This window comes from Pseudorasbora parva, chromosome 2, assembly GCF_024679245.1.
Source record: "Pseudorasbora parva isolate DD20220531a chromosome 2, ASM2467924v1, whole genome shotgun sequence".
In the NCBI taxonomy this organism is placed as follows: Eukaryota; Metazoa; Chordata; class Actinopteri; order Cypriniformes; family Gobionidae; genus Pseudorasbora; species Pseudorasbora parva.
Window position 1 is genome coordinate 51,814,762 of NC_090173.1, and position 72,089 is coordinate 51,886,850.

The window sequence follows — 72,089 nt, forward strand, 5'->3', positions numbered from 1 at the left end:
TTCTTTGACGTGTTTATTGCTGCTGGCTAGTTATCTGATGAGTCGGTAGGCGGGGCTACTGAATTAGATGAGTCGGTGGGCGGGGCTTCTGAATTAGACGAGTCAGTGGGTGGGGCTTCTGAATTAGTCAATGGGCAGGGCTACTGAATTAGATGAGTCTGTGGGCGGGGCTACTGAATTACACGTGCTTATTATTCTGTAGAGGCGGTGTTACGCCACTAGATAACGTCAGGATGAAGCACACGATCGTTTTCTGGGACTGGTGTCTATAAACGTTTTTCTTTGACTAACAAGGAAGTTTTCAGATCTGAAATTTAGAGGATAATCTTATATTACCGTAACCTTTTATATATCAAAAGCTCAATGGAAAGTTGATGTCTCAATTCATCAGCCCTTTTATACTTATTCAGAGTTACTTTTAACACTCTTGAGTGTGGAGTCAAATAAACTCTGAGAGTTAAATTACCACTGGGTTTTTTGTTGTGTAATAGAAAAATAGAAACATGTAAAATGCTGAAGAACAATACCTGATGCTATCAAATTCTTAAAGGAAATGAAAATGTATGAGAGGGAAAAGGCAAAAGTGAAACTATCCTGCTCTGCCACTGGTTGACGTGAGTGTGTTGCTCAGTGTGCTGAGTATAAATATGACCAAATGACTGACATCAGTTCAAGAGTGAATCCTCATCTACAGCAGAAGTATCTCAGACACTTGGGATAGTTTTATCTACTATTGACCATGTACCTACACCGGCTAATATTTGTTCTTGTCTCAATGGGTAAGTAAGTATAGTTTTATTATAGCACTTTAAAGTTATATTGTTTAATGATCACACTTTATTGTAGGGTTCAATTTGTTAACATTAGTTAATGAGGCTTCACAAATAACAGTTTTACAACACTTTTTAATGCTAATTTATAGATTTTGTTCATTCATGTCTGTTAATAATATAACCAAAGACTTTTTTTCACTTTGAAATGTTTCAAATGTATAATTTGTATATGTATAAATTAACATCCAAGTTCATAAATGCTAAAGAAGCACTGATAGCAAGCAACTGAAACATTAACAACATCAAAACGTTAACTTTCATCAAAAATCAATGATAGTGGTAAATGTGATGTTGGTGTTGGTGTAACATCATGTTTGCACTTTCAGAAAATGAGACTGCAAATAAAATCAGCTGCAAATAAAAGACATTAAATCTCTAGAGATCTCAGCAGAGGATAGCATTACCAGCTTTTCTCATTACAAAACAACGTTACTTTATTACAAAAGCTTAAAGCGTTATTTCAACTAAAAATAAAAATGATGCCATTAATTTACCCTCGTGCCGTTCCAGACCTGTGAGGGCATTTCCTCACTCAAGACCCATGAAAAGCACTAAATACGTTGTTGAAAAGTCCATCTCACTGCAGTGGTTCTATAATAATTTTGTGAAGTGACGAGAATCGTTTTTGTGCACAAAAAAAACAAACAAACGATTAAATAAAAACTTATATTAGCCTGGATGCCAGCCAAATTAGCCCCGCCCACAACATTTTTAGGTCAGGCGGTTCGGTCTGGCCTCGCTCCATAGAGGAGTGATTAGGCTTGTTCGACTTCCCCTAGCGATGCGCAGACTGATCGGCGGCTGACTTGAAGCACTGCATGCCGGTTAGAAATTTTGTCCGACTTGAGACAGCGCCGACGGCACGTGACTGTGACGTATATCAACAAAGTACCGCAAGAGCGATTCGAGAGCAGCCGGCTGATGCAGCCGGTGCAGATTCTCAAGGGTGGCTGCAGGAGGCTGCTCGAGCTCTGATGACGACACAGCTGATTCACGATTGGCCGGATTCACAGCATGACAGCGACCACGTGTGTTTCGTGTTTATTCTAAAACCTTATGTTACACTAATGCTCACAAATCATTTATTTATCACAGTAAAACCTCTTTTCATGTAGTCGCGACATTATATTGTCATGTTTATCAAACTAAAACGAATGTGTTGTTCAACATATAAACATACACTATTAATGAAGTGTTGACAACACTTCATTAATAGTGTATGTTTATATGTTGAACTTTAATCTTGTCCAAATAGACGCTTTATTAAACAGTACATAAAGTATTGGATGAAAATATCATTTGAAACATCTGTGTATTTGAGAAATACTGCATTTATTTAACTTCAGCTGTGATAAAGTTTGCAAACGCAGCGCAAGCGTCACCACGAGAAGCAGAAAGTGTCCGACTTCACGTCTCCGTTTGCAGCTCCTCCCCGACTGCACTCGGCTACTCTCGCCGATCGCATCCATCCAGCCGCAACCGATGTCGAACACACCTATTATCTCCGAACAGAAACTGTTCAGACCAATGAAATCATCAGGGCAGGCTTTAGACGATGATGGACAGATGATAAACAGTAACGTAATCATGCACGTCATCAAAGGGGCTTGGATTATATTCGTTTGAATCCTAAACAGAGAGCTTGTTTGTATATATATTCACCATCACAATTTCTCTCAGAAATTATGATCATGTTGGGTAAGTTCTCTGTGTATCATTCAATTCTTTTATTATTAACACCGGCAAATATCCCAGCAGTTTATTCCAGCATGCGTGCAGACACGGCTGCCAAGTTTTTACAACAAAACCCACCAACTACACAGCAAAATCCCCAGTGTTAAATCAACACTGCTCAGAGCGTATTTGGTCCCACTCCACAGAGAGTTAAAATAACGCTGAAGCGGTGTTAAAGTTAATGAGATAATTAAAAGATTAATTCAGTAATGATTGAACCATTAGTGATGAACACCTGATGATAATGAGCAGAATCACTGAAGGACAGAGAAACACAAGAACTACAACTGACTTTAGCCACAGCTTTAGCTGAAATCAACTGAAGATAAAAAGACATTAAATCTCTGGAGATCTCATCAGAGGATTAAACAACTCTAGTTATTCCTGTCATACTGTTCGTCTACATAAGCTCTTATTGAGAATTAACAGGTTTAGACGTTGATGTTCTATGGAAAATGTTTGGTCACCATTATGCTGATCAGTGTTTCCTTTAGTTGGGCAGTTTGACTTGGGTTGTTGAAGTGCTGTGTTCCTAACAGTGTTTTCTAAACTTACTTAGTTACAATGGAATCCAGAAGCAAATCAGTTGATATAGTTTTCATAATGAAATAGAATGATTTTCACTGAACAAATGTTGTATTTAGTAGTAATTTATTTATTTTTATTTTTACTTTTTTGCCATAGGTCAGATTTTGAATTTAGATTTTTTATTTTATTTTAGCCAGACATCAAGATTCAACATATGATTCTCAACAATGGTGAAATGGTTTATGCTGTAATGCATGCTGGGAGTCATGAGATTTATAATTGGGTGGCGCCCAGAATGCATTGTGACATAAAACATGTCACCATTGTTGAGATTCATATGCTGATTCTTGATGTCTGTCCAAATATATTTTGGCAAACACTGTTACAAAAATTGAAAACTGCCCAACTTCATGATACACTACTTACCATAATGGTGACCAAATGATTTCCATAAAACATCAGTATTTAAATCTTTGTTCATTCTCAATAAAAGCATATGCAGAAGTACAGTATGACAAAAGTAATTGTCAAGTTGTTTAATCCTCCTCTGCTGAAATCTTCGGAGATATAATGTCTTATTTTATTTTCAGTTGTTTTCATCTAAAGCTGTGGCTGAATTCAGTTGTAGATCTTGTGTTTATTTGTCCTTCAATGATTCTGCTCATTATCATCAGGTGTTCTAGCCTGACAAGCCAGACCCACATCAAGATGTTTGGTCTGGAAACTCACCATAGACAAGGCGCAATCTGAGGGGCGGGATAAACGGTTGTCTTTCAAACTCCCTCTGCACGCGATAGGATAGCGCTACACCAACCAGAGCAAAGAAGGTTAAACAGAGCTCGCTGATAGATTAAACATTCGCCGTATCCGGTCGGCTAAACTCCGAACACATCTTCCCTTTTTAAGAATGACTTCAGTGCCGTTCTTTGTTCTTTTCTCAGAGAAAAGCTTAACTCCAAGTCTTCCAGGATCGCGGTCAAAGCTGATTCGAAAGACCACCGCTGTTCGCCAGTTTCTGTGTTTAGAAGCACGCAAACGCAACTCGGCCGTCGTCATTATGGCCCCGTCCGCTGACTCTATACATGATGTGATTGGGCCGTCCAGATTCTGAGGAACACAGCTCAGACGTGTATTGAGAGTTCCTAAACTAAACTTGCGGGCAAATTAAATTTGCTGCCGCTAGGGTGCGTCTAGATTTCTAGGCTACAGGTGTTCATCACTAATGGTCAATCATTACTTAATTAATCTCTTAATTATATCATTAACTTTAACATCGCTTCAGTGTTCAGTTCCTCTGGGTGAAAATGGTGTTTGGGGGGGTTAAATGTGTGTTATTGTGGCAAGGTTGCCTATTACAACTTGCACTCATGGGTCTATATATCACATAATAGTCGCTCAACCCGCGGACATAGAAAACACCCCGCGGGGAAAAACATGGACTTGGCAACACAGTGCAGTTGAGTTCTGATGATAACAATCAGAATCAGTGAAGGACAGAGAAACACAAGGGGTGCTTCCCAGTTGTAGTTATTGTGTTTCAATGATTCTGCTTGTTATCATCAGGTATCTTCAACAATTATCAGCCACCACTCAATCAATCACTTAATCATTTTACAGCCAGTAGTGTACACACTTCATTTTTATTTAATCTCGGCTAGAGGTGGAAAGTCCAGGTTCAGAAAATAAAAAAGTCCTTTTTCTGTATTTTGTTCAATACACCTGGATTTGCTAATAGCACAGTTTTTCAGCCAGGAGGTAGAATTAATTAGTGAAATCAGCTGACTGAGATCATGCGTGGAATAAAATTATGGCAGGACTTCTACTTTCGGATCCCTGGACTATACACCTCTGCTTAAAACTAACAGCCCCTGCATGTAGAAGGATGAATGTTTAAACATGAAATTCTCTTTCACTGTGTGCTTGGAGAATATATTCTGCTGTGTTACCGAATGTCTTCTATCCACAGGATGGGTGTCTGAAGCTCAAAACTGCAGTGCTGCACAAAGATTTGAAGCTAAAAAGATACTTTTTGCACATCTTGGCTTGGACAATAGTGATTCTGAAAATACCAGAATGTGGCCCTTGATATTCAACAAGTATAACTTCTTCGCTGACCACCCTATCAACATAGATTTGAACCTGTACGTGACCTCCATCATAAATGTGGTATGAGTTCAGCATGCTCTATCTTCCTTATGGTCATTAATAGATGCCAAGCTATACTTTTAAGTGTGGAGTCAAATAAACTCTGAGGAGAGTTAATTTAACACTGGAGATTTTGCTGTGTAGCCTACAGACCCAGACTGAGAGACCATTTAAAGGCTTTTGCAGGTGTTTTGAGTTAATTAGCTGATTAGAGTGTCGCATCAGGTGTCTTCTTGAACCTTTTCATAATATTCAACTTTTCTGAGATACTGAATTTGGGATTTCCCTTATTAGTTGACAGTTATAATCATCAAAATAAACAAAAAATAAAATAAATAAACATTTGAAATATATTACTCTGTTTGTAATAAATGATTAGAATATGCAAGTTTCACTTTTTGAATGGAATTAGTAAAATAAATCAACTTTTTGATTGTCTAATTATAAACCCGACAACCAGAAACACACTTCTTTAGTAACATTGTTGATTTTTTGTTCTAAAAAAAAAATGACAGCGCTGCCGAAGGCTCCCATAACCCGAATGAAACTCACTGATGGCTAGGGTTGGGCATCGTTTTTATTTGAAGGATTCTGATTCCGATTCTTACTTTCGATTCCGGTTCTTTCCGATTCTCGATTCCGATTCTTTGAGGGGTGGAGTCAAAACATGTCACATCGATATTCAGTGATATTTTTGATTAGCCTGACGTGGTCATACTCAATTCTAGTCAGAATATGAGTCTGAAACTGCTCCATTGGGCTGTGATTATGGGGCGTGTTTCAACCGAACCCAGAAAGACATCAATTGGATAGACCTACAACCAATCAGAGCAACGAATCGACGCATTACGCTAGTTGTCAAATGTCAACAGAGTTCAACTGCACTGTGTTGCCAATAGGGCTGCACGTTTTGAAGATTTTCATTAACCGTTAACCGAGGCCCTTAGCGGTTAATACTCGGTTAACCATAGTGTGCGTCAGGGTTATTATTTTTAGTTTATTAATTTGACGACCGCCATCTCCGTATAGTGAATGCGCCTATAGAGAGAAATGCACATCATAATCAGAGAGTAGCCTATTTATCTTCGTTTTAAATTGTTAAAACACATTTCAAGCTTTCTTAAGATATACTTCATGTCTGTGAGGCCTACGCTGAGTTTCGTTAAATTAGGATGAGATGCGCTCCAGTTCACGAGCAATGCAAGTGGCCGAGAGGGCGCGTGCATGATTAGGGCATGTAGTAAAATATGCAGCCGAGAATGATTCACACAGCGTTTGACTCTGAGCCTCTCCCGGCAGAGAGTTCAAGCATCTGTGGACTCGTCCCTTCAGCTCTGGCCATCTTGCTTTCAGTCCGCGATTAGCTTTTTTGTTTTCTTCATTACAGTTAAAGTACTCTCTGCTATTCTCTAGTCATTCACAAGTTTCTCACTTCAAACTTTATTTCTTCTGCTCCGTTATGCACAGCGCGTGCAGCTCCCGCTCCGCTTCTGCCCTAATGCGACTTAAAGTCCAGTGCGACTTATGTTATTTTCCTCTTCATGACGCATTTTTTGACTGATGCGACTCATACTCCGGAGCGACTTATAGCCTGAAAAATGCGGTAAGCACTGCATTGCAATACTTGCATTTTGCCCCGTCACTCTCAATTTTAAAGTGCTCCCACACTTTCTTTGCCCACTTCATTGCCCGCTTAGAAAGCTGGTCATGACTTCTTCTTGTGGATATTACAAATGTCTGTGAGCGCTCTGGCAGTCTCTAGGGGTGCAAAAATATATTACAACTAAATTCAAAGCACGTCATTGACACCACTTAACCGAGCAAACTGTTTCACTCAGTTACACAATTTTTAACGGTTAATCGGTTAACCATTGACACCCCTAGTTGCCAAGTCCGCATTTTTTTCCCTGCGTTGTTTTCTATGTCCGCGGGTTGAAGCGACTATTATGTGATATATAGACCCATGAGTGTGAATTTTAGCAGGCAACCTTGACAAAATAACACACATTTTACCCCCCAAACGCCATTTTTCCCCCGGAGAACCCCCCGAGAAGCTATTGTTTAGGGCTAGTAGTTGGCGGGTTTTGTTGTAAAAACGTCTCAGGTTACGTATGTAACCATGGTTCCCTGAGAGGGAACGAGACGCTGCGTCGAAACGCTAGGGGAACGCCTCTGCGTGATGCGTCATGAAGCACTCGTGAAATCAGTCCAATAGCGGGGAGATACGTCATAGGCGGGAGACGTCATCGACTAGAAAGCTATAAAGCTTACCCGGACCAAACAGTCACTAGCTTCTTAAAAAGCCAAACAAATCGATCACAGGCATGCCAGGAGTATGGCATAGCGACGCAGCGTCTCGTTCCCTCTCAGGGAACCATGGTTACAAACGTAACCTGAGACGTTCCCTTTATCGAGGGAACTCGAGCTGCGTCGAAACGCTAAGGGAACTTAATACCCACGCCGCCAGAGTCCCAAATGTCTGTTTATGTGAATTTGCTCAACCCAAAACCACCCGGGACCCTGGGGTAGAGGCCACGTCTAAATTGTAGAACCTCACAAAAGTGTGCGGAGAGGACGACCCTGCCGCATCACACACCTCTTGAAGTGAAACTCCTGATATGAGAGTCATAGAGGCCGCCATACTCCTGGTCGAGTGGGCACGACCCTTAGCGGTGAAGGCTATCCGGCCGACTCGTACGCCAGTGAGATAGCCTCGACTATCCACTTACTCAGTGTCTGCTTTGACACCGATTTTCCCTTACTCGGGGACCCAAAACACACGAACAGCTGTTCTGACTTGCGCCACAGGGCAGCTCTGTGTACATAAGCGTCTAGGGCCCTGACCGGACAGAGCAGATTTAGCTTCTCTTGGTCTTGATCAAGAAATGGAGGCAGACAGAAAGCCAGCAGCATCACTGGCCCCGCTACGTTAGTCGGGACCTTAGGCACGTACACAGCAAAAACTCCAGTGTTAAATTAACTCTCCTCAGAGTTTATTTGGCTCCACACTCAAGAGTGTTAAAAGTAACTCTGAAGAAGTGTTAAAGGTAATGAGATAATTAAGAGATTAATTAAGTGATGATTGGCCATTAGTGAAGACACCTGATGATAACAAGCAGAATCACTGAAGGAAAGAGTCACCATTTTTAAGTCACCATTATGGAGATCAGTATTTGCTTTAGTTGGGATTTAATTTTAATCCTCAAGGTACAATGCAACACGATCTGTAAGGAACTTTAAAATACTTGACTTTACATTTACAACAATGACTTTACATTTACATTTACATTTAATCATTTAGCAGACGCTTTTTTCCAAAGCGACTTACAAAAAAGGGGAGAGTAATAGAAGCAACGAAACAGACAAGGCCAACAACCTGTAAGAGCTGTACGAAATCTCAATTAATTAGCACAATACACAATTTTTTTTTTTTTTTTTTTTTTTTTTTTTTAGACATCTACAACAAAAACGTACGCAAAATGCCGAACACTGGATTTTGATAGCTATGATAACAACCCATTAGGACTAAGGCTGTTGCCCCAGCTGTTGTCGTTAATGCAGATTCAGTGGCCCAATGGGTTGGTTTTGTATGGCATTCTAGCTAAACGCGCAGCAATAGCCATCTACAACAAAAACTCACGTACGCAAAATACAGAACACTGGATTCTGATAGTTATGATAACTATGTAACATACCCGCCTGAAGGCACAAATCCGGATGAGAGACGTAGATATGATCCAGGAGTGTGCGCTTTTTGGTCGTTGCTGTGGTGATCAGTAAGTGCTATTCTGTATTGGTCAAGTGCAAATGGAAAAGATGTGTCTTAAGATGTTTTTTAAAAATGGCTACCGACTCGGCAGCACGAATTGAGAACGGCAGGTCATTCCACCAGGTGGGAACGGTCCAGGAAAATGTCAGTGAGAGCGATTTCATGCCTCTTTGGGATGGAACCATGAGGCGCCGCTCGCTCGCAGAACGCAAGCTCCTGGAGGGTGTGTAAGTCTGAACAAGTGAGTTTAGGTATATTGGTGCAGAGCCAGTGGTTGTTTTGTAGGCGATAACTAGTGCCTTGAATTTGATGCGAGCAGCCATTGGCAACCAGTGCAGTTTGATGAAGAGAGGCGTAACATGCGCTATCTTCGGCTCATTAAAGACCACTCTCGCCGCTGCATTCTGGATCAGCTGCAAGGGTTTGATAGTGCATGCTGGAAGCCCAGCCAGAAGAGCATTACAATAGTCCAGTCTGGAGAGAACAAGAGCTTGAACCAGGAGTTGTGCAGCCTGTTCTGATAGGAAGGGTCTGATCTTTCTAATGTTGTATAAAGCAAATCTGCAGGACCGGGCTGTTGCAGTAATGTGGTCAGTGAAGTTTAACTGGTCATCAATCACAACTCCAAGGTTTCTTGCTGTCCTTGATGGAGTTATGGTCGATGAACCAAGCTGAATGGAGAAATTTTGATGAAGTGCTGGGTTGGTTGAGAAAACAAGTAATTCTGTCTTTGCAAGATTGAGTTTAAGATGATGCTCTTTCATCCAGTCAGAAATGTCTGTCAGACAGGCAGCGATACGAACACTGACTGTAGGATCATCTGGTTAAAATGAGAAGTAGAGTTGAGTGTCATCAGCATAGCAGTGATAGGAGAAGCCGTGTTTCTGAATGACAGAACCTAATGATGACATGTAGATGGAGAAGAGAAGTGGTCCAAGGACTGAGCCCTGTGGAACCCCAGTAGCTAGATGATGTGACTTAGACACTTCACCTCTCCATGACACCCTGTAGGACCTACCAGAGAGGTAAGACCTGAACCACTGGAGAGCAGATCCTCTCCAACACTCTTGAGTGTGGAGCCAAATAAACTCTGAGGAGAGTTAATTTAACACTGGGGTTTTTGCTGTGTACCCTTCCCTCGGGAAAAGGAATGTCTTCACCATTCCAGGTGCGAACTCAAGGCAAGAGGGTGCTACTGATAGAACCTGTAAGTCTCCTACTCTTATTAGCGACAAGATGGCCAGAAGAAACACAGTCTTTAATCTAAGACATTTTTCTGACACTTCTTCTATCGGCTCGAACGGGGCTAACATAAGGCCTTCCAACACTATGGCCAAGTCCCAAGTAGGCACCCTCGAGCGTGCCGCAGGCCTCAGCCTCATAGTACCGCGAAGGAAACGCGTGACCCACAGGTGTTTCCCTACTGAAGCTTTCTCTAAAGGTGTGTGGTAGGCGATATAGCCGCCACGTACACTTTCAGAGTCGAAGGGGATAAACTCGAGTACTGAACTGACCGGGCAGTGAACTGGATTTAAAGCATGGCTGTACACCAGGCGACGAAAACTCTCCATTTGAGGGCATAAAGTCTCCTTGTGGAAGGTGTTCTTGAGTGCAACATGGTTTCTATCACCTCAGTGGATAGACCCCTTTCTACGGGCTGGGCCCCCTCAGAGGCCAAGCCCACAGTTTCCATAGCTCCGGACGGGGGTGCAGTACTGACCCCCTCGCTTGAAAGAGAAGGTCCCTCCTGACGGGAATTTCCCAGGGGGGACCCCCAAGGAGAGATATAATTTCGGATAGCCACACTCAGCCTGGCCAGAACGGGGCTATTAATAGAAGCTGGGCCCCGTCCCGGCGGACTCTCTCCAGCACTCCTGGGAGCAACGCCAGAGGGGGAAAGGCGTAAAGACGTAGCCTCAGCCACGTCTGTACCATTGCGTCCAGCCCCAGTGGGGTTGGATGTGTGAGGGAGAAGAATGAGTGAGACAGTGCGTTGTCTCTTGAGACGCAAACAGATCCACCTGCGCTCGCCCGAAGCGAATCCAGAGACTCTCCACCACCACTCCCTGCCTCGACATGCCACTACATTCAGGCTCCCCGGGATATACATCACTCTGATCGACAGCATCTTGACCTGTGCCCAAACCAATATTCGATGCGCCAGCTTCCACAACCGGCTCGATCTTAGACCCCACTGGCGATTTATGTAAGATACCACCGTTGTGTTGTCCGACCGAACTAGCACATGGCGGTCCCAAAGGTCTGGGAGAAAGTGCCTGAGTGACAGGAACACGGCCATCAGCTCCTGCTGGTTTATGTGCCAGGAGAGCTGATGGCCGCCCCACAGACCCCGAGCTGAGCAGCCACTCATGACTGCCCCCCAGCCAGTTAGGGAGGCATCCGTTGTTAGCGTTACGCCACGACAAGGATCCCCCAGAACTGGACCTTGGGACAGGAACCAAGCATCCTTCCACTTAACCAAGGCACATAGGCAGCACCGCGTGACCTTGATCAAGCGAAAGGGATTTCCCCTGAGGCATGAGGCATGAGATCCAGCGGGTAAGGGCAAAGATAGGGGATCACCCGTCTCTAACCCCGCCACTAGATCCATCTGCGATCCCCAGGACGCGAGCCTTCGCTGCGCCTCGGCAACAGCGGGACCCGAGCCCAGAGGACCGCGACCGCGAGCCAAAGCACTCTCCTCGAAGAGTGCCCGGCGTGATCTTAATGTGCGCATTGGGAGTCTCTCACAATGCTCACAGCCAGCCTCCTCGAGAGCTGACTGGGCATGATGGAGCCCCAAACACATAACACACAAGTCGTGTGTATCCCCACCCGTGATGTAACATGGGCAGGGAGTGACACAACGCTTGAATTGACCGCTCACCATAATATCTTTCTTTTTAGACAACACACACAATAAATGGACATACAATATTCACATAGAGCGCTTTGTGAAGGCACAGAAGCTAATGACTGTTTGGTCCGGGTATGCTTTATAGCTTCCTGGTCGATGACGTCATCCGCCTATGACGTATCTCCCCGCTATTGGACTGATTTCACGAGTGCTTCATGACGCATCACGCAGAGGCGTTCCCCTAGCGTTTCGACGCAGCTCGAGTTCCCTCGATAAAGGGAACTTGGCAACCCTGTCTGCACGCACGCTGGAATCAGGCTGGAATACACGATCTTTGCTGGTGTTGTAAAAAAATAAAATAATTTAATGATACACAGAGTACTTACGCAACATGATCATAATTTCTGAGAGAAATAGTGAAGGTGAATGCATATACAAACAAGCTCTCCGTTTAGGATTTGAACAAATATAATCCAAGCCCCTTTGATCACATGCATGATTACGTTGCTGTTGATCATCTGTCCGTCATCGTCTAAAGCCCGCCCTGATGATTTCATTGGTCCGAACAGTTTCTGTTCGGGGATAATTACTCCTCTATGGTAGCCTAGAAATCTAGGCACACCCTAGCGGCAGCAAATTTAATCTGCCCGCGAGTGTCGTCTAGCAACTCTCAATACCCGTCTGAGCTGTATTCCCCTAACTCTTGCCGGCCCAATCACATCGTGTATAGAGTCGGTGGGCGGGGCCCTAATGACGACGGCCGAGTTGCGTTTGTGTGCTTCTAGTAAACACAGAAATTGGCAAATGGCAGTCTTTCAAATCAGCTTTGACCGCGACTCTGGAAGACTTGGAGTTAAGCTTTTCTCTGAGAAAAGAACAAAGAACGGCACTGAAGTAATTCTTAAAAAGGGAAGATGTGGTCTGAGTTTTGCTGACCGGATACGGCGAATGTTTAATCTATCAACAAGCTCTGTTTCACCTTCGTTGCTCTGGTTGGTGGTAGCGTTTTCCTATCGCGTGCAGAGGGAGTTTGAAAGACAACCGTTTATCCCGCCCTTCGGATTAAGCCCTGTCTATGGTGAGTTTCCAGACCAAACATCTTGATGTGGGTCTGGTTTGTCAGGCTACCTCTATGGAGCAAGGCCAGACCAAACTGCCCGACTTAAAAAAATTGTTTCGCTACATATACTGTCAATAAGATATTTTTTATATAATAATTTTTTTTGTCCTTTTTTGTCTTTTGAAAGTCTAGGCAATCAAAAATTTCTTCTGAAGAGATCACTTTATATGATAAAGCTTTTGAGCTTTTTCTCATATATAAACATTGATCAATTACTATTAAAATTCTCACAAATATTTGCTTAACTCAATGTATTTTTTACAAAGGGGTAATTCTGTTGTAATTGATTACACACAGCAAGAAAGCTTGCTTTCAAATGGTAAATTAAATTTAAAAAGACAAATAAACAGTAATAAAATAAGAACAAATAAACATATTACAAACAATAGCACAAATAAATGCAATAGAATAAAAGATAAAGATGAAATAGACTGCTTTATTTTTTTCAGGTAGGTCTAACATTCAGGTAAGAAACTGAATTAAAAAAAACACAACACAAGCTAATTAAAATAACTTTGGATAACGTTTTTTGTGAAAAAAAAATAGCTTCATATGAAACCATTAAAGTTACACAAGTTGATCAGTCAAGAGCAGTGTGATCGTTTGTCTTTTTGTAGTTTGACTTTGAATAACTGCTGTCCCTTTAAGAACTGCTGCAATCATGGATCCTGAACAGTGAACACTGTTACTCATTTTCCATTTCTTCCTGAACTGTTTACGACTGTGTTTACATTAACACTGTGATTTTTTTTGAGTGTATTTGACCAATAATAAACTGGAAAAAGAAGCAAATGTTTGCACTTGTATGCCAGAGGCAGCTTTATTACGGTATGTGTGTGTGTGCGCTTCAGAGGTGAGTGCGAAATCTGCGGGGATTTGTAGAATTATGTGCAATCATGCGCGGAATTCAGACGATCACACACTAACACTAAGCAGAACGCGCGTTCACCGTGTTTAGGTTAACCGAGCTGAATGAGAATATGCGGGTTCGTGTCAACTCGCTGTCGGTCAGAGAGGAGAGGAGAGGAGAGGAGAGGAGAGGAGAGGAGAGGAGAGGAGAGGAGAGGAGAGGAGAGGAGAGGAGAGCGCAGCTGGGATCGATACTTTAGAAACTGAGCAGGCTATCGTATATCTTTTCAGATTTTTCAGTATCAATATCTTTGACAACACTAGTTGCACTGTGCCGACCCAGGCTTTTTAAAAGTGAAATAAATCCACACTTAAGAGCGTCGCTTACCGTGCTCCATGGCTTAAAGAACAAGCGGGCGCACAAGCACCGGAAATCAGGTGGCCATGTATGGCGTTATTTCCCTGTCAAATGTCGAGAGCGCATTATTGTAGCGCGAAATTACATTAATATAGTGCGCGAGCGCGAATCTCTCTGCTCGCGCGCGGAATATAATGCGCGATCACAAATCTATCTCTGCTCGCGCGCGGAATATAATGCGCGAGGGCAAATCTCTCTCTGCTCGCACGCGGAATGTAATGTGCGAGCGCGAATCTCCCGGCTCGTGCGCGAGAACTCTGCGTGCGCTCTCAGATACGCTGCTCTTGTTAGAATTTTTTTGTCTGGGCTCACTCAAAGAAAATGCCTGCACTTAAAAAGTGTCCAGTGCAATCGCGAATCTCTCCTCTTCCCTTAAACTAAGCCTGTATGTGCACAGACTGTGTTCCGTGCGCTCGCAAGAAGAGAAATACTCTTCTTTACGGTTTCGTTCTCTTTGCTCTTGGCATAAACGGCAACAACCAATCAGAAATAGGCTTCAACAACTGACCAATGAAAACGCGACATCGTACATTAACTCTTATATTGAACCCCACATGGAATCAGAATCACATGAGTTCAGTGACTTTAATAAAGATGAGTGAGATGGATCCGCCGAATCGACTAATTTTACTATTTTATGTAAAATAGGCCTTGGTCAAATATATCTTAGAAATGTCTGGGAAGAGGGCGATTGGATTATTTTACATATTAACCTAGACTACTCTAGCCTATATGCATAGCCACTTTGTTCACACTACAGGTGCCATGCCCATCTGAAGGTGGGATTTTTGAGCCAAATGGATTTAAATGCAGATTCCAAAAGGCAAAAATAATTAAAATCTGAACTAAAGGCCCCCTAATAGATATAATATAAGAATTATAATGTAATAATATATAAGGGGGCAAAATGCCCCAGTAAAAGGATGTTATAACTAACTGCATCAAACACAAATGCAACAGAATAAAACTAATTAAAAATATTGACTACTAAATTAATGAAATCCATTTTGCTGGGAAAATGTTACTGCAATTTGTGAGTTAAGTTACCTTTCACCGCAAAAGTTGGCATACATTTCTAAATAATCCACTGGCAGTGGTAGAACTAGACTTTTATTCATGGGGTGGCCAAGGCTGCTTTAGGGGGTCCAGAGACCATTAATATCATGTGTTATACTTATTTGTTTTCATTGTTTTGACCAATGTAACCTTAAATATGTAACAATAAATAAGCACCCACAACAGTAGATATCAGTGAAATTTCACAATTCTCAGCCTAATAATATAAATGTAAAACATTATTGAATACAAGTGAACAGTTGAAGTTGCAGGACACAGTGATTCAGGTACAGAAATTAAATAATCAAACATAATAACATTGCATAATCGTTTTAAGTGCAGACATATTCTCTGAGTGAGCCCAGACAAAAAATTCTAACAAGAGCAGCGTATCTGAGAGTGCACGCAGAGATCTCGCGCACGAGCCGGGAGATTCGCGCTCGCACATTACATTCCGCGTGCGAGCAGAGAGAGATTTGCGCTCGCGCATTATATTCCGTGCGCGAGCAGAGAGAGATTTGCGCTCGCGCATTATATTCCGCGCACGAGCAGAGAGAGATTTGCGCTCGCGCATTATATTCCGCGCGCGAGCAGAGAGATTCACGCTCGCGCACTATATTAATGTACTTTCTCGCTACAATAATGCGCACTCGACATTTGAAAGGGAAATAACGCCATAGCCATGGAAACCAAAACTTGCGCGTTTGGAACCAATGTTCGGAATCGAAAACAACATTTCTAAACGATTCCAATAGCATTGTTATTTTTTAAACGGTTCTAAGTTAGAACCGGTTCTTAGTGCCCAAACCTACTGATGGCGTGCGCTTGCGTTATTCTTATAGCCTGGATGCCAGCCAAAATTAGCCCCGCCCACAACATTTTTAGTTTCGGTCTGGCCTTGCTCCATAGAGGAGTAATTATCTCCGAACAGAAACTGTTCCAGCCTGACTTCAGATCGCGTGCCAGGGGTTGCCAAGTTTTTACAACAAAACCCGCCAACTACTAGCCCTAAACAATAGCTTCCCGGGGGGTTCTCGGGGGAAAAAATGGCGTTTGGGGGGTAAAATGTGTGTTATTTTGGCAAGGTTGCCTGCTAAAATTCGCACTCATGGGTCTATATATCACATTATAGTCGCTTAAACCCACGGACATAGAAAACAACCTGCGGAAAAAACGCAGACTTGGCAACAGTGCAGTTGAACTCTGTTGACATTTGACAATGCGTCGCTTCGTTGCTCTAATTGGTTGTAGGTCTATCCAATTGAGGTCTTTCCTGGTTCGGTTGAAACACGCCCCATAATCACAGCCCAATGGAGCAGTTTCAGACTCATATTCTGACTAGAATTGAGTATGACCACGTCAGGCTATTGTTCTTAGAGAAGTGCCCATACAAGGTCACCCATTTTGTCGTAATATATGCCCAGACCTGAAAAAAAAAAAAAAAAAAAAAAACTTGTAGAAACTTCAGAATCTTGAATTAGCTAGTTAATGCTAGTCAACTTTCCACTACTAAACATTTGATTAAATTATAGTTTTAAGATAAATGTAAAATTAGTTGAATCACATTTTTTAAAGTTCAGAGCAGTTAAAATGTATGATAACAAAATAAAAATCTGCAAGTTCTGCTTATTAAACTTTATTTCTTGACTTAAAAAAATGGAGGCAACTGATTGCCTCAATTATTTTTAGTTTTGCCAACTTATTCGGGTTTACAGTAGCGTACTCTATCAACACTTCTTTTCATCCACAGAATGAAAAAGCCCAGAGTCTGACGACACAGGTCAAAATGATAACTGTAAGTTTATTTTTCATTTCTCAATTCAATTGGCAGAATGTTGTAACATGTTCAGAGGTTTTATCTGATTTTAAAGTATACAGTATGTGTCTTAAAATCACTCTCTATGTCAATGTTCCAGGCATGGCAAAATTGGAATTGGTGGTGGAATGAAACGCTTTTTTGTGGAATAAACACATTTTCTGCCCCCAAAAATAAGTTTTGGACTCCAGACATTGGTATAATGGAAAGGTATAAAATTACTTCTGTCAGAACCTTTTATTCTGGATGTCTTTGCTTTTAGTGATACATCAGTAAGGTTGTAAAATGATGGATAGCATGAGGGTAATGGTCTCAATCTAACTGGGGCCCAGTCAGTTTTGTTCTTAGTTTCCATGGAGGACGTTAGCCCAGATGAAATGAACACTGCTCAGTGTGCACACTACAGGCTGTTAAATGTAACACTGAATCAGTGTTGGAGTTTATGAGATAATTAAGTGATTAATTGTGATGACTGAGCATTACTAAAGATAGCTGAAGATCACAAGCAAAATCACAGAAGGACAGAGAAACAACAAGAACAGAAACAACATCTGACTTCAGCCACATCCTAAGAAAAAATGAACTTAAGATAAAAAATAGTCTATTTTTAAGTTTTAATGTAAAATGTTTTTGATTTTAATATAGGTCTACACTGTAAAAAATGATCGTGATTTTAACGGTCAAAGGTTGTAAAAATGCTACAGTTAAAAACTGTTATTTGGTTAACACAAAGTTTCCTTACTATATACGGTGAATAACTGCAATAGATCTAACCTTATGCCAGTGAAATTTACAGAAAAACAATGTAATATCCCAAAAGAAAATTATAGAAAACCCAAAAGCATATATTTTTTGTTTGAATCACAGTGACATTTTGTAAACTATTAAACAGAATATTTTGTTATATTTACAACATGTGATTATAATAAAATTGTATTTGATAAAACTACAAATATTGGTATTAAAAACCTGTATGTTTTTTGAGAAAATACTGTAAAAACTAGTTTGTTAATTTGACATGCAAATATTGTTGACAATTACAATTTTTTGTTAATCTTAAAAATGTAAGTCACTTTACACGTTTATGCATTTAAAAAATGTCTAAACATGTATTTGTATTGCATATAAATGTTCCATGCATTTGGATTATGTAATTTTAACAAACAAATTAATCAACTTACTAAGAATCACTATCTAAGAATCAGTAATAAAAATCTTATTTGTAAATCATTTATAAATGAAACAGGTAAGATTTATTTAATTATAAACTGAATGTGACTGATTAATCCCAGTTACACGTAAATTAAACAGTTAAGATTTATGTAATAGTACACAGAAAAATCGCAGACGTTAAATGAACACTTCCTAGTGTTCATGTGTGTGCTCACTAATGAGTTAAAGTACCATTGAAGCAGTGTTGAAGTTAATGAGATAATTAAGAGATGATTGAGCATTAATGATGAACACCTGATGATAATAAGCACAATCACTGAAGGAAAGAGAAACACGAGAACTACGACTGACTTCAGCCACAGCTGTAGATGAAATCAACTGAAGATAAAAGAAGACATTAAATCTCTGAAGATCTCATCAGAGGATTAAACAACTCCACAAACAGCATTACCAGCTTCACACATTACCAACCAGACTGATTTTATTTCTGTGGATGTTGATGTTTTAATTAAAATAATAGTTTTATTTGAAGTCACCATGATGGTGAGAAGTGTTTGCTTTAGTTGGGCTCTTGACCCTTGACTCTCCAACATTAGTTTTCTGGCTGCTTTAACTGTGTTTATAAAGCACTTTAGTTACAGCATGGAAAGCCAAGAAAACACATGGTCAGATGATTTGTCTCTTTGTGCTTGATTATGTAATCATCATCTAGTGATCACTGGTCTTGTTCAGAGTCTAAGACTCTGTTTATGTGTTATTAATTTTGTTTAATCATAATAGTGGCGAGTTGATTCTATAGCATGAGCACTGTTGTGGCAATCTAATATGCAGAATTTAAAAAAAATAGTGCACAAAAGGTTTTAATCTATGGCAATCATTAGACACAAACAGATATCAAGATTCAGTGTATGAATCTCAACAATGGTGACAATCAATGAAAAGCTTAATGCTGCAGTGCATGCTGGGTACCACCAATCAAAACTCTCCCATGGGTCCCAGCATGCATTGCGGCATGAATAAATTATGCATCTGAATTGTGTTTTTTTTTTTTTTTTTTGTCACCATTGTAGAGATGCAAACACTGATTCTTGATGTCTGTGTTTGTCTAAATAATGCCGTAGATTAAACCTTTTTTTTGGTCCTGCAAGTTGTTTGATTGCCACAACAATGCATGAGTTTATAATGTAAACCACATGGCTTTTTTAGACATTCTACACAATTAACACATTACCTCTATAACCAGAGCATTAGAATCTGAATGAGTTTAGTTATTCAGCCACTACATGATGATTATATAATCATCATTAAAGAGCCAAATCACCTGGCCATGGTTTTTGGCTTTCCATGCCATAACAAAAGTGCTTTACAAACACAGTTAAAGCAGCCAGAAAACTAATGTTGGAGAGTCAAGGGTCAAGAGCCCAACTAAAGCAAACACTTCTCACCATCATGGTGACTTCATATAAAACTATTTTTTTTAATTAAAACATAAATTACAACAATAAAATCAGTTTGGTTATTAATGCATGAAGCTGGTAATGTTGTTTGTGGAGTTATTTAATCCTCTGATGGGATCTTCAGAGATTTAATGTCTTCTTTTATCTTCAGTTGATTTCATCTAAAGCTGTGGCTGAAGTCAGCTGTAGTTCTCGTGTTTCTCTTTCCTTCAGTGATTGTGCTCATTATCATCAGGTGTTCATCATTAATGCTCAATCATCTCTTAATTATCTCATTTACGTCAACACTGCTTCAATGGTACTTTAACTCAGTAGTGAGCATACACATGAACACTAGGAAGTGTTAATTTAACATGGGTGTTTTTCTGTGTACTTTTACATAATTCCTAACTGTTTCATTTACGTATAACTGGCATATATCAATCATCTTTAGTTTATTAATTTGTCTATGTAAAAATAATCCAAATGCATTGAAAATGTATATGCAGTTTACATACATACATCTTATGCTTTACATTTTAATGTAATACTTACTGGTTTTCTATTTATTTTTAATAAAAATGAAAAAAAAACTGTGCCTCCTCTAACCACAGACTTAATTTTGAATTTCATAGTGCGCATAGTTTCATAATTCTCTGGTAACCACAGCTGCCAGCATTTTCCTGTAAAAATAACAGTTTTTTGTAGTTTTTTTTACAGTGTACACTTTTTACAGATCCCCATAAAATTAACGGTAAAAAACCGGCAGCTGTGGTTGCCAGAACTTTACCGTAAAAAATACGGCAGTAACGTTTAAGGTTTTACGGGACAGCAGCATATAATTTAAAGGTTTATAATGTAATAATTACGGTTAAAAAACATTTATTTTACAGTTCAAAACAGTATAATTTAAAGGTTTATACATTTTATTTTATTTTACAGTAAAATACCGTTAAATTTACAATTTTTCGAAGTGAAAAAGAACAGGTCATTGTGTAATTAACAGTGAAAAAACGTAAATTGACATTCCCAGAATTCCCCACGTGACACTTCGCATTTGATGCATTTTCATTGAATTAACTATGTTTCTTCTTAGTTTTTTCTAATCACTTATGTACATTAAGGTTTTATGTTACATCTAATGTTGTTAAATTAATGTTTATTGCATTTTTAAAACATCATGTGTGTTACCATGATGGTGTTTGGTGTTTAGTGTTTGTGTGTGCACCTTCTATATGTTAATATTGTCCCTCCAAAAGCTGCGTGTGATGAGCTTTGATTCATCATGTGATTCTCATCACCACTATAATTGGTGATTGTCAAGTTATATAAAAGGAAAATAACAGATATTAGCATTTCAATTCTTTCAATTGAAAGTTGGTAATTTAATATTTCGGTTCAATATTTTTTTTTTTACTATTATTGTTTTATAGTGTACTGTGTACACATAATTATTTCTATATAAACTTTCAAATTATAGGGTTTTTAACTGTAAAATAAACCAGTTTTAACCGTAATTACCGCATTATAAACCTTTAAATTATATGCTGTTGTCCCGTAAAACCTAAAACGTTACTGCCGTATTTTTTACGGAAAAGTTCTGGCAACCAGAGCTGCCGGTTTTTTACCGTAAATTTGATGGGTATTTTTTTACAGTGTATGTTTAAATGTTTTGCCACTTGCGTGAGCAACGTAATAAAGTACTGCAGGTGAAAAAGACATACGATTAAATATATAAAAAGTGTACTTAATTATGTTTTAGTACAGTTCAAATATAAAATAAACATACTACTTGAATTTCAAATGCATTTTTAATAAATTTAATAGTACGACTTTTACACCTGGGTAGGCTATACACAGCAAATACTCCAGTGTTAAAATAACTCTCCTCAGAGTTTATTTGGCTCCACACTCAAGAGTGTTAAAAGTAACTCTGAAGAAGTGTTAAAGGTAATGAGATAATTAAGAGATTAATTAAGTGATGATTGGCCATTAGTGAAGACACCTGATGATAACAAGCAGAATCACTGAAGGAAAGAATCACCAGTTTTAAGTCACCTTTATGGAGATCAGTATTTGCTTTAGTTGGGATTTAATTTTAATCCTCAAGGTACAATGCAACACGATCGGTAAGGAACTTTAAAATACCAGTAGCCTACACATTCAAGGGAAAATGCAAAACGTGTGTCCTGATGGCGTGAGCATGTTATTAAAGGTCCCATTCTTTGCGTTTCCATCTTTCAAACTTTAGTTAGTGTGTAATGTTGCTGTTAGAGCATAAATAATACCTGTAAAATTATAAAGCTCAAAGTTCAATGCCAAGCGAGATATTTTATTTAACAGAAGTTCCCTTTCAAAGCCTACAGCGAGCGGCCGGTTTGGACTACACCCATGCACTTCCTGCTTTAATGACGCAACTAAAACCTTTGTTGACGAACCCTCCGCCCACAAGAACACGCAAAATAGGGGGAGTTGTCCTTTTGCTCTCGCAGGTCGAGAATAGGAAGCGTTGTTTTTTCTAGAGTGTGTTTGTCGTCATGCCATTGAAACGCTGTTATTTTCATCCCGGAGTCAAATCACCTTTGTTTGGCCTTCCCACGGACGATGTACGTAGAGATCAATGGCTACAGTTCATGTTTAACTCGGTTCCGGAAAATTATAGTCACAATTTAAAACTATGTGCAGCACATTTTGCTGAGGACTGCTTTCTCAGTCTCAATCAGTGCCGGATTCGCAGAAAGATTATTCTTGAAAGATGACGCAGTTCCCTCTTTGTCTCTGGAGAAGGCGTTGTTTATGGACCACAACCGGTAAGTGTCTTTTATTATTTAAGTTGGTCCGTTTAACAGTTTATGTAACTCATTACACAAAGTACAATGCTGTTTAGCTTTGTTAACTAAAGTTAGATGGTAATTGAAACTAATCCGAAAAACGTATAAAAGTGTAGTAATTCATTCAGACACCATTGATTGTTGGTGTTTGTAATGATCAGTTTAAACTACTGAATAGACAGCTTACCATTCTGAAACATCCAGCAAAAGTCTTTCCTGAGCAGGTTGTAATCGATCCTCTTCGATATTCTCCGAGTCTGATTCCGGCTCAAATTGATAAGGCAATATTGACATTTTTGCAATAACATTGAGTGCGCGTATCTACCCGTTATGGTAAGAGGTGGGACCTTTCCGTGCAACGTGCGCTAAGCTGCTGTCACATCACAGCGCGGGAAGCGCTGGCATTATCAGAACTCGTTACGTGTTTCTGAAGGAGGGACTTCATAGAACAAGGAAATCATCAGGCCGTTTTTAGGACAGAGGAAACAGCGCAGTACATATAAGTAAATTGTGTGAAAAATACTGTTTTTTTACACGCGAAACATTCACTCATGTTGTATTGCACACTGTAAACATAATCAAAGCTTCGAAAACACGCGAAGAATGGGACCTTTAATCATTATTTATGCGCGGTTTGAGTATTTATCTATCCAGCAAAACTCTCCTGTGCATTCAATGATGTCCCCAAAATTGTACTGCGCATGCATATGTGACATGATCTAATTGTGAATGAAACCACCGCGCATGCGCGTCCAGTACACGTCGGGTCTGATCCAGTACATCAGCGTGTTACAGGCTGTATCGAGGACTTCTTGGTTATTTAGACACACAGAGACATCAATAATTAGCGTATGAATCTCAACAATGGTGGCCTTAATGGTGGCCTTTTTGCAGCACATTCTGGGTGCACCATTCAAAACTCACCAGTGGTTCCCAGCATGCATTGCAGCATGAATAACTTATAAGATTGATTTAGTAATTTCCTTTCATTTGTACCATTTTCTTTTCTTTTTTTTTTTTGCTGTTTTATGCAAGTACCCCAGAGTGCAGTCTGGACGATGGGGCGGGGCGACACATTGGGGCGGGGTGACACGTGTCGCTCCGCCCACATGCAATTTCATTGGTTTACAATACAACAAATCTTATTGGCGTAGACGCTTCAAGCCTGCGCATGCGCATTCCTTAATGTGGGTTTTTATGAATGAACCACACGAAATAGATTCACATATTGTTTTAAATGAAACAAAACGCAAAAACGAGCGCTTGGTGACGGTACCTCCAGCATAATTAAGGCTAATAAAGCTGTTTAACATTTGGCTTCTTCATCAGGTTCGGTGGATCAGCACAAACCCGGATTTTACGCAAATGATAATTAATTATTAACTGTAGTATTGGACACCTCCGAACACAAACGGCTAATTTTAGTTTAAAGCATGATCAATCGTTTAAACGAGATTGTTGTCCAATTGTATAAAGTGCTAAAGCGGTATAAAGTCTTTCCCTGTTAATAAAATATGTGGGGCTATGTATGTCTAATTTATAGTTTTAAAGGTCCATATTTTATTGTAGGACTAAATAGCTAAGTGTCAACGGGTTAACATGTGACAAATTAGATATTAAAAATCCATTTATTTATCTACCCTCGCATTGTGCATGCTATAATCTGTGTACAAACGGGATGAAAATAATTTTCACTCCTGTAAATCTGTGCAACACTACCCGAGGACTTGCAGTAAATACCAAGAAGAGAAGTGATAGAAACATTTATTGCAATACGCATTTGAGCACATAAATACCCACAAAGAAGTTACACCGTGTGGAATATATTAATAATAGATTTTTATATATTAAAATTACTTAAATCAAAATAGATTGGCACCTTAATATTTTTATTTTCTTTATGTGTGAATAAGTTTAGCTATACATATGTTAATACAATAATTTGCAATATATGTGTATATTTTAATTTCTAATATATGTTAATATATTAGTTTTCTATATATGTAAATCTTTTGAATTATATATTAATGCAGCAGTTTAATATATTTTACATAAGTGTGCCTCCATATATGTAAATATTTTCATTTTATAAACTAAATTTGTAATGAAAACGTCAAAATTTCGAAATTTTCCAGACAATGCAAAAATGTTGACCCAATGGATAAAATCAAAATTTGTCTGCAGAGAACACACGCTAAACAACAATAGTTTGTGATTTTTATTGATGTTAACAAAAAGTAAAAGTCAGAGAGCATATATAAACTTAACTGCACAAAAAATAAAATTTTGCAAATCCAGACACAAATAGACTTTAACTCAAAATACAAAGCTTTAATGTAAACTTGGATTTGCAATAGGCCAGTCTCTTTTCTTTAATAGAGGGTGTGCGCTGATGTCACTTTCCCGTTGGGACACGACCCTCAGCTGGACTGAGTGGCAAAACATCCTGGAGCAGGGCTGACTTTAATAAGAGAAATTGCAGAAATGGGAGCAAAACAAGCTTCTTTTTTTCCTGAAATTAATTAAATGTATTTGGATTCAACAGTGATTATTACAACTCGCCAAAGAACCAGTGTTTGGCCAGGAATTGGACTTTCAGACATTTATATGTACCTGATTCCAATGCCGGGGAAATATATAAAGCAAAGCCTGTGAACACCTTATCTGCTAAACAAATACTATAAATACAGTTTAGGTACCTCTAAATCCAGATGATTATATAATCGTCATATTACGAGTTGTCAATACAGTATATGACCTAGTATATGATTTTAGCCCAAAATTTTACATATCTAACATAAAATGTTCTGATGTCTGGATTCAGGTTGTTTCTGAGAATAGCAGCAATCTATTTGTTTGTCTTTCTGTAGCTTTCGGAAGGTTGTACAAAGATTGCTCTGATTTATTGTTGAATGTGCAGTCAACTGTATCTATTTGTACCTAACCCTTTCCCAGATGTGTTTTGGGTGTTGCGCTGTTTTTGCAGCATTCACGCTGAACACCAATCCTGCCACTCAGTGTTTTTGCCACTCAGTTGGTGTAATACAGTTACACGCCGTCTACTGGGACATCATGTGCATACTCTTATATTGGATCCTCAGTTCTACCAAACTGTTGCCTTCTCATGCCGTTCTATGGCAGCATCTGAAAAAAGAAAGAAGATAAAAAATGTTGCATTAGTCAGTGGCCACTTGAGGTAGTTGTGATTAAGTTATTTGTTGCATTCTGCAAGTTTCATAGCTTAAAACATCCTCCTCATTATAAACAAAGCATTGATTTAATCCAAAAATGGATGTTGCAGGATCTGTAATTATATTAGCACGAGACTGCTTCCAGAGCAAGACATCAATAAATACTATTTTGACAAAGAGAACTGATTGTCTCCTCTCCAACAATAAGCTGGGGTGTTCTGGTTCAATGTGGCTGCTGTCGTGTCATCAAGGTGGATGATGCACATTAGTGGTGGAGGAGATTCCCCCTTTCCATATGTAAAGCACTTTGAGTACCCAGTAAAGCGCTATATAAATAACTATTAAAAAAAACATAACCCCAAACTTTTGAATGGTACTAGTGCATGTTTGAGATTTTACATACGTACCGGTACATAGGACCTCTGAGATAGGACCTGCAGTCCATCAGCATGGAATAATCTAGAAAAATAAAAATGAACAATTTGTCAAAGTGCCAAAAAAATATTGTTTAAAATGTCAGTTTTAAAAGAAAAAAAATGCATGTTTTTTTTATATATTTTTTTTAGGTTTACTAATTTAGTATTGTTCATTCAGTGTCACTGTAAATACTGTTTGACATTTGGATGTCAAAGCTGTCTTAAAATGAGTAAAAAGATATATATATCATTTTCATAAGAAATTTACAGATGCAAAGTGATACAGGTAAATGTTGTGAAAAAAAATTATATTAACTTATTTAATTAGCTTTTCAGTTCACCGCCTGTATTTCTGTAAGGCTAAACCTTACAGTTTATGGATAGATGCTATATAAATGCTACATGTACAGCATTATCTACTGTGTTTGTGTACAAACTGTATTCGTAGTTTAGTGGCTTTCAATAATGCACATTCATATTATTACATGTATTAAAGCTTTCCTTTGTTGTAGAGGTTTTTTCTGTCGCTCCTGCAATCACAGAACATTTTATCCATATTTGTTTACCATGAGAGACCAGAACAGGTTTCAACTACTTGGATTTTCTCACTCTGCCAGGTCCGTTAGGTTGAATAAATGTGTTTATTACTATCATCCATTGACAAATTTATCAGAAAAACCCTTTACATAACTATCAAAACCTCTCATCTAAACATAAAATGTGATTAAACGTTCAAAAACAATAGTTAGCCTAAATTACCTCTTTTAAAAAATGTTAGTTCTGTTTTGCATATCTACTTCTTCAAAGACACTAACGTCACATTTCTATCAACTAAATATAACATAGAATCGTTTCAATTAAAGGTAAGAAAAGTGTCAGGAACAGTAATGTGTATTACTTGTGTGATTTTATGGACTAAACTCACCTTAAAAGCGGCGAAAACAACAGCGAGAGCGGAAGTTTTACTGCATGTTTGTCGTTTCCCCACACAGATGCAGGTAGCTCGTAGGTAGATCATTTCTAAAGACGTACATAAAGGAATGCGCATGCTCAAGCGTCTACGCCAATAAGATTCGCTATATTATAAACCAATGAAATTGGGTGTAGGCGGAGCGACACGTGTCGCCCCGCCTTAATATGTCGCCCCGCCCCATCATCCAGACTGCACTCTGGGGTTACTCGTTTTATGTGACTTTTTAGTAGTTTGTTTTTGTGATGTTCAGAGTTGATCTGTGTATCTGAGAGCCTAGAAATCTAGACGCACCCTAGTGGCAGCAAATCTAATGTTGTAATCTAATGTTGTAATGTTGTAAACTCTGGTTGGGCCAATCACATTGTGTATAGAGTCGTGGGCGGGGCTTAACATAATGACCCCCGAGTTAGAAAACTGGCGAACGGCGGCCTTTCAAATCAGCTTTGACCGCGACTCTGGAAGACTAAGAGTTAAGCTTTTCTCTGAGAAAAGAACAAAAAACGGCACTGAAGTCATTCTTAAAAGGAGAAGATGTGTTCTGAGTTCTGAGAAAGTTTCTACTAGCTCTGCTTCACCTTCGTTGCTCTGGTTGGTTGTAGCAATATCCAATTGTGTGCACGCTGTGCAGAGGGAGTTTGAAAGACAACCGTTTATCCCGCCCCTCGGATTGAGCCCTGTCAGTGGGGAGTTTCCAGACTAAACATCTTGATGTGTGTCTGGCTTGTCAGGCTATATCTGAGATGCTGTCTGTCACCATTGTTGAGATTCATACGCTGATTAATCATGTCAGTGTGTGTGTCTAAGGCTGTTTTGCAGTAGTATATACCTGCAAGACTCCAGTTTCAGAGCCGCAATTCTAGGTCCCTCGATTTTTGTGACAGCACCAACTACAGAACTGGATGATATAGCGATGTGCTGCAGTTTCAGGACCTCAGTTCTACGACCTATGTACTGTTCTATGTACTGTTCATCAGTTCTATGTACTGCATTTAGTGGCCTGTCATCATTTGTGTGTGTTTACTCGCAGTTTATGAGGACATGATTCGGTTTATGGACTATTGTATGCGACTAAACCCTAGCAGTAACAAGCAAAACGCTTTTGCACGTCAGACTAGTGTAACGTTATATATAGAACAACAATGGAGTTGAATGACGAAGCACGAGATCGTGTCGTTTACTGATGTTTACTCACGCGACAACAGCACAGACATTTGAAGCAGTTTTACTCACCGGCTGCTTACAAAGCAGGACCGAACCTTTATCGCTGGGACCGCTCCGTCAAATACACACTTCTTTGGTATAATTTGGTGAAGTCCTGACAGCAGTGACTTGCTGTGCTGAAGCGTTGAAGGCGCTTGATATCACCCATAGGAATAAAGTGGAGCGCGGCGCGGAGTGTTTATGGGTGTGCATTTCCTCTCTGGCTCTAGTCACGCGTGCGCGCACCCTACCGGGAGAAGAGCCCGTACGGCCCATACAATTCCGCTCTATTAACTCCGCCGACCCATACTCGAAAAAAACTCTCCGAAACTTGTGAGAAACCGGAAGGAGTATTTTTGAGAAATACTCCATCAAACGTCCAATTTTAGTTTTTGAAACTTGGTCTATGTTTAGGATGGGAATCCAAGTCTTTAACAGTGTAAAAAGCTTAGTATGCATGAAACAGCACCCCCCCCCCCCCCCAAGTCTAATTAACGTGCTGGCAGCTGGCTAGATGCATTATAGTCATTAAAAATAAAAAAGGATTTAATAAATCTCAGCCACACCACGATCAAGAACATCATAGTAATTAATAAAACTAGCACACAAATTCTTAATTTGTGTGAATTAATTATTAATTTATAGTTAGCAGCTTACTTTAGTACATTTTGTTTCATTTAAACATTATAAAATAAAACTTGATTGAATATCGGTACTCACAGTCTGATCGTCCATCTTAAATTAGTGTTTTTGTTAATCCAATTCGGTAGGTGGCGCTGTCACAAAAAACTAGGGTCCTAGAACTGCGGTCTTAGAACTAGGGTCCTGAAACTGCAGCCTCCGGTTGTGCAGGAATACCCTTCTCCTGTTTTGTGCAGAATCTTATTCTGATTACTTTGCAGAGCTGTTGTAATCAATAATGTATAATCCACACACCATTAGATATTGTTTTCCGAATGCTATTAGTTTAACAGGTCTTAAATGACAATTATTTTAAGAAGGATAATCAGAACATTGCTAACTCCTGAAAATATTTTTTCTGTACTTTCTTTGCCATTGCAAAATGTGTGTTCTACGCACACAGTTAAAGCAGCCTTAAGGGGAAAATAAATAAAATATGACCAAGGGGGCGAAAGCCCAACTATAGCAAACAATGATCTCCATAATGGTGACTTAAAACCGGTGCCTCTTTCCTTCAGTGATTCTGTTTGGGTGTCTTCAGGTGTCTTCACTAATGGTCAATCATCACTTAATTAATCTCTTAATTATCTCATTACCTTTAACACTTCTTCAGAGTTACTTTTAACACTCTTCAGTGTGAAGTCAAAAACTCTGAGGAGAGTTAATTTAACACTGGAGTTTTTGCTGCGTACAAATATAAAGTATAACGTATTCAATTTAATAAAATGTTTAAATATAGTATGTTTAAACGTGACATTTATGAAAGATTGTCTTGCAATGCTGACAAGCCATGTTCAGATACAAAAAATTAATGGATCTAAGATAAAAAATAATGAACAGATGTTGCATTTGTTGTACACAACCGTGGTCACGCACTGCAAACGCAGCATGTGTGAAAGTACCAGAGGTGGGTAGTAACGAATTACATTTACTTCGTTACATTTACTCGAGTACATTTTTTGGGTAACTTGTACTTTTAGAGTATATTTAAAAATGGATACTTTTACCTTTACTCAAGTACATTTCTTGTGAAAAAACTGTACTTTTACTTTCTTACAATCAGTGGCGTTCCTCCGCTACTGTCAATGGTAATAATTAATTATATATTTTAAAACAAGTGAATATGACTTGTTTGCAAGTCTCGCGAAACGTTGGAGAGGCTGCTTAGCGAGAGGTGTACGCATCACCCGCATATAATTAGCGCGTGTTTAGTCAGATGATGGCCAAAGCAGAGGAAGATTACGAAGATGTGTGTGTGAACTATGGGAGGCAGATCACCCGTTCCCTCTAGTTCATCATGTTTTCACTCCTAGATGTCAATAAGAATAGTTTCATAATGCTATACTGTGCACCAAAACGAACTGACATCTCAGCATACAAGAATCGCAGCTCCAACCTGAAAAAACATGTAGCGGTAAGTGTAACAATGTTACTTATATTTGAACACTATTAATGGTAATTTGGTAACTATTGGCACTTTTCCCTTATTGTAATACTATTTCACACACTGTCCGAGTGTTTCCTAGCCTGACAAGCCAGACCCACATCAAGATGTTTGGTCTGGAAACTCACCATAGACAGGGCTCAATCCGAGGGGCGGGATAAACAGTTGTCTTTCAAACTCCCTCTGCACACGATAGGATAGCGCTACACCAACCAGAGCAACGAAGGTGAAACAGAGCTCGCTGACTGATTAAACATTCACCGTATCTGGTCGGCTAAACTCCGAACACATCTTCCCTTTTTAAGAATGACTTCAGTGCCGTTCTTTGTTCTTTTCTCAGAGAAAAGCTTAACTCCAAGTCTTCCAGAGTCGCGGTCAGAGCTGATTTCGAAAGACCGCCGCCGTTCACCAGTTTCTGTGTTTACTAGAAGCACGCAAACGCAACTCGGCCGTCGTCATTATGGCCCCACCCCCCGACTCTATACACGACGTGATTGGCCCGTCCAGATTGTGAGGAATACAGCTCAGAAGGGTATTGAGAGTTCCTAGACGACACTTGCGGGCAGATTAAATTTGCTGCCGCTAGGGTGCGTCTAGATTTCTAGGCTAAGAGTTTCCAACAATAATGAACACTAGAGGCAAAAAACCCCACCATTTTTTATCGTTTTGTTTAACCATAGTCCATGATTTGTAAACGAATACATTTTGGATGTTCGTCTTTTCTTACCTATTAAGCTTGCTCGATAGCTCAGCTGATACAGATTTGTATTTGCAAATGTGAAAAACTTGGGAACGAACCCCGTGAAGAATGAGTCATGATAAAAGAGATCAAAGACGAGTTCAAAACACAAGCTAAAATTACATGGATACAATTTTATTTGTCACATTTCTTTTGTTAACAATATTGGATAGGTTTAGGGTTCAGTGTGGGTCTAAAAACCCAACGTAACAAATGCCAGATTCACGCACATCTGTTCTGGAAAAAAACCACGCTTTTAGCGCCACCCAGTGGACATTTCACTTTGAAACTGTCGTGATTTGTAAGTATTGGTACATATTTTGAGGTTTGCAAAACCGTTGCCACAGCTACGTTTTCCTATGAGACCAGGCTAAAAACGAAACAAATAGATAGCCTAATTCGACGTCTTGCATTTACACACACACGCACATCTGTTCTGGAAAAAAACCACGCTTTTAGCGCCACCCAGTGGACATTTCACTTTGAAACTGTCGTGATTTGTAAGTATTGGTACATATTTTGAGGTTTGCAAAACCGTTGCCACAGCTACGTTTTCCTATGAGACCAGGCTAAAAACGAAACAAATAGATAGCCTAATTCGACGTCTTGCATTTACACACACATCCAGACAGACAACAGTCTGAAGTGTATACATACAAATAAAAACGGGATTGTATTTGATTCCTACCTAAAGAATGCATATACTTATAAAAACATATGAACAAAGTATGTTTTAAACAGAGCTCTGGTTAGCCCAGCACACCATTAATTTACAGAAAAAATAACTAATGTTAGAAAGTCAAGAGCCCAACTAAAGCAAACACTGATCTCCATAATGGTGACTTAAAAATGGTGACTCTGTCCTTCAGTGATTCTGCTTGTTATCATCAGGTGTCTTCACTAATGGTCAATCATCACTTAATTAATCGCTTAATTATCTCATTACCTTTAACACTTCTTCAGAGTTACTTTTAACACTCTTGAGTGTGGAGCCAAATAAACTCTGAGGAGAGTTAATTTAACACTGGAGTTTTTGCTGTGTACTTTGTAGAGTTAACTTGTATAGTTGTAGAGCTTACCATAAAACTTGAGTACAAGTAACTCATTTCAAAAGTTCAGCCAACTTACATATATAAGTTGGGGTTTGTAAGCAGAACTCAAACAAAACAGTTCTTTTAACTAGTTCTTTTAATGTCTGCTTGTTCATTTTACTAGAAGAATGTGTGGAAACTGATTGCCTTAAAATTCTCAAGTAGTAACTAAGTACTTCAGTAGTTTTTTCATCGAATACTTTTTTACTCTTACTCAAGTAACTATTACGATTGTTACTTTTACTTGAGTAAATATTTCCGTTAGTACTTTTACTTTTACTTGAGTACAGATTTTGGCTACTCTACCCACCTCTGGAAAGTACAACAGCTCGTGCCGCTACTCCATCGCATACGCACCGCAGATTGAGTGTGTGTGAAACAGCCATTGCCAGAAGTTATTACTAATCAGATTGACTTTATTTCTGTCAGATGTTTTCAACATTTCTTTTAGAGAATTAACAGCGGTTTAGATGTTGATGGTTGGTTGAAGTTACCATTAGGCTGGTCAGCGTGTGCTATTGTTAAACTCTTAATTTTTTGGTCTATGATTTAATGGTTGTGTTGCTTCTTCTGCAGTTGTGTATTTACAGTATTAAAGCATTATAGAAAAATATTCCAATACAGCTGATGCCATAAAAGTGCAATTTTTATGACATTTTTTACTTTCCAAGGACCAACACTGAAAAGTTGGAGAGCTTTCTTATTTCAAAAATCTGTTGGCTTGGGTAATCATTGTTATTTTGTATTCTATCCATTTAGCATCAAAACAGAGTTTGGAACAAAGGAGTCTCCAAATGTGCTGTTGCTCAGTAACGGCTATACAGTCTCATCTGAGTTCTCTGCTCTGACCACGGCCTGTAAGATGGATCTCTACAAGTTTCCCTTCGACACCCAAAACTGCAATATAACATTTCAGTCTACAACGTATACAAGTAAACCTGAAACACATTAATCAGTTTTGACAGACAAACAATGTTTTTTTTTACCTTTTAAACTATTTGAATTTAATATGAAATAATACAATTTCAATGTCTCTTCCCACAGATCAGGAGCTTACAATTAACACAATGACAGATCAAAGTAGCATCACTGATTTGTCAAAGCAGAACTATCAGGTCCAGGGAGAGTGGGAGCTCCTCAATATAAATTACACTAAAGCTACTTTTCCTATTTGGGTTCAAATGGATCAACTGATATATCAGGTACAGAGTATGCATTCTTTGCTACTGCAAATGTGTTTTACAAACACACTTTCACAACAGAAACATTTATAATACGTTATACAACTTCTAAACGTCTGTTAATTCTCAATAAGAGCTTCTGTAGACGTCTGACAGAAATAAAGTCAGTCTGGTTAGTAATGTGTGAAGCTGGTAATGCTGTTTGTAAAGTTGTTTAATCCTCCTCTGCTGAGATCACACTCTCAACAAAGAAGGTGAAGTGGAGTTAGGCCCTGTCCCAAATGGCACCCTAAACCCTCAGGGTCTTCCTCTGAGTCTGCACTTTCACAATGTGATGCCGCTTTGACTGCTGGGAAGAAGTCCGCTGTGTAACCCGCACCAGTGTGGACTCAACAGAAGTGCGCCTCAAGGACGCATAAAGGCCGCAAAAGGGCACTCGCGAGCACCCTTCTGAGACCTAAAATGACAAATGTGACACCCTGCGGTCTCGTGACTCTACAGACATGCGCATACAGTGGCCATTGTAAGTCCACAAGACCGAAAGTGCACATGAAGTGTGTCATTTGTGACAGGGCCTTACTTTGGCCGTATCCTTTTGCTGTATCTGGTCGACAAAACTCCTAAAAAATCTTCCCTTTTAAGAATGACTTCAGTGCCGTTCTTTGTCCTTTTCTCAAAGAAAAGCTTAACTCCAAGTCTTCCAAAGTCGAGGCCAAAGTCGATTCAAAAGACCGCTATTCGCCAGCATTATTGTTTACAAGTAGCACACAACTAAGCCATCATTATGTTAAACCTGCCAACTCTATACACGGTGTGATTGGCCTAATTGGATTAAAATAAAATTGTTCTCTCTCTCTCTCTCTCTCTCTCTCTCTCTCTCTCTCTCTCTCTCTCTCTCTCTCTCTCTCTCTCTCTCAGATCACCATAAAAAGAAGACCTCTACTGTATGTCATAAACATTATAGTACCGGTATTTCTCTTCCTTGTTCTGGATTTGACCTCCTTCTTCATTGACACAAGTGGATCAGACAAGCTGAGCTTTAAAGTGACTTTGCTCCTGTCTATTTCTGTGATGCTGCTGCTTGTTAATGACACGCTGCCCTCTACGTCTGATAAACTCCCTCTGATTGGTGAGTCTAACACTGACATTATTGTTTAATATTACTTCATCTCAATTACTGAACCTTAAAGGGTCGTGAAACCCTTTTTGAGATGTAAACAGATATGTATCGGCTGTACGTCATTGAAAACACTAAAGGTACTCATTAATGTTATTTATATGTGAAAAATAGTTATTTTTGAATTTGAGCGATTACTGTCTTTAGGTTTGAAAAGGTGTGTCAGAGCAACGTCACAAAGTATGACGTGGGCTGTATCGGCTGGTGGGAACATGCTGACGTTGACCTTTTTGAGCGATTCTCTATATATATTCATGACATAAAGCTCATTCAATCCAATCACTGCGCTCTAGTATGCATAAAATATAATTTAGTTATTTTGCATGAGGCAGTCACTTCTTTCAGGTTCGTCTTCATTAATGTAGAGACACGGGGGGGGGGGGGAGTTTTGGAAGCAGCATGTGGAAAGGTCAGGGAGGAAATGGAGGTGTTGTGCTGATATGAAGTAAGGGCACTCAGCGTGCTGTAACCGGGATGCTGTCTGGAAGCCATTGCTACAAAGGTTCGGTAAAGTAAAATTAACTTGAGGAATCGCATGGCGAACCTGCAAGCGTTAACATTCATTTCTCAATGTATGTCAGGAGTGCAAAATAAGCAATCTGTAGGGTAATGAACAATACTTTTAATTAAATATCCACAAGAATCAAAAAGCCACATCTTCTCCATTTTATTTGTGGTCACAGACATGACAGTTTGTGCTCTTAGTGAAACAGGGTGCATATTTGGACAAATATAGATTTATTCTAGCTGCGGGGTGACAGTAAGTAATAAGTAACATTTATGCAATGTTTAATAGGGAGCCAGTGCAGTGTTGACAGAACTGGGCTAATATGATCATACTTCCTGGTTCTAGTAAGAACTCGAGCTGCTGCATTTTGGACCACCTGGAATTTGTTTATTAAGCGAGCAGGGCAACCACCCAGTAGAGCATTACAATAATTTAGCCTTGAGCTCATGAACGCATGTGCTAACTGTTCAGCATTTTGTATTGAAAGCATGTGCCATAATTTAGATATATTTTTAAGATGGTAATATGCAGTTTTACAGATGATAGAAACGTGGCTTTCAAATGAAAGTTTGGTGTCAAAGACAATAGACAATAGACAATATCAAAGACATAACAATGAAAACTAACGGCATGTTTCCTAATGATATCTCCCAGTAGCATATACAGGGTGAAAAGCAACAGTCCTAACACTGAGCCTTGCGCTACTCCATACTGAACTTGTGATGGGTGTGATATCTCTTCACTTTCTACAAACTGATAACGGTCAGATAAGTATGATTTAAACCATGCCAATGCAATTCCGCTAATGCCAACATCATTTTTGAGTCTATTCATAAGAATGCTGAGATCAATAGTATCGAATGCAACGCTAAGTTCGAGTAACACTAATAGAGAGATACAACCACGATGAGATGATAAGAGTAAATCATTTGTAACTCTGATTAGAACAGTCTCAGTACTACACAGCAAAATCCTCAGTGTTAAATGAACACTACTATTGTTTATGAGTCAACTATGAGTCCACACTCAGAGTGTCAAAATGTAACACTGAATCAGTGTTGAAGTTAATGAGATAATTAAGTGATAATTAAGTGATAATTAAGTGATCATTAAGCATTAATGATGCACACCTGCTCTTAATAAGCTGTTACCTGATGATAAGAATCAGAATCACTAAAGGAAAGAGAAACACAAGAACTACAACTGACTTCAGCCACAGCCTTAGACTACATCAACTAAAGATAAAAGAAGACATTAAATCTCTGAAGACCTCAGCAGATGATTGAACAACTCCACAAACAGCATTGCCAACTTCACACATTAACAGACTGACTTTATTTCGTTTATACATCTTCATAAGCTCTTATTGGGAATTAATAGAGTGTTTTTTTATGTCACCATTATGGCGATCAGTGTTTTCTTTAGTTGGGCAGTTTGACGACTTTTTAATTGTAGTGTTTCTTTGGGTGCTATGGCAAGAAAAGCAGATAAAACACAATCAATCAGATGCTGTCAGCTGCTAAATGGTCAAAATATGATTATTGTGTAGTGACTCAATTAGCTGATGATATTACTGCGTATGAGCAATACACTATTAACTTTGATTTATTGTGATTATAGAAAAGAGCCAGCACAGTGTTAATCAGAATTTTTTTTTTTAAACAAATTGTAAACTAAGCACTTCAAACTTCTGTGAGCTTTACTCACACACAGATATCAAGAATCAGCCTATGAATCTCAACAATGGTGACATGCTTCATGTCACAATGCATTATGAGAGCCATGGATGAGTTTAGCATGATGCTCACAGAATGCATTGTGGCATGAAGCATATCACCATTGCTGAGATTCATAGGCTGATTCTTGATGTCTGTGTGTGAGCAAATCTCACAACAGTTCAAAGTGTTTAGTGTACAATCTGTTATACAACTTATTCAACTTTTCTGGTTAAAATCATGCTGGAACCTTTCTAGAATAAAACAAGGTCAATAGTATGTTGCCCATACTCAATCATAAGATCTGTAAAAAGTGCCACTACACAACGATCATTTTCTGATCATTGAGCAGCTGACAGCATCTGATTGTGTTTTCTCTGCTTTTCTTGCCATAGCAAACCCAGATACAACAACCAGAGAAACACTACTATTAAAAAGTTGTCCGACTAAAAAAACTGTGCAACTAAAGAAAACACTGATCACCATTATGGTGACATTAAAACAACCCTCTTAATTCTCATCAAGAGCTTATGTATATGTATAACCGAAATAAAGCCTGTCTGTTAGTAATGTGTGAAGCTGGTAATGCTGTTTGTGGAGTTGTTTAATCCTCTGCTGAGATCTTCAGAGATTGAATGTCTTCTTTTATCTTCAGTTGATTTCATCTAATGGGTCCTGCACACTGTGCGATTTTTCAAAATCCTTTGCGAATGTTCCTTGTCAGACTGTACGAACATGACCCCAGATGTAAGTCATGTCACACTGTAACGCCGGCTTCACACTGCACGCGTAAGCAGGGCTTAAGCCTCGTTCACACCGCCAGCGATTTTGTCGCTGCATGTCGCCAGCGCCAGAGATTCATGTCGCTAGTGGGCGTTCCCACTACACGGGTTGCATATAAACGTCATTAAATATATTTGTACTATAGTACCGTTTTTATTACTAGTGTTTTGCAGAACAGAGCAAGTTATTAGAATACATACACACTGTACTGTAATAGGTAGACCGTATTGCATGCAGTTTAGTCAAACTTACTTTATATCCCCACAATCCCAGACACGTTTTTCCATGCATCATTTTTTTAAATGTGTCTCTGTATGTAGGCTACACAGAGACATATTAAAAAGAACAGGGGGCTTGCTAAAAGCTAATATCAACAACTCCTCCGGACACCGCAGTAAAGCAGACGGATCACGTGCACTCCACTGACTTCACTCCTATTGGTTGTCGCTCGCGAAAATCGCTTCTCGTTTGCATAAAGTTGAAATTTCTGAACTTTTGTCGCGCGTCTCGTGTCGCTTGACACGCCCACATTCTGTCGCCAACGGTCACTGTCGCTCGTGTCGCCGGAAGTCGCCAGCGCTCCATTGAAATGAATGGGATCGTGTCGCTTTGTCGCTGCGTGTCGCTGGCGGTGTGAACGAGGCTTTAGGCAGCGCCGAAGCAGCGCGTGTGTAAAGCAGTAGCAGCGTGCACACTTTTTCCTTTCACACAGGCAGCGTTTGCCGCGCAGTTGTCACGCGCAGTTGTGTACAGAGTAGCCTACTCTATAATGGATACGTTTGCATTTCTCTTTAATGTATTTGAAATGGAAATAAAGCAAAGATTTATCATGAAATTAATTTTATTTTTAAAAATCGTTTCACTTGTTTCTGATGTTTTTATTTTATTTCGTTTAGCGCAAGTTTTTGATATAAGAAAGGCCATCGCACTATATGTCCATGAAAAGCACACTGCTAAAAAGAGAAACTTCAGGAAATTGTCTTGAAATATTGGATAGGCATCAAATTTACATGCATTATCCATCATAAACCTATTAAAGATAATTCATATATGACTGTAATAACTAAGAGGAAACTTCTTAATGATATATTGTAGGCTAAATGAGCAAATTATCTAAAAACGTTTTTTAAAAAATTACAAAATAACGCACATCATAGTCTATGTACATGTCTATACTGTATGTGTGCTATATGAATGTGTGTACATTCTATTTACCTATCCATATTTAGTTGTTCGTTCGTGAGACAACGAAAGATTGCCAAAAACACTTTAAAATGACTTACCATCAGCACCAAGAGCCGCTCACGCTCACCAACTTCCTCCCATGCTTTTTCATTCACTTGCAAGTCTTTATAAAGCAAATTGTGTGGTTCATAGAGAACTGCGTGTGCTTCTCAACCTCCACGATGAGACGAGTGTCGTCCATTGCTGTCTTTCGAGTTGCACTTTGAAGAACATTGTGACACCACGTGCTTTTGTTTATCATTTCTGTTTTTATGCCAGCATATAGTTATAATATGTACACAATTTAATTCATATTTAATTTAAGCTAAACTGGCATACATTATTTAAAATTAGTTTTGTAGTTTTTTTTTTCCCACAGCGCCGGATGTCATATGGTGACTGAGAAACACACGGAACACTTCACTAAATTATTTCATGGTTAAATGTGTTATTTTTCATGTTAACCAGGTTAATTTTGATCAGAACAATGTACTGTGGCTTTAATTCATCGTGAGCAGCGCGTCAAAAATAAACCTGGCGCCGAAACGATCGCGGCACTGACGCTTCTGCTCTGCTCCTGCTACGTGCCGCTGCGCTGCCTCTGCTGCCGGTGTGAATGCACTCATCTGTTAACATGAGCGCCGAAAAAAATACGCGCTGCTTGCGCGTGCAGTGTGAAGCCGGCGTAAGATCTCAGTTGTGAGATCTCAAATCTCAGATATTTGACTGCCGTCGTAGGAGAAGTCACACTGCAGGATTGTTTGCCAAATCTTCTGACACTGCCAGAATTTCATCTGAGGTAAAATTTGATCGCAGTGGTCATTATCGGCTGCTGGTGAACATGTCAAACTAACGACCAAAGATGTCAGATTTTAGCCTAGGATCAGAAGAATCTTAGGTTTTGCTAAATTTGTCTCAGACAGCAAAATCGTGGGCAAAATCGCACAGTGAGTACCCGGCTCAAGGCTCTGGCTGAGGTCAGTTGTAGTTCTTGTTTTTCTCTGTCCTTCAGTTATATTGCTTGTTATCATCAGGTAACAGCTTATTAACAGCAGGTGTGCATCATTAATTCTTACTAATCACTTAATTATCTCATTAACTTCAGAACTCATTCGGTGTTAGCTTTTAACACTCTAAGTGTGGACTCATAGTGGACTCATATAAACACCAGCAGTGTTCATTTAACACTGAGGATTTTGCTGTGAGTTTGTCCAGATAAAGTAAGAGTGTGATGTTTTAACGAGCAGTGAATGTTGAACAATAGTAATCTGAGGCCATCAAGGATCTTTGAAAGGCATGGGGTTAAGTATACATGATACTAGGTAATGATTTGAGATCATTTTTGAGATGTCATCGCTCTGCTGCAGAATTTCAACGGTATCAACATTTATTCCATGTGACAGTATTCGATCTAAAGCATGATTATTGCGATGAGTGGGTCCTGATACATGTTGTCTAACTCAAATAGAGTTTAGAATGTCTCTAAATGCCAATCCCAATGCGTCTTTTTCATTGTCTACATGGATATTAAAGATTTTGTTCACCCAAAAATTAAAATTAGATGTTTATCTGCTTACCCCCCAATGCATCCAACATGTAGGTGTGTTTGTTTCTTCCGTAGAACACAAATTAATATTTTTAACTCCAACAGTTGCTGTGTGCCAGTCATTTAATCATGTGAATGGGTAAGGTTCTATGAGAGCAAAACATACAAACAAAAAAACGTGCTTAGGCAACATGCACAAAAACCCTGCTGCTCCTGATGACAGCTTTCTTAAGAAACAAACCAATTGGTTTCTGTGAGAAACCAAACAACATTTATGTAATTTTTGTACCTCATATCCCGACGAGTCTCATCAAGTTTTCCCAATATCTATTACTTCCGTCTGATGAGGTCAAGCTGGCGCGATCATAAATATATTTATAGAATCCTCATTAGGGCCTGGGCAGATCGGTCGAATGAGGCATGGTATATATCTATGATCACGTCCATTTGACCTTATCAGACAGAAGTAATAGACAATGGGAAAATTTGATGAGACTCGTCGGGATATGAGGTAAAAAAAAAATTACTGTTTGGTTTCTCGGTTTGTACTTTATCTGCAGCCAGTACTAACTCTGATAGAAAATCAGAAAATTATTTAATAAAGTTTGTATTGAGCCATGTTGCCCTGTATACAGTAGCCAAATATTAAACGGGATTTATCATTTACACTACATAATGTTACATAAAGCACCAAAACTTCAAAGGAATTATATTTGAAAAATGACTTCTGAGTAATACTATATATATATTATTATAAATTACAGCAATACCCCCACCACCACCACCTTTCAGACGCGGCTCATGTTTATAACAGTAATCTTGAGGGGTGGACTCATTTAAAGTAATGTAGTAATGTAGTCGTCATATTTTAGCCAGGTTTCTGTCAAACAAAGCACATCTAGGTTATGATCTGTAATCATATCATCAACAATAAACACTTTTAGAGAAAAGGATAAAATATTCAGCAACCCGAGCTTTATCATTTGCTCATCTGTTATATATATGTCTTTTTTTGTTGGACATCAGTTATTAATTTTTGTACTGCTGAATGGACTAACAAGCTAAAAAACATTAACAAACACAAGGAGCCTATAAAGGGAAGAAATCAAGATTGAACAGTTGGCAGAAATCAAACACTAATCAGATAACAAGGGGAGGGATCAGACAGAGACACAAGCACATGACCAAAATAACAAGACATCCACATGCTACACAAGACAGGACAGGAATGTGAAGGGAGGGATGGAATGGGCAGATCAGGGCAGGATGGGGGGACAGACCAGGGAGGGACAGGGGGGAGAGACCAGGGAGGAACAGGGGGGACAGACTAGGGAGGGACAGTCCAGGGCGGGACAGGGGGGACAGACCAGGGGAGGATGGGGGACCAGACCAGGGTAGGAGAGGCCGGATGGGAGGGGCGGGACAGACCAGGGAGGGACAGACAAAAAGTCTGGGGGGAAGCCCCGCAGAGTTCAGTGCAGTCAGAGCAGGGCGCCTGGGCTGCACAGTCAGAGGCAGGAGCCTGGGTGGCACATCTGGCACAGCAGCGACCACCGGAACAGAGTCCACCAGAACTGGGACCACCGGAACTGGGACCACAGGAACTACCTCCAGAGTTTTGTTAAAGCCCTGTGCTCCTCCCAAGCATGTAGGATTGCCACCACAAAGCATCCCATCACAGCCCTCCAGGCCGTGCCTAGACTCTGGACCACCGGACTCGGAACCACCGAAGCATGATCCACCAGAACTGGAACCACCAAAACATGATCCAGCGGAACTGGGACCACTAGAAATTAGACCACCGGAACGGAGTCCACCGGAACGAAATCTACAGGAACATGATACACCGGAACTGGGACCCCCAGAACTGGGACCACCGGAACACGATCCACCAGAACATGGACCACTGGAAGTGGGTCTACCAGACCTAAATCCACCAGAACTGGATCCACTGGAACATGGACCACCGTAACATGGTCCACCAGAACATAATCCACTGGAACATGCCCGGTGGAAAAAGAAAACTCCTGTCAAATCCTCTCCTGGTCAGATTGTTATGCTATGATAAAGACAATGAAAAGCTGGTGCAAGGATTCAAGTGCAAAAAGAGGAAATTGTATTAACAAATAAAACATAAACACAAAACAAAACAAAAATGAGGGAGAAAAAAAAACACATAATCAGAAATATTAAATACAAACTCAGCAAACTAAAAGAGATTACAGGGAACCGGATGACAACAATACAACGATCTGACAAAGACTAACAAACACAATGAGCCTATAAAGGGAAGAAATCAAGAGGGAGCAGGTGGGAAAAATCAAACACTAATCAGATAACAAGGGGGGATCAGACAGAGACACATGCCCAAAAATAACAAAACACCCATGTGCTACACAAGACAGCACATCCACGTGACAGAAGCCACATTTGGGCCAAGATCAAAACACACTGGAAATCATGCACTGTTTAGTTTAAACAACAACACATATCACAGAGGTGTTATGTAGAGGCATTATAGCACAGGCAAGCTGTTGCAGTCAAAGTTTTCTGTATTAACAGGGGTTTACTGCGGTGCGGTTTTCTGTCTAATGAGCATCAGCATTGTGGAGACCGTCTTTGTGAATTATCTGATGGCTAAAGGAGCTGAGAAGAGATCAGTGGAAACAACAGCTACTGTCAGTGGCCAAGATGGTAAGAGCTGACACAGCATCTGATTATGAGGAACAGTTTTCTGTATTTTAAACATTTACTTGACAAATTAAGGCTTGTGCCCCTAAAATAGCCTTTAAAGTCTGAAATAAGCACATGTAAAATGAATTGTGCATGAAACAAACCACTTTAAAAAGATCAGAGAGACCTGTAATTTTCATCATAAGTACACTTCAACTATGAGAGACACAATGAAAAAACAAATCCAGAAAATCACTGTCTGATTTTTAAATAATTTATTTGCAAATTATGGTGGAAAATAAGTATTTGGTCACCTACAAAACAAAAAAACAAAAACAAGATTTCTGGCTCTCACAGACCTGTAACTTCTTCTTTAAGAGGCTCCACTGTCCTTCACTCGTTACCTGTATTAATGACACCTGTTTGAGGCTCGATATCAGTATAAAAGACACCTGTCCACAACCTCAAAAAGTCAGACTCCAAAACTCCTGTCAACAAAGATTCAAAAAATCAACTGTGGGAGCAATTATTAGAAAATGGAAGACATTCAAGAGCACTGATAATCTCCCTCAATCTGGAACTCCACGCCAAGATCTCTGCCTGTGGCAGAGATGGGGACTCGAGTTTGAAACTTGGACTTGAGTGCGACTTAAGTCGCACACACAGTGACTTCAGACTAGATCTGAGACTCGTCCTCGAAAGACTTCAGACTCGACTCGGACTCGAGCTGCGGGACTCGTGAACAATGTTTATTTTAAGTAGGGCTGTCAAAATGAACGCGCTAATAACGCATTACGCAAATTCATTTGAACGGCACTAATTTTATTAACGCAGTGCGCATTTTCTGTTTGATCTGTGGCCCGTAGTTGGAGAAACTGAGATCAGAGACGTAGGCTAGTAATGTAACAGAAGCAAACATTAATAGCGGAAGAAAAGGGTTAACATTAACATTACTCTGAAACAAGTGCAGTTATAGCCTACATAAGATACCATATTTTCTACTTAACTTTTATTAGTCTCCAGATTGAAAAGTGTGTTTTTTAGCTGGGCGCATTCTCTGCCGTCCGTGCGTGATGCACTAAAGCTCACTCTCGCTCATGTCTGAGGTAAATCATTACCACCATCACCGCTTTACAGTACATGTGTTTTATTGAACTAAATACATAACAATAGGCTAAAATGAATATGCAGGTGACTTTTCTGAACAAGAGCGCTCCCGAGTCCATGTTACTCACACTGTTTGCGCGAATCGCAGCACAGTTCGCCACACACACACACATACCGGCAGGTCAATGGGGAAACGCAGCTCTTAAAAGGGCCACGCTATATTCCTACTTGTGAAATATGGACCTCCTCCAAGTATGTTGTGGTGCTGGTGCTCTCACAGGTCCGCATTATCATTATAATTCAGCAAAAGACAAGGGAGTCCTTTTTCTTCAGAACTTACATTTACCCATTGTGTCGGCCCAGATCTGGCCTTCATCTGACACATGTGGAATACGGATCTGGCCCACATGTTGCGATGAATGACGGCCCTTGAGTGGCCCACTCCTGTTTGCCAGATCTGAGCCACAAGCAGGCCATAACAATGTCACCTGTCAGCCAAGAGCAAAGAAATAAACCAGAACTAGACCTTATCTGAGTCACAAAATCGGTGTATAATAATTATGGAGTCATTTCAGCATTAATAAGTCTGTTAACAAGCAGAATTACTGAAGGAAAGACGAGAACAGGAAAAGAGACGAGCAGAAACAGAAGAACTACAACTGACTTCAGCCACAGCTTTAGATGAAATCAACTGAAGATAAAAGAAGACATTAAATCTCTGAAGATCTCAGCAGAGGATTAAACAACTCTACAAACAGCATTACCAGCTTCACACATTACTGACCAGACTGACTTTATTTCTGTCAGACGACTACAGAAGCTCTTATTGAGAATTAACAGGGGTTTAACTCTAATGTGCTTCATTTTAAGTCACCATAATGGTGATTAGTGTTTCCATTAGTTGGGCTCTTTACTCTTATTTTACATTTGTCTGCTGTGAAAGCATGTTTGTAAAACACATCAGCAGCAGTAAAAGAACTTTAAACAAACTGACATCTGATGATGATGGTCTACTCATCATCATCTTTTCTAAATCAGTCTCTCATAGTTGATGTGTACCTATGATGAAAATTACAGGCCTCTCTCATATTTTAAGTGGGAGAACTTGCACAATTGGTGGCTGATTAAATACTTTTGCCCCACTGTATATATGAGATTATGCAGACCAAACAGTGTTTATCCAGAGCCATGCTTTGCTTTCTTCCCCTCCAGACTCAGTTAGAGATCAGAATGAAGTGCATTCTTTTAGCCTCAGCCATCTGAAGCAGATCCTCACTGAGTGTCGGGGTGCAACTCAAGGAAACCAACAAGAGAAGACATGTCTGACCTGGACCAGAGTGGCAAGAATCATAGATAACATCTTCTTGGTTCTTTACATAATCACTGTTATTGTGTTTCTGTCTGTGCTTGGGTCGATTTGGATTCCATAGTGATGTCTAATATAGACGAGATGCAATACAATACTAACTTTTAGTCAAAGTTAATGTTTAGATTGTATAGTTTAATGAAGAATACATGGGCAAAACATGAAGATGGCGATAGAGGTTAAAAAAACTACACTAGAAAAAAGTAGTTGTTCAATTATTTTTACCCTTAAAGGGTTGGGTGATTATGATTTAACTTTTTTAACTTTAGTTAGTGTGTAATGTTGCTGTTAGAGCTTAGTTATGATGCTCAAAGTTCAAAGAAAAGGGAGATATTTTTTTTTTAAGAAATCATTTTATAAGCATTACAACAAACAGCTGATCTGAATTTGGCACCACACCTGAGCTGATGAATGCACAAGCTCTTGAAGCTCCGCCCTCTTCTAGAAAGGGGACGGAGAGCAGAAGCTAATTTGTATTCAAAGGGACACACACAAAAACAGTGTGTTTTTGCTCACCCTTAAATAGTGACAATTTAACTTGCTATAAAAATTATCTGTAAGGTATTTTGAGCTAAACCTTACCATACACACTCTGTGGACATCAGAGACTTATTTTACATCTTGTCAAAAGGGTCATTATAGGATCACTTTAAGGATTAAAAATAACCAGCTACAAGGTGACTCTCAGCACATTACAATATTTGATTTGAAGAAGACTATGTTTACTTAATAGGTTAAATGAGGGAAAGCACTATAATCCAATAATTGGAAATTACATAAATAAATAATACTACAAATAAATAAATTAAAAACTGATGCAAAACTATAAAATGTATTACTATGTATAGAGTGAAAGGGCCATGCACATTTTGGGGGCAGCTCCTGAAGTAAAAAAAAAAAAAAAAAAAAGGGAACACCCTTTTAAGGATTAAGGATTTGTAATTGATAAAAAGTAAAGTTACATGTTGTTGATAATATTTTAATCAGTTAAATTATTTATCACTGCACACAATAGGGCTATTATACCAAATAAATGAAGTCCATCTTACCATTTATTAAAATCCCTTTACACTGCAATTACAGTTGCTTAAATAATGTAATACATGTAATAAAATAATGTAAAGAAGCAAGTGTCCACTGACTTTATGAATGGGTCATTGAATCATTGACTCACCTGATTTGTTCACAACCGGTGAATCATTCAAGAATGAAATTTCTGCTTTGTTTGTAACTACACAGCAAAAACTCCAGTGTTAAATTAACTCTCCTCAGAGTTTATTTGGCTCCACACTCAAGAGTGTTAAAGGTAGGGTAGGACGGACTGATCTAAAACACTTTTGTCCACATTTGTTTAAACTTTCTTTATATGTCAATACATAATTAAAATGTAAGTACTCTGAAAAGGAGAGTATAAAAACCGAGTGACTCTAAACTTTTTAATCTGCAATAAATACCGCTCATTATTTTCATTCGGGACGAAATAAATGATTGGCTTGGGCGACTGTCACTCTCTCTCGCTACCATGGCGACCACCACTACAGGATCTGCCCACAGGCGCACGCTCGTTTGATTTGAGCAGTTCAAGAGGCAAGAAACCAAGGCAAAATAATGGCAGAGAAAGAGCATTCAAACTTCACAGTGCAGGGTTTTGCTAGCCTGACAAGCCAGACCCACATCAAGATGTTTGGTCTGGAAACTCACCATAGACAATCTCAATCCGAGGGGTGGGATAAACGGTTGTCTTTCAAACTCAAGGTAAACAGGCAACGAAGGTTAAACAGAGCTCGCTGATAGATTAAACATTCGCCGTATCCGGTCGGCTAAACTCCGAACACATCTTCCCTTTTTAAGAATGACTTCAGTGCCGTTCTTTGTTCTTTTCTCAGAGAAAAGCTTAACTCCAAGTCTTCCAGAGTCGCGGTCAGAGCTGATTCGAAAGACCGCCGCCGTTCGCCAGTTTCTGTGTTTACTAGAAGCATGCAAACGCAACTCGGCCGTCATCATTATGGCCCCGCCCGCCGACTCTATACATGATGTGATTGGGCCGTCCAGATTTTGAGGAACACAGCTCAGAATGGTATTGAGAGTGCCTAGACGACACTTGCGGGCAAATTAAATTTGCTGCAGCTAGGGTGCGTCTAGATTTCTAGGCTAGGGTTTTGCAGTCAACGAAGGCAAACATTGCAAAAAAGAAGACAGGACGAGTAAAGGCAATGCACAGAAAGTCTTTGGATAAATAAAGAAATCAAACGTGAGTAAATATCTGCGTGGCTTTTCAATGATGGTGAGAACTGAGGGACTTGAAAAACGACTCATAGCTGGCTGTATTTCTGCTGGACAGGTAATATTTCATTTTGATTATAAATTTTTTTGGTTTATGTTTCCATGAAGCATGTATCAAGAGCACATGAAGCTGCCTAATATAGCTAACATAACATTACTTAGCATAAAGTTACAATATTATACACTTAGCTAGGGGTGTCCCCGACTAAGGATTTACACATTTGAATCAGAATTTTCGAATCTCTCTATGGTCGACCAAAAGTCGAATCATCTGTGTGTGTGTAAACCATAGACTGGAAGAAAAAAAGGAAAACGGTATAGGTAACGGCTTGGGAAAGGCAGGACACTAGTCAGTAGGAGGCTAAGACTATTTTTATTTTACTTTACACACGGCACACAGCCACCACTTTTAATAAAGTGATCAAAACTAGGCTACACTACACATTCGTAAATTAACCGTTCTCTCATAACATTTAAAAGAGAGGAAAAGAACACTTTGAGTGCGTTTATATGCACGTTCTTAAGCCGATTGTGCCTGAAGGGGGTCTCACACCGGACTGAAGCTCAGCGCCTTGTCTCAGGTAACGTTATCTCACTTCAGGCAGACGTGAACATTATATACACGCGAGCTCAATTTTGAATCGACTTCTGACAGAAGAGCTGCATGATGAGTGTATCTTGTAGCACAGGGTGAAATCAGCACATACATTCAAGATTTGAGGGAAATATAAATTTAATAGCCGCGGACAGGCGTCGAATGCCGCCGTCAGTGTATGTGTTCGAATTTTAAAGGTGCGGCGCGTCCGGTGCGAAGCTCAGTGCCCTTAAAGGGGCGATCACTCAGCGCCACAACACGTCTTTATAACACTATTATTGAGCACCCCCATATTGCCAAAATGGTATGATCCTCGTTTTATAACACCCGCGAAGATTCGACCATGAGATCAGTGGTCGAATCCGGTCCTGCATATCGATGCATCGAATCTTCGACTATTAGGCCGGAGACACACTGCAAGCGTGGTGTTTCTGTTGCGTTTCAGCCACGAGGCGGCTGCCTGGCGTTTTCTTGTCTTTGCACACCAGAAGCGTGTCTGACGCGACGCTGCTGCTGGTATTGATGTACAGGGAAGCCCTATACTTCATGTTAAATATAAATATATTGCCTATTGATACAGCAAAGACAACGTCGGCAGTAGCCTATTGACCAAACATATATATGGTATTGACGGCAAAATAGGCTACAGAATATTTCGTTCTGTATTGACAGGTTTAATATTTCAAAATCGATAATTGTGTTGTTTTTTATTATTACAAGTAGGCCTATATCTGCATTTATGTTAACCTAAAGACTTTCAAACATGAAAATGTCATTTATTAATATGTATTCGTGTCAAAATGGCATATAAACATCTTTTCCTATGCTGTTTTGCCTAGAAACACTTCCAACACGCTCGCGTGTCACGTTTAAAATAGGCGTCTCTTCTATTTGAAGCGTGAGCCGCGCGGCTGATGCAGGCAGTATGCAAGCGCTAACCGGTTAACATGGGAGCCGAAATAAAAACGGACACGCCACGCAGCCGAGACGCTCACGGCACGCTTGCAGTGTCTCTCCGGCCTTAGGGGTCACCCCTACACTTAGTCATTACACAGCAAAAACTCCAGTGTTAAATTAACTCTCCTCAGAGTTTATTTGGCTCCACACTCAAGAGTGTTAAAAATAACTCTGAAGAAGTGTTAAAGGTAATGAGATAATTAAGAGATTAAGTGATGATTGACCATTAGTGAAGACACCTGATGATAACAAGCAGAATCACTGAAGGAAAGAGTCACCATTTTTAAGTCACCATCATGGAGATCAGTGTTTGCTTTAGTTGGGCTCTTGATTCTTGGCTTTCTAACATTAGTTTTTTTTTCTTGTTGCTTTAACTGTGTTTGGATCGTACATTTTGGCAAAGAAAGCACAGATAAAATATGTTCAGGAGTTAGTGATGTTTTGATGAACATAATCATCATTTAGTGACTGAATAAACTAATATCATTCTGAGACAAATTTCAAGCTATATGGGGCATGTGTTGATTTTACTTTATTGACTACAACAGCTATGTGAAGTTAATAGGGTGAGATTTTGCACACAAAAAATTCAAACTACTTTGTTGCATTAGACACTCACAGACATCAAGAATCAGTGTATGAATCTCAACAATGGTGACAAACAGCATCTCAGATACACAGATCAACTCTGAACATCACAAAACAAGCTACTAAAAAGTCAAATAAAACAGCAAAAATAAAATTGTGAGAATAGAAAGAAATCACTAATTCAGTTCATCTTATAATTTATGCATGCTGCAATGCATGCTGGGAGCCATGGGTGAGTTTTGATTGGTGCACCCAGAATGCACTGCAAAAGCCTTTTGATGGCCACCATTGCTGAGATTCATACGCTGATTATTGATGTATGTGTGGCTGAATTACAGAGAGATTCAAACCTTTTTTTATCAACAGAATAATTTTTAAAAATCTCTCTGATTATATTGTAAACACCAGATTTTATGCCGTAGAATCACAGAGCTGTTGTAATAAAAAAAAGTAAACCTACAATTGTTAGAACCAAATGACATTAGTCAATTTTAAGATGATTATAAAACTTTCAACAGGTATACATCATCATCTGATGTCAGTTTGTTTAAGGAACTTTTGCTGCTGCAAATGTGTTTTACAAACACACTTTCACAGCAGCCAAAAACAGACAAATGTATAATAAGAGTAAAGAGCCCAACTAATGGAAACACTGATCACTGTTATGGTGACTTCAAATGAAAAACCTCTGTTAATTCTCAATAAGAGCTTCTGTAGTCGTCTGACAGAAATAAAGTCAGTCTGGTTAGTAATGTGTGAAGCTGGTAATGCTGTTTGTGGAGTTGTTTAATCCTCTGATGAGATCTTCAGAGATTTAATGTCTTCTTTTAACTTTAGTTGATTTCATCTAAAGCTGTGGCTGAAGTCAGTTGTAGTTCTTGTGTTTCTGCTTGTCTCTTTTCCTGTTCTCGTCTTTCCTTCAGTAATTCTGCTTGTTAACAGGCTTATTAATGCTGAAATTACTCCATATTTATTATACACAGATTTTGTGGCTCAGATAAGCTCAGTTCTGGTTTATTTCTTTGCTCTTGGCTGACATATGGCATTGTTATGGCCTGCTTGTGGCCCAGATCTGGCAAACAGGAGTGGGCCACTCAAGGGCCGTCATTCATCGCAGCATGTGGGCCAGATCCGTATTCCACATGTGCCAGATAAGGGCCAGATCTGGGCCGACACAATGTTGCTATGTGGGCAGATTTTCCTCTCGTCTCGCGAGTGGAAAATTAGATTTCTTCATCGAGTATCAATCTTACAAACTTGAAGAAATATGAATCTGTTTGATCAGGACAAATAATATTTCATAAGTTTGTACAATTTGTATTACTAAAATAGTAACACGAAAATCAAGCTTAATTTGTAGCTAAGATCTTACGTCATCAGTGACTTTAAATCTATGAGCAAAGCATTCACTTCAATGAAATTATTGGGTTTTAATAAACACTAGAGTATACAAAACTACGATTTCACACAGGGTAAAATATGCATATACCTGTGGGTAACAAAACAACATACAGGGAACAATCTAAACTTAACGAATAAAACAAAAGTAACATAGAATGAGAGAGTGAGGGTGAGAGAGAGAGAGAGAGAGAGAGAGAGAGAGAGAGAGAGAGAGAGAGAGAGAGAGAGAGAGAGAGAGAGAGAGAGAGAGAGAGAGAAAGATTTTTGATAGCATCATCAAGCCCATTCTTCTGTATGGCTGTGAAATCTGGGGCCCTAAATTTAAATCAAACTATAAATTATGGGATAAAAACCCCACTGAAATGTTCCACCTTGAGTTCTGTAAGAACATCCTGGGACTTCACAGAAATGCCCCTATGTTGGGCTGCAGAGCAGAACTGGGCAGATTCCCTCTCTTATCTGAGATCCAGAAGAGAGCGGCGAAGTTCTGGTTCCATCTCTCAGACTCGCCGACAGACGCCTACCATCACTGCGCGCTCACATACAGGGCAGGACACCCAGAGAATGACCCTTTGCATTATTTAGTGGAAACACACCAACTCAATCCAACAATTCGGTCAAAACTCACAAAAATGAAAGAAATAGGGAAAAAAAAAAAACAAGAAGACTACATCAACGACTGGCAAATCAAAATAGCACAAATAAACAAATTGAAGTACTTCTGTAGAATAAAGACTGATTATCAATTGGCACCTTACCTGATCCAAACTAAAGACTATCATCAGAGAAAACTCCTGACGAAGTATCGTTTGAGTAAGCACAGTCTGAGTGTGGAGACGGGCCGACACAAGCAGAGCTGGAGAGCCAGAGAGCTCAGACTGTGCTCACACTGCCCTGATGGAGTCGTAGAGGACGAGCTGCACTTCCTCACACAGTGCAGCAAATATAACATCAGAGAAACGTACTTCACCCAAATCACTCAAATGTTCCCCGAATTCCAGCAAGCAAGTGACAACGACAAACTGTGTTATATCTTAGGAGAAAAAGACACATGTATCCACTTGGCAGCACAGTATGTGTCCTCCTGCCATATCATGAGGGACAAAGGCTGAACCCTCTTTAGTCTCTTCACTGCTCTCTGGAACCATTTACCCTGTATTTTACAACCGATTGACTTATGTCATAATATATTTACAATATAGCAATGTATATGTTTTTTTCTTTTTTTTCTTCTTCTTCTTTAATTATATTTTGTATTTAGACATCTATACCTGTATAACTTGTTACATGTTTAATGCTTTGGCAACATTGTACTATCCGACAGTCATGCCAATAAAGCTGAATTGAATTGAATTGAATTGAGAGAGAATTGAGAGAGAGAGAGAGAGAGAGAGAGAGAGAGAGAGAGAGAGAAGAGAGAGAGAGAGAGCAGCGAGCGCCGGCAGGTCGGGCGGTCCCCCTATCAGGGGGATTCTCGCTGACGCCTGCCGGGCCGACCCGCCCATCGGGTTGAATCCTCCGGGTGGACCGTGCGGACCCCACCCGTTTACCTCTTAACGGTTTCACACCATGTTGAACTCTCTCTTCAAAGTTCTTTTCAACTTTCCCTCACGGTACTTGTCCGCTATCGGTCTCGTGCCGGTATTTAGCCTTAGATGGAGTTTACCACCCGCTTTGGGCTGCATTCCCAAGCAACCCGACTCCGAGAAGAACCGTACCCGGGCGGGGGGGTGGCGTTACCGGCCTCACACCGTCCACGAGCTAAGCCTCCATCAGAAGGACTTACACCCCCGGCCCACGCCCGAAGAGAGCGGCCTTCTGTACGCCACAATTCCCTCGCCCCGGCTGGGGGACGGGGATTCTGCGCTGGGCTCTTCCCTCTTCGCTCGCCGCTACTGAGGGAATCCTTGTTCGTTTCTTTTCCTCCGCTTAGTAATATGCTTAAATTCAGCGGATGGTCTCGCCTGATCTGAGGTCATAACCAGTGAGGGGGTGAGAGCGGCCGTCCGGGAGGGGGGAGGCCCCCCGGAGCTGGCCGGTTTCGAGAGGTCGTACCGCGACCCCCCGCCTGCTTATCCCCAACCCCACCGGGTGCGAACGAAACCCCACACCCCGCCGCGCCGTGGCCGGGTGCTCCTCGTCGCGGGCAGCAAGCAGCACAGGCCACCGGCAGCCGCGGAGGAAGGTCACCCGAGACCCCGGACGCGACGAGGCGCCGCCCTCCCCCGTAGGGGGAGCGGGAGGTTTCTCCCCAGCGGGAGAGAGGAGGCGGGGAGGAGACGGTCTGAACTTGGGAGGACGGAGGACGGAGGCCTCGGCCTACGACACTCCAGCCACGGGGTGCGAAACCCCGATAGATGGCAAAGCGACCCTCAGACAGATGTAGTCCCAGGAGGAACCCGGGGCCGCAAAGTGCGTTCGAAGTGTCGATGATCAATGTGTCCTGCAATTCACAATAGTTCTCGCAGCTAGCTGCGTTCTTCATCGGCGCACGAGCCGAGTGATCCACCGCTAAGAGTCGTACTCTTTTTTTGTTTTTGGTTTGATTGGCCGACCAACAAAGACAGAGAATTGGGAAAAAAAATAGCGGCGAGGCCCCGGACAGGCACCCCCTCCGGAGGAGGGGGTCTTTGAACCCACGCCCCCCCCCCCCCCCCCCGCGACCCCCCGCCGGGTACCTGTCGGGGGAGAGTCCCTCGCACGCTCTGGGGTTTTGTTTTCACCGAATGGGGGTTTCAGATCGCGCCGGAGCGCGACCCGAGGCATTTGTCTGGGTTAGAGGCCCGGAGACCTGTAATGATCCTTCCGCAGGTTCACCTATGGAAACCTTGTTACGACTTTTACTTCCTCTAGATGGTCAAGTTTGATCGTCTTCTCGACGCTCCGCCAGGGCCCGCGAGGAGCTCCGGCGGGGCCGATCCAAGGACCTCACTAAACCAAGGACGCCGATCCAAGGACCTCACTAAACCTCTCGGCGCAGGGTAGGCACACGCTGATCCGCCCATTGTGGCGCGCGTGCAGCCCCGGACATCTAAGGGCATCACAGACCTGTTATTGCTCCATCTCGCGTGGCTGAACGCCACTTGTCCCTCTAAGAAGTTGGACGCCGACCGCTCGGGGCCGCGTAACTATTTAGCATGCCGGAGTCTCGTTCGTAATCGGAATGAACCAGACAAATCGCTCCACCAACTAAGAACGGCCATGCACCACCACCCACAGAATCGAGAAAGAGCTATCAATCTGTCAATCCTTTCCGTGTCCGGGCCGGGTGAGGTTTCCCATGTTGAGTCAAATTAAGCCGCAGGCTCCACTCCTGGTGGTGCCCTTCTGTCAATTCCTTTAAGTTTCAGCTTTGCAACCATACTCCCCCCGGAACCCAAAGACTCGTGGTTTCCCGCACGCTGCCCGGCGGGTCATGGGAATAACGCCGCCGGATCGCGGGTCGGCATTGTTTGCGGTCGGAACTACGACGGTATCTGATCATCTTCGAACCTCCGACTTTCGTTCTTGATTAATGAAAACATTCTTGGCAAATGCTTTCGCTTTCGTCCGTCTTGCGCCGGTCCAAGAATTTCACCTCTAGCGGCGCAATACGAATGCCCCCGGCCGTCCCTCTCCCGAGATCCAACTACGAGCTTTTTAACTGCAGCAACTTTAGTATACGCTATTGGAGCTTGAATTACCGCGGCTGCTGGCACCAGACTTGCCCTCCAATGGGTCCTCGCCCATGGGTTTAGGATACGCTCATTCCAATTACAGGGCCTCGAAAGAGACCTGTATTGTTATTTTTCGTCACTACCTCTCCGTGTCGGAAATGGGTAATTTGCGCGCCTGCTGCCTTCCTTGGATGTGGTAGCCGTTTCTCAGGTTCCCTCTCCGGAATCGAATCTGATTCCCCGTTACCCGTGGTCACCATGGTAGGCGCCGAATGTACCATCGAAAGTTGATAGGGCAGACATTCGAATGAGTCGTCGCTGCCGCGGAGGGCGCGCGATCGGCCCGAGGTTATCTAGAGTCACCAAAGCGGCCGGGGGACCGGACGGCCGAGACCGCCCGGACGCACCCGGATGGGTTTTGGATCTGATAAATGCACGCGTCCCCGACCCCCGAGAGGGCCGGGTCGGCGCTCGTTTGCATGTATTAGCTCTGGAATTGCCACAGTTATCCAAGTAGCGGTTGGAGCGATCAAAGGAGCAATAACTGATTTAATGAGCCATTCGCAGTTTCGCTGTACCGACCGTGTGCACTTAGACCTGCATGGCTTAATCTTTGAGACAAGCATATGCTCCTGGAAGGATCAACCAGGTAGCCCCCGGGACAGGAGAACCGCGCCAGCTGGCTTCCTAAACACGGGTCTCGCTCCGCTCGGGCTCGCGCGCACCCCCGAGGGGGAGGCGGGAGAGAGAGACGGTGCGGCCGCTGGATCGAGGCTGTAACCGGGAAAGGGTGCTTTCTTTGTGAGGGCACGGGCCGGGTTCGGCTCTCGGGCCGGGGGGGGTGCATTCAGCAGAGCCACCCCGGCCGCCCGAGCCTCCCTCGGCGCGCACGCCGAAGCAGCTCTGGACCTTTGTTTCTGACGGACCGACTGAGTCTCCCGTGGGCGACGCTCGCTCCGTGCGGAGCGGCGCCTGACGTTTCGACGCGCTGAGCGGGGAGGTACACTTTGCTCATAGCGGTTCTCGTCGAACCAGGCAATGGCCTGCCCCTGGCGCGTCTCAAGTTCCTTTCGACCAGGTTGAAAAAAAAAAAAAAGTAAGCACCCCTCGCCTGCCAGTGTCTCGGGTTTGTCGTGCTCCTCTCCTTGACAAAACCCTGACGGGACCGCCAACATGGAGCTTTTCGCCGATTTCGGCTTTCGGACTCTGTCCCCTTTTCTTTCACGGACCCGCTCGTATCTCGGCGGGTCGTTCCTGGAAGTCTCTTAGCCCAACCCCGCGGCACCTCTTTTTTATGGGCTTTCCGTTACGCCATTCCCTGGGTCCGGTACTCAGGTGCGTGTTTAGATGTCCACTTTCACCCTCTCCCTGACAAAAACCTGACGGGTCATTTTGAGTCCGTCTTGGTATGGCACTGCCCACCATAGTGCCCACCTTTTCCGTCCGTGCCCGGAACCGAGGCACCGTCCCCGGTCGCCAGCCGGGGAGGACCGCCAGCATGGAGCTTTTCGCTGAGTTCGGCTTTCGGACTCTGTCCCTTTTTCTTTCACGGACCCGCTTGTATCTCGGCGAGTCATTCCTGGAAGTCTCTAGCCCAACCTCATGGCACCTCTTTTTTACGGGCTTTCCGTTACGCCATTCCCTGGGTCCGGTACTCGGGTGCGTGTTTAGACGTCCACTTTCACCCTCTCCCTGACAAAAACCTGACGGGTCATTTTGAGTCTGTCTTGGTGCGACGTTGATAGAGGATTTTCCTCCAGGGGCACTTCTGAGCAGTAAATTCAGTCCCCGAGTGGTGCGTCCTCCCTGGGCAGGTGCCTGACCCGTGCCTCACGCTTCACGGACCCGCTCTTGTCTCGGCGGGTCGTTCCTGGAAGTCTCTAGCCCAACCCCACAACGCACCTCTATTTACGGGCTTTCAGACGTGCCATTCCCTGGGTCCGGTTCTCTGGTGCGTGTTTGGATGTCAGTTTTCGCTCTCGCCCTGACAAAACCCTGGCGGTCATTTTGAGTCCGTCTTGGATCGGACCCACCCTCCAGAGGGGGGCCGCCGGCCTGCCCGTGCCCGGGACGAGGCACCCTCCCTGGGCAGGCCGGGGAGGTCTGATAGCATGGAGCTTCTCACCGAGTTCAGCTTTTGGACTCTGTCCATTTTCGCGGAGGATTTTCCTCCAGGGGCACTTCTGAGCAGTAAATTCAGTCCCCGAGTGGTGCGTCCTGCCTGGGGAGGTGCCTGACTCTTGATCGAGACCGTAACGGGGAAAGGGTGCATTTTCTTTGCGGGGGCGCGAGCCGAGTTTGGCGATCCGCCGGGGGTTGCGTGTCAGCAGAGCCCCCGGCATCCGGGCCTCCTTCGGCGGGCGCGCCGACGCAGCTCCGAGCCTTCGTTACCGACGGACCGCCTGAGTCTCCCGTGGTCGACGCTCGCTCCGGGTGCTGGAGCGGCGCCTGACGTTCGACGTGCTGAGCGGGGAGGTACACCTTGCCCATAGCGGCCCTTGTCGAACCAGGCAATGGCCTCTCCCTGGCGCATCTCAAGTTCCTTTCAACCGGGTGAAAAAAAAAAAAAGGAAAGCACCCCTCGAGATGGGCCCGGCGGCGGGGGCGCGCACCCACCGGGCCCCGACACGGTCCGTGTTTTCTGCGTCGGGTTGTCGTCCTGTCACCGACAAATCCCAGACGAGGCACCCGCCCTTGGGGACGGGGGAGCTGTGGTAGCTTTGTGCTTTTTTTGCGTATGAGCTTTTTTTGTGTGCTTCCCCCCCTCGAAAGCATCAACTCCCCTCGGGGAGAGCCTGGCCTGACCTGCTCTGATCTTGGGCAAATTGTGTCGGCAAGTCGTTCCTGTAAGTCTCAGCCCGCACACAGTGCATCACCTCTGGGCTCGTTTCCGCAGCCATTCCCTCGGCCTGCGCTTTGCCTTTTCGGACCTTGTCCGTGTTTATGGAGGGGTTTCTCTTCCTGGGGCTTGTGAGCTTTTGATTCGCGCCCCTGACACCGCAAAACTCCCCGGCAGGGGGAGGGAGGGAGGGTCCCTGTGAGTCTCTGCCCGCACACAGTGCATCGTCTCTGGGCATGATTTCGGGGCCGCCGCCCTCGGCCTTACACAATCTGCTCTGAGAGAGAGAGAGAGAGAGAGAGAGAGAGAGAGAGAGAGAGAGAGAGAGAGAGAGAGAGAGAGAGAGAGGGGCTTAACAATCTCTTTATTCGACCATTTGGCTTTCTACATCAAATCATACAATTTTTACCAAATAAATTACATTATACAAATTTAAAATCAACATTTCATTTTCTCCAATTTCACAAAGAACTTCCCCCACTGACCATATTTCAGAAAACATTACAATGTTATTTACCAATTTATAATATGTATACTCAATTTTTATTCTAGCCATTATCATTCGTTTTAAAACCATCTCAGCATTTGTTGAACCAATCCCCAACATTTTATTTTTTCTAGTTTTCCAGATCGACAATTTGCCGACCCTAACAAAAAATTCAGTAAACATTTCTTCCTTTTTTCCTTGAAATTATATACTGGTCCACTTATAAAAATCTGATGCGAAAAAAGTTCTCCACACCTTATAAAACATTGCGTCAAAAAATTAAAAACTCCCTTCAACCTAAAACAATCAATAAATTAGTGACTAACCGTTTCCTCTAAACCACAAAATAAACACTCTGTCCCCACTGCCGGATTCAGGTGTGCCACGTGTCTGTTCGTAGCTATAGCCCCGAACAACAACCTCCACTGCAGGTCTGCAGTGCGCTTCTCCACAGGCTGCTTATAAAGAGACCTCCAGGATAAGGGTTCAATGGCTAAACTATAAAGCTGTCCTGATAGAGGACATCCCTGCCGGATTCCTCTTTTAACAGGGATCGGACAACTCAAGCCTCCTCCTATCTTAAGCATAATAGTGGCATCTTCATACAGTATTTTTATCCATGAAATAATATTCTCCCCAAATCCAAAAGTTTTCAACTCAGTAAAAAGATACTCATGACCTACCCGGTCAAAAGCTTTTTCTTGGTCTATAGATAAAAACCCCACATCAAGATTATTTCTAATAGACATTTCAAACACATCCCTCACAAGAAACAAATTGTCCATTATTGTACGCCCAGGAATGCAATAAGTCTGTTCTCTTTCCACCACAGTATGCAAGATTTGTTTTAGTCTGTTGGCTAAACACTTAGACAGTATTTTATAGTCTAAACACATTAACGACACTGGGCGCGAATTCTTCAACCACCCCAGGTCTCCATTTTTAGGTAGTAGTGACAACACAGCTCTCTGACAGCTTTTTGGTAGACAACCTCTTTTAAAACATTCACAAAATACATCATACAAATCATTTCCTAAAACACCCCAAAATGCTTGATAAAATTCTGCAGGTAACCCATCCACTCCAGGTGATTTTCCTGTAGAAAGCTGCTGCACAGCCTTTGAAAGTTCATCAAGAGAAATCATTCTGTCCAATGTCTTTCGTTCCTCAGGCCTTAATTTAGGAAGGTCCTTTAAGAACTGGTCCACAGAAGCAACATCACAGTACATATTGCCAAACAGTTCTTTATAAAAAGCAATACCCAGCTTTCTCATCTCTATTGGATCTGAGGTAATTGTTCCATTGTCTCTTTTAAGATGAAGCATACACTTCTTCTGTGCCTCTTTCCGTTCAAGGCCAAAAAAAAAAAAAAGCAGTTGGAGCATCCATTTCTTTGATTGAAGATATTCTAGCTCGAACTAGTGCACCTTTCACTCTTTGTTCCAACAATGACTTCAACTCCATTTTCTTATTTTTTATAATATTCATTGCCCCACAATCCGCAACATCACTCATTCTTTTTTCCATTTCATTAATCTCAACTTCCAAACTTTTCACATTTCTCTTCACTGTGGCAGTAGCATTATAAGAAAATTGTTGACAAAAAACTTGAATCTGTCCCTTTCCAACCTCCCACCACTGCGTCAGACTTTCAAAATTGTCTTTCCCCTGTCTCCAAATATCCCAAAAACTACAAAATTTCTCCAAAAAAATCCTTGTCATTTTACATTAAAATGCCAATAAAATGTAGGTCTTGAAGTTTTTACCATATTGTAATCTAAAATCACCATGTGATGATCTGAAGTATGCTTATGTAGTATGCATGCATTGATAACTCTATTTACTTCAGATTTACTTATATACAATCTATCCAATCTTGCTCCTGTCACAACAGAATCTTGCATCTTAATCCAGGTATACTGCTTCACCCTCTTATTCCTACTTCTCCACACATCCACTAAATTAAAATGATTTATAATGTCAAGTAATAACTTACTAGATTTTAAGTGAGGCTCTTCCCCATTCCTGTCCAATACAAAATTTGTTGTGCAATTCCAATCGCCTCCCATTACAACACATGCATTTCCATCATCATTCTGCTTTATTGCCTCATTTAACTTTTGAAATGTTTTTTCACGATTCAAACCTATATTTGGAGCGTACACATTAACAAAAAGGTATTTAACACTTTGAATTTCAGCTATAACTAATAAAACTCTACCTTTTTCTATCACTATTGTTTTCACAATTTTTACATCAAGATATTTTGAAAAGAGAATTGCTACCCCCATACTAAAATTTGTTCCATGACGTAATTTACATTCTCCTTCCCACCATCTATACCACTCTACCTCATTATTACTATCAGAATGTGTCTCTTGTAAAAATATTATTTTAACATCATTTAATTTAATAAATTCAGAAACCATTGCTCTTTTAACCCTATCTCTTCCCCCATTGATGTTTAATGATCCTACTCTAACAACCTCCATAAAGTTCCAAGAGAGGGAAAAGAAGGACAGAAAAGATAGAAAAAGAAACACCATTAGTGAATTACACATCATTTAAATTTCCTTTTCTTTAGGGTTTTCCCATTCCTTATTTTCGTAACAAACTTTTTCAATCGAAACCTTTTCCTCTTATTTAGTTTGTCTTCTCCAACTCTCTTCATCCAATATAAGACAGAACGTTCAAATTTCTTGGTGTCAGTAAAGTAATCCTCCACTTCTGCTATTCTCCCAAATATCTCATCCAAAAATTCATCAATTTCTTCCAAAGAATAAACCTGTTCGTATCCCATCTGAGATAAATTTGACACCTCTGAAACATCTGACAAAGCACCATCCTCACTTCCCTCCTCACCTTCCTTTTCAACCATTTCTCCTGATTGTTCATCCTCTACAGTCACCATTACTCCTTTTCCTGATTGATCTCCATTAATATCCCTCACTTTTTTCTTACCACTTTCTACCTGTTCCGCTGTATTTTTCTCAACTTCTGTTATCACCATTTCTTCAACCACCTGTAATTCAACATTAGCATTTTCTACCATCTTATATGTTCCCGTACTGGTCTCGCCCTCAGTAGGCCTGCTAACACTACCTGAATCCTTTTCATTCTGCACATTTTGATCTTCAGTTTCCACCCCTTGTTCCACAGTTTTCTCCATACTATCACTCGTGTCATTACTCTACCCTGTCTCTTTTATTACTCCTTCTTCTTTATGTGGGCATAATAACCTAACATGTCCTACAGAGCCGCATTCAAAGCAGCGCATCTCCCCGGCATTCGCATATAACATGAATGATTTCCCCTCGTACACACACCGAAAAGAAATGTTCAAAGTCAGAGCATTCAAAAACATAAACACCTGCCGTCTAAAAGACAACACATGCTTCAAAGATTCATGTTTACACCCTAGCGGTACCATCTTTATTCCACTTGCAAATTTTCCATACCTAGAAAGTTTGCGTTGTATATCTTCATCCGGAATAAACGGCGGCACATTGGAAATGATTACTCTTACCGTTGGGGATATTAAAGGCTGAACAATGACAAAAGCTCCACTTACCACAATGCCGCTTTCTACCAACCGGTTCACCAACACTTCCACCTTCAGAAACACCACCACTGCTCTGTTCATGCGGGACGCTGAAACTATGTTTTCATGTCCCACTCGCACAGCTACATCCAGCAACACATCCTCGACTGCTATTCCCGCTTGAGTGATGCATCTGATTCCATGACGGAGCGACAGAGACGGCGTTCGCACATCCAGGTGCGACGCCATCCCTGTACTCGCCACGCGATCAGCAAACTTTACAACTTTTCGATCAAACTCAGACCCTAAATTCTGAATTTAATAATCAATTTAAATTTCAATTTTATTCAAATATGTATGAAGACAATCGAAAAAAGAAAAAGTCCATGAAACTTCCCTCTCACCGTGACACCTCTCCCGCAAACCGGAAGGAAAGAGAGAGAGAGAGAGAGAGAGAGAGAGAGAGAGAGAGAGAGAGAGAGAGAGAGAGAGAGAGAGACAGAGACAGACAACCTTTAAACGCAGTTTGATTGCGAAATAGGATACTTGCTTTGAGTGGTCTTATGTGTGTGGTCTCTTGCATTTTCTCAGTCTCTTTAAGGCAGTGAAGCTCGGATGGAGTTCTTGGAGGAGTTTTCTGGGCGCGATTGCTGGTCGTGTCTCTCGGGCAGGTTTGCTCGTCTCTCCTTGCCCGCTTCTGGCTCAATCGTTCATCTCTCCAGAGTGGCGGAAAAGTGCCATCTCTTCATCCCATCTCTCAAGTTGGCGAAGATATGTGCGCCACGGAAGCCCGGGTCTGTCTTTGGCGGAAGGCGCTCGCAAAGAGTCATTGTGGGTCTAGGTTTTATAGATGAGATAGGCTGAGATAATTCAATCAGGAGCAGAATGGGTCACAAGACTCCCTTTGTTCTTATTGAAAGCCCCCCTTCCTTGTGACTCAAACAAAAACGGGTAATGTATTAAGAACCCATTTTTCTTTCTTTTCCCGGAAAGTGTATAGTTTCATATTGATGCCGTTTGTTGCATATTTAAACACCGAATTCATAGGCGTCGGGCTTCTGTGATTGCAATGATACCATGCATGGCAGCATTGAGATTCCCGAGTAAAGAGGGACAGGATTTACAGTTAATACCATACAGTATTTGATTTTACATGCAGTAAACATCTAAGCTACTTCAAAACATCATTTAAAACATTGCATCATCACAATACATATATTTGCTACATTGAAGAGGTAATTTAATCTAAATGTCCATATATTGCTGATCTGTGTTTTCGCAGAGCAGTTTCTCTGTGTATGTGTGTGTGTATGGGTCAGAGGTCGAAAGCAGGGTTTTTTTTTGGGTGACGTGTATGCTACAGCCCAAAAGACCTGAGGTGTCCAGGACTTCAACACACAAAATCCTTTCTTTGGGGATTATAGTGTGGCGCCTCATCTGTTAATTAGTAGTATAGTTGCAATACAAGGGACTTCAGTAGGGTGATTACATCATCCCAGGATACACAGCAAAAACTCCAGTGTTAAATTAACTCTCCTCAGAGTTTATTTGGCTCCACACTCAAGAGTGTTAAAAGTAACTCTGAAGAAGTGTTAAAGATAATGAGATAATTAAGAGATTAATTAAGTGATGATTGACCATTAGTGAAGACACTTGATGATAACAAGCAGAACAACGCACTTCAAAATGGTGGCGGAGATTCCCCAAGAGGAAGCGCTTAGGGCAGTTCGCAAGTGTGTGTCTAAACGTAGAGTGGAATGCAGCACCGGACTTTCCACCTCTGCAATCAGGTGAGAGCTAAACAACCTGTGCATGTGAGAAAGGGAGTTTCTAAGTTCTCACCAGCCATGAACATTGAATCGGAAAGAGAACCTTTGTGCTGAGTGATGAGAAGAAATGGAATGTTTCCAAACTAACTCACTTTACAGGCCCTGTTATGACTCGGAGTGAGAAACGACATTTAATCATATAGAAGGAATGTGTAGTGTGTACATCGCCAGTGTGGCTGCAGGAGTTACAGTGAAACATTTTTGACACGCATGGAACATTTTTTATCTTGCCTTGGTTATAATTGTGAGTTATGTGACAGTAGACAGTAAGACTAAAATTAAGACTAAATATTGAAAATCTGTGCATTGGAAGTGATGCAATGTCAGTACAGTGTTTAAATGTTTTGGAAAGCTAGTACACAGTAATGGTTAATTTTGTAAGTCCGGCCAAATCGTCCCAATGGAGGCTAACGATTGGCGGGTGAATGTTGCTGTGCATTTGATCTTTTCAGCTGGAAAAGGGATTTTATTCCAATTCCTCTTTATCTGACTCCATTTAATCATAATTTGAATTTAGGTTAGAATGCCAATTGTTTATTTGGTCATTTATATTTAATAGTTTAATTATTCTGCCCACCTAGCAACATTGTGTCGGCCCAGATCTGGCCCTTATCTGGCACATGTGGAATACGGATCTGGCCCACATGCTGCGATGAATGACGGCCCTTGAGTGGCCCACTCCTGTTTGCCAGATCTGGGCCACAAGCAGGCCATAGCAATGCCACATGTCAGCCAAGAGCAAAGAAATAAACCAGAACTAGACCTTATCTGAGTCACAAAATCTGTGTATAATAAATATGGAGTCATTTCAGCCTTAATAAGCATGTAAACAAAATGAATTACTGAAGGAAAGACGAGAACAGAAAAAGAGACGAGCAGAAACATAAGCACTACAACTGACTTCAGCCACAGCTTTAGATTAAATCAACTGAAGATAAAAGAAGACATTAAATCTCTGAAGATCCCAGCAGAGGATTAAACAACTCCACAAACAGCATTACCAGCTCCCCACATTATTAACCAGACTGACTTTATTTCTGTCAGAAGACTACAGAAGCTCTTATTGAGAATTAACAGAGGTTTAACTCTAACGTGTTTCATTTGAAGTCACCATAACGGTGATCAGTGTTTCCATTAGTTGAGCTCTTTACTCTTATTATCACTTGGCTGCTGTAAAAGTGTGTTTGTAAAACAAATTTGCAGTAGCAAAATAATTTTAAATGGACTGACATCAGTGATGATTGTTACCTGTTGACAGTTTTATAATCATCTTAAAAATGACTGATGTCCTTTGGTTCCAACAATTGTGTTATTAATGGATTTTCATTAGGCCAGATAAGGGCCAGATCTGGGCCGACACAATGTTGCTATGTGGGTGTTTAACCCTTTGTTTAAATTGTACCTGTTCATAACCTGAATAATTCCAGAGCAAGTCAGAGTCAATCAAAGTGTAGCAATTTATTAACAGTCAGGTAAAAATATAATGCAAATTACATAATCAATTCAAAGGTAGCCTAATCCATACATGACATCAAATACTCTGAAGTATAAATTTTCACATTAACATTTTAGCTTACATTTATTTTCTCGTAGGTGAATTAATTCACCTGTATAAGGGCATTCGAGGACTGCTGCCTGGCTTAGGACATTCATTGCTGCTGTTTTGTTCTTATTTACTTTATTTTGTTCCATTAATGTTTCTGTTTGTTTGCTCATCATGCCCATGTGTGTTTGTCTATATATTGTGCATGCTTGAGCATTATGTTTTTCTTTTGTTACGTTTATTTATGTTTCTTTAGTTCATTTCTTTTATTTGTTGTAATTGAGTTTGTTTGGAATTGTATTATTGATATTTTTGTTTACGTTTCTTTATTGCTGGTGCTTTATTATTAGCTTATTTGTTTTATCGGTTTCCTGTTTTGGTGTCTTTGTTTTTGGTTGGGGCCATTATATGTTTCTGTTATATGTATTTGAATTCTCATTTTCTCATTCTGGTGTCTTTGTTTTTGGTTGTGGCCATTATATGTTTCTGTTATATGTATATGAATTCTCATTTTCTGATTCCAATAAACTCTAGACCTAGCCTGGCTCTGCCCTCCTACGTACTTCCGCTCAATTTTCATTTTCCTTCAGTACTACGTCTGGGACTGCTGTGTAGTCTTAGGTTTTCTCCGAACAATTTTTTACCGGTCCAATCAGCGAACAGAGGGAGCGGCTGAGAACGATGACGTTGATGTCGAGCGCTAGTTTGAGTTGTAGTTCAGTAATGCAAACTAAACAATTCATTGCATTGTGGCACCGCACCGCTGCCGAATATCCAGAAGTTAAAGCCGGAGCAATAACAGTCTTTGCTGGGGTTTGTTGGTGGCCATGATGTTGTGGCCCTCCAATAGGGTAAATTCGGGAAAAGTTTGATTTTCCAGATCGCTTCGTTAGTGATTAAGGAGTTGGCTGAAGCTATTCGGACGGTAACTGTTTCTCGTGGGGTCGGAAGGTATTGCCATCATTTAAGTTACATGGACTGGTCAGTGATTTTATTGCCATCCGTCTCTCACCACCCGCGGAAAAATCCCCGGCCGTGTTGCTGTCCGAATCCACATCTCCGAGTTTTCAACAATATATCACTTCAAAATTCACTGTTTGTAATCATTTTTGACCACTGCAGAACACCATACCATTGCTTTGCTGTTATTAAAATGCTGGCAAGTATTTAGAAGAGCAATATATTTCATCACCGCTTAAACAAATTAAAATAAAAGCACTTAAACATTTGAATTTGTCCGTTATTTATAGCAGCATTTATTATCATTCCAAGCATATGACATTTTATTTACAGCATACAATGATGTTATGGACCACGTGAGTGCTACGTTCTCTCCACCGTGGCGTGAATAAATCACAATCCGAATGCACGAGTTTTAGGTTTTATCCTATAGTTTTATTACTGAGGTGGCACTTCTCAGAGTTTTGCTGGATAGACAAATACTCAAACCTCTCGCGCAAAAATAATGATTAATAACATGCTCACGCCATCATGACACACGTTATGCATTTTCCCTTAAATGTGCAGGCTACTGGTTTTTTAAAGTTCTTTAGAGTTCGTGTTGCATTGTACCTTGAGGATTAAAATTACAGAGACAATTACTTGACTCATTTTTCCTTCCACTCAACAGCAAGTATGATCAGAATATATTAAAAACTAGGATAATTTAAGCATCACATTTATGAAAAGATGATTTATTCATCAATAATTACTTAATACTATGTATCAGTACTACAATTACACAGTTTAGAACATCATCTATATACAGTAAAGATCATACATTAAGACTAGCGCATACGCATTATAAATTAACCCAGAGACCAGTAGGATATGACATTGCCATAATGATTCACCATCCAATACGTATTAGATCTAATCTAGGTACATCATCATGCTACAGGCTGCAGCGAGGGGTGTTCCAGGGATTTTTAAAAGCTATTCTATTGTAAACAACAAAAAAGCAACAACAAAGGTTTCAATCTCTACATCATTTAGACACACAGAGGAATCAATAATCAGCGTATGATTCTCAACAATGGTGGCCATCAAAAAGCTTTTGCAGTGCGTTCTGAGTGTACCAATCAAAACTCACACATGGCTCCCAGCATGCATTGCAGCATGAATAAATTATAAGATTAACTGATTTAGTGATTTCTTTCTCTTCTTACCATTTTCACCTTACTTTTCTTTTTGCTGTTTTATGCGACTTTTTAGTAGCTTGTTTTGTGATGTTCAGAGTTGATCTGTGTGTCTGAGCTGCAGTTTGTCACCATTGTTGAGATTCATACACCTGTTCTTGATGTCTGTGTGTGCTTTTTATTGTGTGTGTGTAGTCTCATTTTACTTTATAGAGCTGTTTTAATCAATAGTGTAAAATCAACATATGCCCCATATACATAGAAAACTGTCTTAAAATGATATTAGTCAATTGGGTATCTAAATGATGTTAATGTAAAAGATGCCCTAGAATGAAAAAATGAAATAACCTTGCCATAGTGAAATAATAATACTTCAATACATGGACATCACACACTATGAGTCTGAAACACCATTGTCTCCTACTTTTTATGTAAATCTCGTAAATCAAAAACTAAACAGAAAAAAAAGTTATTCTCATCATAAACCCAACCGTGACGTAAGCGTTGGGGATCATTTATATGCACACTCCCAACATTTGCATCTGTCCAGCAAGCCGAATCCATTTACCATTTACTGATGGTAAATAAGACACTGGAAGATAGCAAAAACGGCTCTCATGACACATGGTTGAGGTTTATTATAATCGGATACCACAACAAATTGTTCGTTTGTTCGGCCCATTTCAAGCAAGCTTCACTCAGTGTCTTAAACTGAAGAAAGTGGCAACTATATTCCTGCAAGCAGTAAGTAATTTATCCACTTATTGGCCCTCATTTATCAAAAGTGCGTACACCAAATTTCCAGCGTACACCTTGCGTACACCCAAACCCACGGTGACTTTGAGATTTATCAATATGGACGTTGGCGTACGGCACGCTCAAATCCTACGCCAGCTCAGTAGGTGGTGTACGCACGTTTGAGTTAGTGGGAAATTCGCAGAAAAACAATTCCTAACACCACAAAACGCACTGACAAGATATGCTATATTATGACCCACTGTTAAAAACCACAACAACAACAACATTCAGTGTTTATTTTTGTGCAACATGAACGTCAATGTTTAATTTGTGTGACTTTACCAAAGCGTTTGATTTGTAGGAATATGTATTCCTCCAGTCGCGAGCCTGTGCGCTTTATCTGACGTTTCAGGCCCGCCTTGCCCGGCAGCTGTGCACGGACTGGGACTAAAATAATTCAGACTGACAAAATTATAAAAATGACCTTCTTCTTTTAAATAATAATAAAATCAATAAAAACGACACTCTTCTTCTGAATAACAAGCGTCATTAAGAATAATAATCATAATAAGAATAATAAGAATCTTACAAATTGTCATGTAATTATTAATGTGAATGAATCTTACTCCACATCACATCATCATCACTATCGTACACCCCAATACATGTGCTGTGATACGAAATTAATTGAATTTTTTTTTCAAAACGTGCTGTAAAATAATGCAGTGATGGTAATTTATCATCCAAACAGGTTTAAACTGCTGGAGTGCGCTTCTCAACCTCCACACTATTAACAGTACTCGTTATTTGTGTCCATATTTTGTTTTTGTAGGTGCCTTTAATTCCACTCTTTAAACTCCCAAATAAAACAATTTCGTTTTTCCCACTTCCCTGGTGATCTTGATGGGCACGTCTCAATCATCTCACTAGTTCAGTAGTCAGGGCACTGATCAGGGAGTCAGCCCATTGACTTATGTCCTAATCAGTGCCCTGACTAGTGGACTAGTGAGATGATTGAGCGCGCCCGATCTCCACGTCGGAGAAGTTTCGCTTCTTTGCCGTCTTCCGTGTGTCCATGGCATAAAATGAGGGCGTGGGGGAAGTGGAGACTTGAATATATAGGGCCGTGTTATTCAAATGACGATCGGTTTCAGCCACATTTATCAAGGGCAGGTATTGCGTACACCTGGATTGCAGAGGTGCGCACAGCTTCATAAATCAGGCGATGAGAGGAGTGTAAGCATAATCTTACGCCAACATATACACCAGTTTACGCAAGATTGATAAATGAGGGCCATTGACTGTTTAAACAATTTCTGATTAAATTGAAAGTTTCTAAGAGAGACAGCATTGTCTAGATAACGCAAGATGTTAGTACAGTAACAATAGGAAACACCAAGTACCATACCAAACTAAATAGCGTGTCTAATGACAAGGGTTAATATTATTTTGTATTATAAAATACAACCGTACATACTTTTGATTACAGGTCGTTCACGCGATCCTTCTAGCAAACGTCACCTTTTACACCATATTTAAAACGATAGTCAAAGGAGATTGATAAAATGCAGCTTACTTGTTTATTGGTGTTTTCGGATCACCCGTGCGTGAGAGAGAGCTCACGTGCATATGGTTGCCAGATTGGACATGTTTAGGTAAAACACTGGATAGTATATGAGTTCTTTTCACAGAAAAGCTTTGTTTGGGGGATTTAAATACTGAAATCTGGCAACCGAACACAAGGTCTTTCTTGGATGTTCTGAAAACACCAATAAACAAGTAAGCTGCATTTTATCAATCTCCATTTGAGATGTTTTGCTTAAAGTGTCATTTAGCCAGTCTGTGTTGTGTCAGGACTCACAAGCGTCTTCACTGTAGAGTTTAGATTCTCTGCCCGAGCCCGAACCTGACCCGAACCAACCCGCGGGCCGGGTCGGGCTGAGATTTCCCTGAACTATCCTCGGGTCGGGTAGGGCCGGGCCGTGATCAAGCGTTTGTTTTTTTAATCATTAGCCTACTTTACTAGTCTAATTGGGTGGGCAGAAAGCTATGCTATAATCAGAAATTATATATATATATTTAGCAAAGTAAGAACTAATCCAACAACTAAGAAACAAATGTGTAGGCTACAAAGTTGCACAAGTCAGGATTAGTGTAAAATGCGCGTTAAACTCACAGCTCGAGCAGTGATGGAGCGCAGCATTATAAACAGAAGCGCTCTGAGTCAAGAGCTGCTCGCGTGAACACTGCACTTTTCTTAATTAAATATATTCGAATCGTTTCGTTTAAAAGTGGTCATTTCAAGCTTTCTATACGCATATTTCTCATGTCTGTGAGGCGAGTAGCTGCTGAGTTTCGGTTTATTTATTAGTGATGGGAAGTTCGGTTCTTTTCCGCGAACCGGTTCTTTCGGACAGTTCGTTTCAATGATCCGGTTAAAAAAACCGGATCACCGGTTCTTTTACGTCGTGACGTAATGACGTCATTTCTATCATCCCGGCGGATGAAAATACATTCAAACACATCCATATAAAGTATTTGTAATCAAAACTTAGTATAGTAATAATTATAATTGACATCATCATCATCTTGGAAACATTTTTTCATTTATGTTTTGCAACAGCACTAAATACAGTTCACCAAATCGAACTGAATCGATTGTTACAACATCTACTTCAAGATATTAGTTTTATTTCTAGTTTGAGAGACTGTCACTGTCACTGTCGTGCAAACACTGATGTTTTACACGGATTAAATAAACATACATTGACATAATAGGCCTACTTACACAAATCCTCAGTGTTCACCCGGGCTCATGTATTATCAGCATCAGCTGTCCCAGTCCGAGAGAAACAGTTCGGTTACGCCGCTCTCACGCATGCTCAGCATCTCAGCTCACCGGTTCTCAGAATCGAACATGTCCGAAAGATCGAACGTGTCTGATAGAAACGGTTCTCGATTCTGTACCGGTGATCCGTTGCAACCGGTCGATCTGACTCGAGAACCGCTGTATCAGTGTGTGTGTGTGTGTGTGTGTGTGCTGAGCACAGGGTGCTGAGCTGCGAACTGCTGCAAGCTGAATATCAAACCTACTGTTTTGATTACATCTATTTTAAAATCTTTATCGACTTAGAAATTAAATAAGATAAAAGCTGTTCCTGAAAATATCATGCATTATAGATAAAACAAATAAATGTTTAATTTGACCGTTTTACAATCTATTGTTTCCAAAACTTTAAAATAATACAGTGACAGCTTTGCTATAATGTTTCCAAACGTGATTAGTTTTAAATACACTTAACCTGCATTTCGTTCCTCTGAACAAATAACACGCATGCGCAGCTCATCGGCTCATCGGTTCTCAGTATCGAACGTGTCCGATAGAAACGGTTTTGATTCTGTACTGCTGATCCGAGGATCCGACAACCGGTACGTTCGGTTACACGCGCATGCTCAGTATCAGCTGCTCGTGAGTTCATCAGATCTCTCAGCAAAACAGTCTCACTTCAGCTAACGATTGGAGTTACAGCATCTACTTCAAGATATTCGTTTTATTTCTAGTTTGAGAGACTGTCACTGATGGCAGAAAGTTAATATCTACAGTATTTGTGGGATCAGCCCTGATTTGAGACGCGAACCGTTTAGAACGATTCAGTTCGATTTGGTGAACTGGTTCGACCGGTTCACTATAAAGATCCGGTTAAAAAGAACGATTCGTTCGCGAACCGGACATCACTATTATTTATGAGACGCGCTCCAGTTCATGAGCAATGAAAGCGATCACTCCCACGACTTCACCTCACGATTATAGTCTGCTATTTGCTTTTTATTTATTAAATCCAGGCAATTGGCTTAAGAAACCTTTTTTAAAATTAAGATACAATTTAAACAAAACGAAAGAATGCTTTCTACAA

General features: G+C 40.8%; 1 protein-coding gene, 1 long non-coding RNA gene and 1 other non-coding gene across 4 annotated transcripts; 1 reads left to right on the forward strand and 2 right to left on the reverse strand.

Moving 5' to 3' along the window:
- The first annotated feature begins 649 nt into the window (after positions 1 to 649).
- LOC137046780 (5-hydroxytryptamine receptor 3C-like) lies at positions 650 to 46,637 on the forward strand. Of its 2 annotated transcripts, XM_067424180.1 has the most exons (9): positions 650 to 779; positions 5,062 to 5,261; positions 17,060 to 17,104; positions 17,226 to 17,335; positions 33,060 to 33,232; positions 33,345 to 33,502; positions 34,400 to 34,610; positions 42,997 to 43,128; positions 45,427 to 46,637. In XM_067424180.1, exons 1-9 carry the CDS (start codon positions 740 to 742, stop codon positions 45,642 to 45,644), a joined length of 1,287 nt encoding a protein of 428 aa, XP_067280281.1. In that variant the 5' UTR covers positions 650 to 739; the 3' UTR covers positions 45,645 to 46,637. The 2 variants fall into 2 exon arrangements, with proteins under 2 accessions (XP_067280281.1, XP_067280284.1); XM_067424183.1 differs by lacking the exons at positions 17,060 to 17,104; positions 17,226 to 17,335 and having other exon boundaries at positions 5,062 to 5,236.
- Positions 24,785 to 27,217, reverse strand: LOC137046954 (uncharacterized). The gene is made up of 3 exons (XR_010899124.1): positions 27,098 to 27,217; positions 26,164 to 26,215; positions 24,785 to 25,709 (listed from the first exon to the last, which is right to left on the reverse strand). It is a non-coding gene; the product is annotated as an uncharacterized lncRNA (long non-coding RNA).
- A 7,133-nt stretch (positions 46,638 to 53,770) lies between the features above and the next one.
- Positions 53,771 to 53,924, reverse strand: LOC137057070 (5.8S ribosomal RNA). Its single transcript, XR_010900427.1, has one exon. It is a non-coding gene; the product is annotated as a 5.8S ribosomal RNA (ribosomal RNA).
- Between the last annotated feature and the right edge of the window lie 18,165 nt (positions 53,925 to 72,089).

Excerpts from the sequence above, each read along its gene's own strand:
- LOC137046780 (XM_067424180.1), top strand. The coding sequence starts at position 740 with ATGTACCTACACCGGCTAATATTTGTTCTTGTCTCAATGG. Across the intron at positions 17,105-17,225 it reads CACAGGTCAAAATGATAACT|GCATGGCAAAATTGGAATTG; the intron begins GTAAGTTTATTT and ends TCAATGTTCCAG. Across the intron at positions 17,336-33,059 it reads GACATTGGTATAATGGAAAG|CATCAAAACAGAGTTTGGAA; the intron begins GTATAAAATTAC and ends CTATCCATTTAG.